The 72089-nt window shown below is 41.3% G+C and overlaps 1 protein-coding gene across 1 annotated transcript; it reads left to right on the top strand.

The window, feature by feature from the left end:
- The first annotated feature begins 50696 nt into the window (after positions 1 to 50696).
- DAZL (deleted in azoospermia like) lies at positions 50697 to 68698 on the top strand. Its single transcript, XM_060010178.1, has 13 exons — positions 50697 to 50980; positions 51350 to 51673; positions 55213 to 55219; positions 57337 to 57483; positions 57731 to 57822; positions 58384 to 58435; positions 58880 to 58943; positions 59030 to 59169; positions 60786 to 60857; positions 61577 to 61627; positions 62468 to 62581; positions 63691 to 63789; positions 66710 to 68698. Exons 1-13 carry the CDS (start codon positions 50697 to 50699, stop codon positions 66761 to 66763), a joined length of 1500 nt encoding a protein of 499 aa, XP_059866161.1. The 3' UTR covers positions 66764 to 68698.
- The last annotated feature ends 3391 nt before the right edge of the window (positions 68699 to 72089 follow it).

Raw genomic sequence — 72089 nt, 5'->3', positions numbered from 1 at the left:
TCCCACACAGCAAATTGTTCTGCTTTTCTTGGGCAACACCAGATTCAACTGAGAGAATGATATTGTTGCAGGAAGGCGGACCCATTCCAGAGCCTGAGAGTGGGATCTTGTCTAATACTCAGAAATGAACTGTCCAAGGAGACACTGACAAAGCAAAAGACTTTATTGGGAAGGGGCACCAGGGCAGACAGCAGTAGGGTAAGGGAACCCAGGAGAACTGCTCTGCCACGTGGCTCACAGTCTCAGGAATTATGGTAATGGGGTTAGTTTCCAAATGGGTTGGTTCGTTCCCAATCATCTTGCTTGGGCCATATTTTGTCTGACTCAGGGTCCTTCCTGGTGGCTCACGCACCTATCCGCCAAGATGGATTCCAGCATGAAGAATTCTGGGAGGTTGGTAGGACATATCGTCTCCTCCCTCCTGCTTTGGCCCCTCCCGAATTCTCCGGTTAGTTTTCAGTGGCAGCATCATGTTCCTTATCCGGACCTCCTGCTGTGAGGCAAGTCGGGCAAGCGGTTATCCTTGTGTCTGGCTAAGGTGGGCAGTTTTGGTCAACGTTTGCCTAACAATATTACCCAGGAAAAGCCAAGGCATTGAAGAGCCTTTCAGATTTGTAAAATATTCCATTCTGATATTTAGCCCCATTGATGAAAATAATCCTTTGGTATGTATGAGGCCTTTCATTTTTGTAAAGGTGCCACAGTTACATAGTTAAAAAGTCATGATAGGTGACCCTGGCGTCACTTCTCACAGGTTGATCAGATCTAAGTTAGCTGTAAAATGAAGTGGAAGGGGTCCCCAGCCCTGTTCCACACCGGGGAACTTCGTCCCTTCACACCCCTGCCAACTCCAGACCCGCAGGCTGTGGCTTCCACAGATCACCAGAGACAAAAAGCCCAGGGGTTCAAAGCCTGGATGCTGGGATCAGAAGGCTGCTTTTGACTCCTTGCCATCACTTAGCTGGATGGTTAAGCCAGTGACTTAACCTCTCTGAGGTTCACTTTCCTATCTTTCAAATATGGAAACTACTGTTCACCTCATAGCGCTGTTATGAAGAATGAATGAAATACTGCATGTAAATCGCCTGCACTTAGTAAGTGCTGCCTAGATGTAGGAAGCTTTCAATAAATGATAGCAATTACCTCTTTGAAGAATTACTTTTTATGTGATTCAGGTTTGTTTCTGTCTTTGCTGTAGGATATCACATTTCCTTGTTGCTATTGATTTTATCATGATATCATTATTATGATGGACTTCTATTCCTAGGGAATTAACTAATTGCGGTATTAGGTCCATTTTTAAATTGGTATAGGAGCCACAAAGTGAGGTTTGGAGAGAAAGAAGGAACTCATATCCTGAAGGTAACAGACCCTCTACACTAAGTTAGAAGTATTGCTTGTCATCCAGTTACCCCACTTTCCCCGTGTACCCTCTGAACCCTGTATGTCCTATGTGGGCCTGCACAATCGAGCACCTTCCTATCTGCCACCGCCTTTCCTTACACACAGCTACTCATGAGCTGTGCTCAGTGCACACTGGTGTGTTTAACATTGACAGGCTTCAAGCAAGACTTGCTCCTTCCCAGGCCTCTACTCTGTGTCTAGAATGTTCTTCCATATTCCCTGCCCTTTGCTAACAACTACACATCCTCCAGAACGCAGCTTAGCTCCTACCCAGGGTATGTGGGTACCCAGAGGCTGATCCAGAGATGAGTGGAACTGGACAAATGATGACTGTCAATCACAGATCCTGGTGACCCCAGTGGGGCCAGTTCCTTACACTCACTAAGCCGCATTTCCTCGTCTACAAGGTGCGAGAACAATGCATCTACCTTCCTTGAGCAATTATGAAGATGAAATGAGATCCTGAGAGGAGCAAGCCCAGCAGTGCCTGTCACACCGTAGTTCTGTCCCCTCCCCATTCTCCCATGGAGCTAACCCTCTCCGTCCTGAGTGGACTCATGGTGGGGGACAGAGGCAGAAACCTCCAAGCAGTCAGGGCTCCCAGCCTGATGCATGGTCTGTGCTCCCAAGAGAAACCCGCTTCCCGACCAGCTCTGCAGCTGCTCCTCACTTGAAGTGTTGCCCTTTGTCACCACAGCAGAGTATCCTTACCCTCCCTTGTGACCCCACTGGGGTCTTGTCCTCTCAGATGACCACAGGGGTTCATTACTCACAGTAATTCTCACCACAGCCACTAGAAGGGAGCACAGCTAGGCTTTCTGGTGGCCTCGGGGGCACGTCACTTCTCTTTTAGGGAACTTCATCGGGTGCTCTCGGGAGAGCTGCATCAGAGTGTGGTTCTCAGACTTAAGTGAGCATCAGAGTCACCTGGAGGGCTTGTTAAACCACAGATTGCTGGGCCCAACCCTGATTCAGAACGGCTGCTTTTCCCAGGTGGTGCTGATGCTGCCGGTGCAGGACCACAGCTCAGAACGTCTGCACTGGGGAAGCAAGCCCAGGAGGGCTTACCCCGCAGCCACTTCCTCCTGCCCTTTCCCCTCTCCTGAGGGTCTGAGGCGGGGCCCAGGCTGCTCTCCCGTGGCTTCTGCTGTGTTCTCCTGCTCCTAGGGGCTTCCTGGAGCCTTGTGCCATCTGTGTTCTCTTCCGGTTTCCTGACAGGAGCTCCTCTCACCCCACTCCTGTTCTCGTTCCTCTTCTCTTTCTCTCCCCCTGGGAACCATGTCTGTCTTGCTCACCACAGTGACCCTAGCACCTAATGCAGTGCCTGGAGAACAAGGACCCGTAAATGAGTGCTGAACCAACCAGATGACCTCCTTGCGCACGTGGTCCTCGTATCAGTCAGGACAGACCAGGTTATGCTGCTGTAACAAATAGCTTCCAAGTCTCAGTGGCTCAAACGTCAAAGGTTTACTTCATTGGCACTGTGTGTCCTTTGCAGGCTGGCAGGGTGCTGTCCTTGCGCTCACTTCAGGACCCGGTCTGAGACGGCTGTACCACGTGGAATGCTACTGGTGAGACGGCAGGACTAAGGGCACGTGGAAGAGCTCACACCAGCTCTTATGTGATTCCACCCGGCAGTAACACACATATCTGGCTCGGATTTCACTGACCAGTCCAGTCACATTGCCGTGTCTGACTTCAGAGGGATAGGAAGTGCAGCCTTCCTACATACCCAGCACTACCACCCCAAGCAGGGAAGGAGAACGGGACTTCAAGAGAGCAGCCCCTCGGGCTTCCCTGGTGGCGCAGTGGTTGGGAGTCTGCCTGCCGATGTAGGGGACGCGGGTTCGTGCCCTGGTCCGGGAGGATCCCACATGCCGCAGAGCGGCTGGGCCCGTGAGCCATGGCCGCTGAGCCTGCACATCTGGAGCCTGTGCTCTGAAACGGAGAGGCCACAGCAGTGAGAGGCCCGCGTACCGCAAAAAAAAAAAAAGAAAAAAAAAAGAGAGAGCAGCCCCATGCCTCCCACCCCTACCTGCAGCCCTGATTGCTACCCTGGTATCCAAACTTGTATTTCCAAATGCCTACTAGACATTTATACCTGGCAGATCCTCTAGATGTTGTCTTCAAAACTGAATATGCCCCCATCAATCTCCCTTTTCTTCCTTGGTCTGTATTACTGGGTTTTGTCCCAGGAAAAACCTATGGGTTCTAAACTTGGCCTTGTCTTTGCCGTCTCCTTGCCCTTGCACAGCTAACCAATTGTCACATCCAGCCAGTTATATGCCTCTTATACCTCAGTGCTTGAATCCTACCTTATCCCCTGGCCTAAGTTACCCACTCCTATTCATTCATCCCACAAACAGGCATAAATACCCACCGTGTGCCAGGAACAACACTGGACTCTGGAGATACAGCAGTATGACCGAGTCCCAGCACTGGCCTCAGGGAGCTTACAGTTGGAATGGTGACAACTTGATTCTACAAGGAATCGTGTAGTTACGGTTGTAATACAGGCTATAATGGAGAAGAAAGGAGGGTGGGGAACATGTTCCAGGCAAAGGAACTCCAGTGTAGAATCTCATCGTCTCTTTCCCAGAACTGCTGCAGAAGCCTCCTCTATGGTCCTGCCTTCTCCCTCTGTCTGTCCAGTACTGCAAAAGATTAGGAAGGGTAGGAGTAATCCTCCTCTGCAAAGGACTTTTCATGCCATCCCTTACTGAAATGCTTTCAATGAGTCTCCACTGCCTCAAAATAAAGTGACTCACAAGGTCCTCCAGTTTCAACCTAACCTGTCTTTCTGCCGTTGTTTCCCACTTTTCTCCCCTCACTGATGGTCAAGCCGAACAAATTGCTTACAGTTCTCTTCACTCACCCTCCACACTTTCCAGCTTCCAGACTTTATCCCTGCCTGGAATATCTCCCAGTTCCTTGGGTAAAGATCCCACCCATTCTTCAGATGCCACCTCATCCATGAAGCTTTTCCTTGTAAACCTATCATAAGTAACTTCTCTCTCCAGTTAATGCCAATGACCCTTGATCTGACTTTTTCGAAGTATCTTTTGTGACTTGTGTCAGCGTGCATCGCCCAGGAGACCATCATTTTCTTAAAAAGGAGATATGGCTGTGGTAGCTTTCTGTTTCTCACAGGACTCACCACAGGGTTTTGCACGGAGTAAGTTGCAGCTGCATGACTCTAGACTCCTTCACTACCCCCATGGTCTGGCCCCAGGAATCCAGGGAATTTGCTACCCTCTGCTCCCTTTTCTCCTTTTCTCATAGCAGGAGCCCCTAGAATGGTTTGAGAGATCCCCTCACTTCTCAGAGGGAGATCCATAAGCTATATTCTATTGCATCTACTCTCTGGAACTTTCTTTAACCTCTCAGTAAACTTTTGCTGCCATACAAGATACATGCTCCTCTCTCCCCAGCCTAGCCCACCCCCTATTTGCTGGTTTTGAATGGACGTATTTCCACTTCTCTGCAGGGGTTAAGGGGATAAGGACTGGTGGGTGAGCACGAGTTCATCATGGCTTCGGAGACTGCCTGGCTTTGTTTAAATCCTAGCTCTCCAGCCTTAAGCTCAGGGAGCCTCTTTTCATTCATCTGCGTAATGGGGATATCCATGCTCCTGCCCCAGACAGAGTGGGAAAATACATAGGAAGTGCTTTGGGCATTGATTCCTCCAACAAATATCTTAATAAATGGTCATTGTTACTCCAGTGTGTTCCCTCCCCATCCCCTGCCTCTTAACCTCTCTATCCACATGGAACTGCCAGCCTGTGCCCATTACTGCCCCTCTTCCTCTCCTGCCCACCCCTCCCCTCCACCCCACGGCCCCCACTGTGCCTTCCTGAGGAAGGGAGGAAGCAGGTGCTAGAGCAAGAGTGAAATGGACCCCAGAGCAGCCTGACTTCAATTTGCAGCATCTCTTGTCTGGAGAGCGGAGAGCTTTCAGTTCAGGGCCCACGAGCACGCTCTTCGGCTCCCCTGGGCCACACCTGATCTGACCATCACTCTTGCCCCTCCCAGCCCCTCCGTGGACTCCTGTTCCAGGCCGGCTCACTCCCCACAGGGGCCACAGGAACAGGAATGAAGAGTTCCTCCCTCCCTTGTCCAAAGCCTGAAGATTTGGGCCTGGCAGTGTTCCAGTGTGCCACATTGCAAATGTCCTGGTAAATTTTTTTATTTATTTTTATTTATTTATTTTTTTGAGGTACGCGGGCCTCTCACTGTTGTGGCCTCTCCCGTTGCGGAGCACAGGCTCCGGACGCGCAGGCCCAGCAGCCATGGCTCACGGGCCCAGCCGCTCCGCGGCACGTGGGATCCTCCCGGACCGGGGCACGAACCCACGTCCCCTGCATCGGCAGGCGGACTCTCAACCACTGTGCCACCAGGGAAGCCCTATCCTGGTAAATTTTATACAGCAACAAGGAAGATCCCTGGATAGTCACAGGAAAGGTTTTAATGAGTGGGCTGTAACCCACTCTGCTGTGTTCTGGGCCTGAGTTTGGCAGGCACAGACTGTGGGACCTCAAACTGCTAGACCTCCGGGGGCCTGGGTTAGGCCAGCAGGAAATGTTCTCCAGTTCCCTTCAACACAAACATTCTGGAAGTCTAGAAGTAGGCACAGAGCTTATGAAATCTTCAGACCCAAGCTTTCATGGGTGATCTGGGGCCACGTCAGGACTATGACACAACACCAAAGCTGCTCATTCCAGAGGCCCTCGAGTCCATGCAGCTGGAAAGCACCAGTTATGATCAGTCAAGGGTTTCCAATAGCAAGAATATTAGGAATAATGAATATCATATGCCAGCCACTGAGCTAAGGCTCATACGCATTAACGCTTTAATCCTCACAACAGTCCCAGAAAGCACTGTCACAGAGGAGGAAACAGAGAGGGCTTTACTCCGAAGGGATGCCTGGACAGCTCTCCGCATCCCTGGCTCCACAGGGGGACTGACTTTTAGATGCAAACAGCAGCAGCCAGCCACACTTTATACTATATACAAATGTTAGGAATCGCTGATTTATTATATTAATGCTCGCTATTTTAGTAGGGGAAGGGGATCTTGTTTGTGTCTGTGTATTAAGCACGTTGTCCCTGTTCTTGGTTATCACACCTAAGAAATGACCCATTGATTGGTCTCCATGGGCAACAGCCAAGCACCTGAGACACACTGTTGAGTGCCTTGCACCAAAATAAGTCCAGCTGAGTAATGTGACGTTCTGATCTCTGTTAACTACAGACATGCTTATTTTACAGCTTGTTCCTTAAAACCGTACCTGATTTTTAAAATGATAAAAGAGCTAACATTTCTGAGCACTGGCCATGTGCCAGACCCTCACCCCATCACACAGATGCTACCTCACTCCCTCCCACAGCCCCCAGGGCAGAGACCTTCGGCAGTGCTCTCACTAACAGAGGAGGAAGGAGGCTGGGACACCGAGGCGGCTCGCTGAGGTCCCACAGCTAGGAAGTAGCTGACCTGCATTAGACCCAGCATTGTCTGCCTCCGGAACCCATGCTCTTAACCACGCAGCACACTGGGGTAAAAGCAGCCGACACACTTTAAAATGTTGATTTAAAAATACAGAGTATTAGGGGCAGAGAGAGCAAAAGGAGGAAATCCATGAGCTAATGGGGATCCGGTCTTTCCAGCAGAAATCCTCCCTGATTCCCCTTGAGAATGAAAGCCTCAAGCCACAGGGAAGCAAAAGCATGAAAGGGCCGGGAGGGGGTAGGGAGCTTTGCGTCTCACCTCAACGCCTTTCCTTTCTTCAAATTCACTTGTCTTTCCTGAACCCACACCAATCTGTTCCCACAATGCCCTTTCTCCCTGTTTCAAAAACCGTCATCTGTCCTAGTGGATGATTTTTATTGACACCCTCTTCTCTTTGAGACGCCTCACTAATAGGAATGCATATTAGGAATTTATAAACTTGCTTTCAAAGACGCCACAGGAAGTATACAATTTTTCACGCGTCGCTTTGTCCCCTTCTAAGAAAAAATTAAGCCTGCAGTGGAATATAGTGAGTTAAAGAAAAGGTCTTAAGTGATAGCAATTGATTTTCTGTGAAGTCTTCCCTTAGAATGCCTTTTAGAGAACAGCAGGAGTCCCCCCACACTTCCCAGGGGTTCTCAGAACCATTCTTCCCTCTCATCTTGCAAGTCTGAGCTGGCACGAGGTGTCAAGCCACACAGGAGAGCGGTGGGGGGCTCAGCCCAGCCTTCATTACCCATTCAGGGAGGACAGCGCGGGGCTGAGCTGCCTGAAACCAGCTCTTGTGTCACACACCAGCAGCATCAAGTCAGACAATGTGGACACAATCACCGCTTTTAATTTCAAGTTGGGGGTGGGAGGATTGGATCTTAAGACCTTGTAATTCGGCTTCTCTATTAGGACTGATTTCAGAGCCTCCTGGAGGATCCAGCCCATGTCACTGATGATTTCTGGATCCTCTTCTTCACAGTGGAGAAAGCATCACAAACTACAGGCATATCCAGGTTCGCCTGTACTTTCTTCCTAAGAAAAGCCGTTTGTTTTCAAAAATTTAAGCCTAAGAGACGTACTTTAGACCAGTGTTGTTCAATAGAGATATAATGGAGACCAGGTCAAACTTTCCGGTAGTCATGTTAAAAAAGGTAAAAAGAATAATTTTAATAATGCATAATTTTAATAATGCATTTTATTTAACTCAGTATACCCCAAACAACATCTTAACATGTCATCGATATTTGGAAAATTACTAATGAGCTGTTCTGCGTTCTTCTTTTCATACTAAATCTCTGACCTCAGATGTGTATCTTACAAGCACAGCACATCTCAGTTGGGACCAGTCACATTTCAAGTGCTCCTTGAGGAGCATGTGGCTCGTGGCTGTTGTACTGAACTAGGTGGATATAGATGTTGCTGAATCTATGTGTGTCCGTCCATGTATACGTTGCTTTAAGCAGATCTTAATAAAATTCAAGATTCACGTAAAAACAGGACATGTAACTCTGTACTAATCTTTCCACTTGCTCTCAAGCAAACTGCAAACACCTTGGAGGAAAGGATCCAACCCGTAGCCAGTTGTGTATTTCCTTTTTTATAAGTGAAGTTGATAATTTATGATGATTAGACTTATCTGGTTTTATGGTTTCTAGATCCAATTACTAGGCTGTTTGTCAAATTTTATCTTACTCTATTTCCAAACATTTGATTTTTGCAGGGATCTCCACACTCTTATATCCAGCCATCTATATCCAACCTCTCCATTTAAAGAAATCAAACTCAACATGCCCAAGACTGAATTTTTTTTTTTAAATTTTATCGAAATGTAGTTGATTTACAATGTTGTGTTAGTCTCAGGTGTACTGCAAAGTGATTCATTATATATCTATTCTTTTTCGTATTCTTTTCCATTATCGGTTATTACAAGATACTGAATATAGTTCCCTGTGCCGTAAGTCCTTGTTGGTTATCTATTTTATATATAGTAGTGTGTACATTATAATCCCAAACTCCTAATTTATCCCTCCTCCCTTCCCCTTTGGTAACCACAAGTCTGTTCTCTATGTCTGCGAGTCTGTTTCTGTTTCGTAGATAGGTTCACTTGTGCCATATTTTAGATTCCACATACAAGCGAAATCATATGATATTTGTCTTTCTCTTTCTGACTTACTTCACTTAGCATGATAATCTCTAGTTGCATCCATGTTGCTGCAAATGCTGCATTATTTCATTCTTTTTAATGGCTGAGTAGTGTTCCATTGTATATATGTACATCTTTATCCATTCCTCTGTCGATGGATGTTTAGGTTGTTTCCATGTCTTGGCTTTTGTGAATAGTGCTGCTATGAACATAGGGGTGCATGTATCTTTTTGAATTAGAGTTTTGTCCAGATATGTGCCCAGGAGTGGCATTGCTGGATCATTTGGCAACCCTATAGCTTTTTGAGGAACCTCCATACTGTTTTCCATAGTGGCTGCACCAACTTACATTCCCACCAACAGTGTAGGGGGGTTCCCTTTTCTCCAAAGCCTCTCCAGCATTTGTTGTTTGTAGACTTTTTAATGATGGCCCTTCTGACTGGTGTGAGGTGGTACCTCACTGTAGTTTTTTGGGGTTTTTGTTTTTATTTATTTATTTATTTTTGGCTGTGTTGAGTCTTCGTTGCTGCATGTGGGCTTTCCTTTAGTTGCGGCGAGCAGGGGCTACTCTTCATTGCGGTGCACAGGTCTCTCATTGTGGTGGCCTCTCTTGCTGTGGAGCACGGGCTCTAGCACGCGGGCTTCAGTAGTTGTGGCACACGGGCTCAGTAGTTGCGTCTCGCGGGCTCTAGAGTGCAGGCTCAGTAGTTGTGGTGCATGGGCTTAGTTGCTCCACAGCATGTGGGATCTTCCCGGACCAGGGCTCGAACCCATGACCCCTGCATTGGCAGGCGGATTCTTAATCACTGCACCACCAGGGAAGCCTCCTCACTGTAGTTTTGATTTGCATTTCTCTAATAATTAACAATGTTGAGCATCTTTTCATGTGCCTTTTGGCCATCTCTGTGTCTTCTTTGGAGAAATGTCTATTTAGGTCTTCTGCCCATTTTTCAATTGGGGAGTTTGTTTTTTTGTTGTTGAGTTGTATGAGCTGTTTGTATATTTTGGAGATTAAGCCCTTGTCAGCTGCATTATTTGCAAATATTTTCTCCCATTCTGTAGATTGTCTTTTTGTTTTGTTTATGGTTTCCTTTGCTGTGCAAAACTTGTAAGTTTGATTAGGTCCCATTTGTTTATTTTTGCTTTTATGTCTCTTGCCTTGGGAGACTGACCTAAGAAAATATCGGTATGATTTATGTCAGAGAATGTTTTGCCTATGTTCTAGGAGTCTTATGGTGTCTTGTCTTATGTTTAAGTCTAAGCCTTTTTGGGTTTATTTTTGTGTATAATGTGAGGGTGTGTTCTAACATTATTAATTTACATGTAGCTGTCCAGCTTTCCTAACACCACTTGCTGAAGAGACTGTCTTTTTCCTATTGTATATTCTTGCCTCCTTTGTCGAAGATTAATTTACCATAGGTGTGTGAGTATATTTCTGGGCTCTCTATTCTGTTCCATTGACCCATATGTCTGTTTTGATTACAAATGGCATACCATGCCATTTTGATTACTGTAGCTTTGTGGTATTGTCTGAAGCCTGGGAGGGTTATGTCCCCTGCTTTGCTCTTTTTCCTCAGGATTGCTTTGGCAGTTCTAGGTCTTTTATGGTTCTGTATAAATTTTAGGATTATTTGTTCTAGTTCTGTGAAAAATGTAATTTAGGTAATTTGATAGGGATCACATTAAATCTGTAAATTGCTTTGGGTAGTACGGCCATTTTAACAATATTAATTCTTCTAATCTAAGATCATGGAATATCTTTCCATTTCTTTGAATCATCTTCAATTTTCTTTATTAATGTTTTATAGTTCTCAGCATATAAGTCTTTCACCTCCTTGGTCAGGTTTATTCCTAAGTAATTTTTGGGGGGGGGGGGTGTGATTTTAAAGGTATTGCTCTTTTACATTTCCTTTCTGATATTTCACTGTTAGTGTAAAGAAATCCAACCAATTTCTATATGTTAATCTTATATCCTGAGTATTTCCTCTTTATTAAGGATTTGGGAAAGTGTTATAGGAAGACATGGCTTGAGAGTCAAATTTTAAATCAAATGCAAAGTTTTGAGTTAAACCCAAGATGGCCAGCATTGGGGGGAAGGGAGTATGGAATGGAATCAGAGGTTTCCTCCCATCTCTTCCATGTTTCACTGCCAAGAACAGAGATGACAATAATAATAACCTTCCTTCCTTAAGCACTGTACCAGGCAATGTGCAAGCACTTTTTAAAATCAATTATCTCAGGAATTCCTTGGTGATCCAGTGGTTAGGCCTCTGTGCTTTCACTGCTGAGGGCACGGGTTCAATCCCTGGTCAGGGAACTAAGATCCCACAGGCCATGCTGTGAAGCCAAAATAAATAAATACATACATACATACATGAAAGAGTCTGTGATAGAAGAAGCAGAGCTGAAAATTAAAGGAAAAAATTTAAAAAGAAATCAATTATCAAGTTTTCACAATAACCCTGTGAGGCCGGTTAAACTATTTCCATCTTCATTACACAGATGGGGGAATGGAGACTCTCAGGGTACGACTCCCTGCACAGCTGGCCTAAGATGCTATCTGCCTAATCCCGGAGGCTGGCCATACTCCTCTCCCAGCGTTGCTGTTTAAGCCACAGCACAATAGAATGGTAACACAGCATACTAGAGGGAAGGAGCTAGACATTCAGATAGTGAACTTGAGATCTTGTAGGGCTTATGTGGCAGTGACAAGGTCAAGGGTAAAGCCCTGTGTATATAGTCTGAGGTAAGGTAGTCAACCAGATAGTTAGAACACACCTCACAGAACTAGTCAGATAAAACCAACATTTTGTCGTGGTTTCTATATGTAGGTCAAAATGATGTGGCAAACTGTGAATGTATTGGAGGTTTTTGTTTGTTTTTTCACTAGCAGGCATACCCAGCAGAAGATGTGGCCCTTCCCTTTCTGCAGCTGATCTTTATTAGTGTTACTGCTCACTAGTATAAACTGTGCTACTCAGAATTGGATTGGGGGAGATCTGGCCTGAATTAAAGCCGTAATAAATGAGCACTGTTTACATTTCCTCACACCCGGCCTTCTCCACACACACATCAAATTCCTCTGGAAATGAAATGCAAAATAAAACGAGGAAGGGTTCTGTTCTTCATTAACATGTAATTATAAAGTGCTGGGGCTCCCCTACTGGGTGGAGAAGGAAAGCTCACAGCAGGGGTGGGATGCTTGAGGGTGGGACACTCTTTGTTGCTCTTAACTATGGATGGAGTATGATTTTCACATCTTTACGAAGAGATGAATAACAATGAGGACAGTGATGGATCTCACCAGGCTCAAATCAAGATACTGGCAGGGCAGTGCTCCTTTTGGTGGGATCTGGGTGGGGTCTACTTCCTGCTTTTTCCAGCTTCTAAAAGCCACCTGCATGTCTTGGCTCAGGTCCGCCTTCTGCCACCTTCAAAGCCAGCATAAGCAAGTCGGGTCCTTCTTAAATCACATCACCCTGACCTTCTATAGTCATATCTGCCTGACTCTTCTCCTATATGCTTCCTTTTTTTTTTTTTTTTTTTGCGGTATGCGGGCCTCTCACTGTTGTGGCCTCTCCCATCGTGGAGCACAGGCTCCAGACGCGCAGGCTCAGTGGCCATGGCTCACGGGCCCAGCCGCTCCGCGGCATGTGGGATCTTCCCGGACCGGGGCACGAACCCGTGTCCCCTGCATCGGCAGGCGGACTCTCAACCACTGCGCCACCAGGGAAGCCCCATGCTTCCATTGTTAAGGGCCCTGTGACTACATTGCCAGCAGCCCTCCCCCCCCCCCCAAGATAACCTTCCTATTTTAAGATCATCTAATTAGCAACCTTAATTCCATTTGCAACCTTAATCCCCCTTTGCCAGGTAACCTAACATATTCCAGGGATTAGGATGTGGACATCTCGGGATGGGAATGATGGGAGGAATTATTCTTCCTACCACATACCCCAACTCCAGGAATCCTTCTGCCCTCTGGGACCTAAGATCCATTGTTCCCACGGCTGAGAACTTTCTGTCACCTTGCTTCATATCATCACTTCTGTCTTTTCCCAGCCAGAATTCCATGATCGGTTATTAAAATCGTGTCTTTCGTACACCTTCAACTCCCTTGTTCCCCTCTCTTGCTTCATTGTTCTTACCTGGCAAAACCTGAAAGAGTTGGGTGAAATCCAACTCTCTGCATCTCTGCACCTGCATCCACGCAGCTAAAACAATGGCCAGAGAAAATATACTACCAGTAGGACCGTCATGCTGCCCACCAATTATACAACATCTCCCTGGTCTGTTCACTCTCCCACATGACACTTTCCCACCTTTTTGTCCTTCAACTCTGCCCCCCCCCGCACTTACCCTTTTAGCCAATGACCTTTTTCACCAAGAAACAACCAGAGGAGAAGTTCTGCAAATTCCCTCCATCACAGCTACCGACCCACAGCCCATGTCCTCTGCCTTCCATCCTAATGAACTCTATCCAAGGCCAGCACTTCCTCTTGTGTCTAAAATCCCAGTCCCCTACCTCCTCATTCCCAGCAGCACAAAAGCATGCATGATTTCTCTTATCCTAAAAACACACCACAAACTCTCTCTTGACCCCCACTGACCTTTCCTGCTACCCTCCTATTTCTCTGTTACCCTTTAGAGCAAAACTCCTCAGGAGAGTAATCTGATTTGCTGTGTCCAGTCCTCTTACAATTCTCTCTTAACCTTTTGCAGTCAGACTTTTGACTCCACCCCCTAATCCAACCTGTCCTTGTGGAGGTACCAAATGACCACCATGCTGGTAAATCCAAGGGTCCATTTTCAGTCCCAATATTACTTTGCATACCAATTGTTCCATCGTCCTTGAAGCACTTTCCTCACTTGACCTTCAGGACTCTCCTGGTTCTCCGCCTACTTCACTGGCCATTTTCAGTCTCCTTTGCTAGTTCCTCCTGGACTGAAGTTCCAGATAGGTCTTTGGCCCTCACGTCTTTTCTATCTACACTCCCCTCTGAATGAGCTCATCCACTTTCGTGGCTTTAAATACATCTATATAGTGGTGATGCTCAAATATGTATCTCCAAACCTAACATTCCCCCGGACCCCACACTCAGAGCCAGCCACATACCTGACACAGGCACTTAAACGTCTGATAGACATCTCAAAACCCACCGTGCTCAAAACCAGCTAATGATCTTCTCAAAACTTGATCTACCCACAGTCTGCCACATTTCAGTTAATGGCAGGTCCATCTCCTTGTTGCTTACTCATCGCATAGTTGCAATGCTTGCAAACATTCTTGACTCCCCTCTTTTTCTTATCCATATCCCAACTACCTCGAATCCTTAACTTGGCTTTCAAGGTATCTCCAGGCTCTGTCGACTTCTCACCAGCTCCAATGCTATCGTCCTGGTCCAAGCCACCATCGTCTGGCCTCAGTTATTATAAGAACCTCCTAACTGTTCTTCCTGTTTCCACCCTGGTCCCATACCTGCAGTCTACTACAGCACAGCAGCCATAGTAGTCCCTGTAAAACCCAAGTCAAATTATGTCCCTTGTATGCTCTGTGGTTCCTCATTTCACTCAGGGTAAAAGCCAAGGTCCTTAAAGGGCATACCCAGCCCTCGAAGTTCCAGCTCCCACTCACCTCCCACTGTCCTCCCCTTGCTCTCTCCACTCCAACCACCCTGGTCTCCTTGGAGTCTTTTTTAATTCACTAGGCATGCCACTGCCTCAGGGCTTTGGATTTGCTATTCCCTCTGCCTCATATAACTGTGTGATTTGCTCCCTTGTGAAAGCCATTTCCCCACAGAATCCAGCAGCTCAAAATCACATGCCCTCATCACTCCCTATTCTACCTCCCTGCCTGATTGTTTCCCATAGGATTTATAGCCTTTCAAAAGACTATAAGATGTATTTATTTTGTATATCATCTGCATTCGCTGGAATCTAAGTGCCATGAGGGCAGGATTTTGTTCACTGCTCTATGCCCAGAGCTTGGTACGTAATAGGTGTTCAGAAAATATTAGTCAGGTGTGAATGAATGTGTGGCTCTTTTTAAAAAGATCATTCTCCGGGACTTTCCGGGTGGTCTAGTGGTAAAGAATCTGCCTGGCAGTGTAGGGGACATGGGTTAGACCCCTGGTCAGGGAACTAAGATCCCACATGCCGCGGGGCAACTAAGCCCGTGTACCACAACTACTGAGCTCGCCCGCCTCAACTAGAGAGCCTGCGTGCCGCAAACTACAGAGCCCACGTGCCCTGGAACCCGCGTGCCACAACTACAGAACCCATGCACCCTGGAGCCTGCGCGCCACAACTAAAGAAGAGAAAACCCGCGCACCACAACAAAAGATCCTGCGTGCCTCAGTGAAGATCCCACGTGCCGCAACTAAGACCCAACCCAGCCAAAAATAAATAAAATAAAATAAATAAATCTTTAAAAAAATAAATAAAAAGATTATTCTCCGTCAGAAGCTGGACTGTTAAAAAAAATTCAGGGAATTTTAACCTATTATACACCTAAGCACATCACTCTAATTAAAGAAATAAATTTAAAGGAATTGTAGTAAATATTATACATTACCTACAAAAGCCATTCTCCTCTCTCCCCTCTCCATCTGTTTTATGCTAATACAACTCTGATTTTGTTTGGGATGCATGTCCCTACCTCCAGGAGTTGAATTACAGTGGGTCTAAGCCAGTTCTGGCGATTTTAGAAACTCATTTTTTTAGTCACTTTGCACCTACAGGTGACCATGTACTCTTACTAAACGTGAAGAAGTTAGCTGGGGCACATCTGGGAAAGATTCTCCTCTCTGGTAAAATCAAAGTTCTTTTCATGCTTTTCTTTCCTGCTTTGAATCTCCAGATATTTGGGGCTATAACTTTTGAAGCTATGGCAGCAATCTGTGACTGTACATCGACAAGCATAAGAAAGCAAACCTTCACTACGAGGATGGCAAAGCAGAAAGACACAAAGAGCCTGGGTCTTTGATGATACTATTGAGCCTTTGGACCAAATCCTGGAAATACTTACTTTCAGACTTCCTGTTTTGTGAAAGACTTAAATATCTTTTTGCTTAAGCCTCTGCTTGTCAGGTGCTCTGCCTAACGGATATAGACCTAGGTGAAGCTTGGGGTGAACTGTGACGTCAAGGGACACCATACCTGACTGAATGTACGCAGATTCACAAAGGTTCTCAAACCTTAGGGTGCATCAGGATCACCTGGCAAGCTTGTTAGAGTGCAGGTTCCAGGGCCCCACCTTCAGAGATTCCGAGGCAGGAGGCCCAGGGTGGCCAGGGGACACTGGCTAGGGAGCCACAGAGGAGAATCACTCCAATGCCCTCCAAGAAAGAGCTTGCCTTTCAGCTGTGAGGAGTACAGTCAGCTGCCGACCTCCAGGGGTTAGTACCTGCAGGATCCACCTTAGTTTCTGAGCCAAAGCCGCACTCTTCCCCCCAACCAGTTAAGTATGGTGGGGGTACTAGGACATGGCCATTTCTGCCCATAGTGAGGCTCTAATGGGCAGTCTTTGCTCCAAAACCCCCCATTGGGTTGGCTGAGATTTTGTCAGATCTGTGTCATGCTCTGGGCACGTTCTGCCCAATTCCACTTCCTTCCCTCTTCCTTTCGCGGGTGTCAGATGGGCCCTGTGGTATGAAGCTTCCATGCCCAATACTGCTGCCTCGCTTTTTGTCTCTCGCAGGCATTGCTGCCCAATAAACCTCTTGTGCTCCTAATTCCTCCTTAGGGTCTGCTTCCCGGAGCACCCAACTAACACAATGACATTTTTTAAGAAGCACCTAGGGATGATTCTAATGCAGGTGATCTGTGGTTAAAGTTTGGGAAATGTTAGTGTAGGATTTGGGGTAAGGAAAAATCCTTACCCCAGCTCAGGGGATGGCGAGGGACGTTGTCTCTCAGACTCTGCCTCTGTGTCCTAGCCTTTTTATTCTTCTCTGGAGAGATTTCATTTTTTCTCACCAGTACCTCTAGCATAAACGTTGGGAAAATGGGTCCAACCATAGTACCCATGAGAAAACTTCGTTGTACAAACTATTCACTTGTTGAACCACTTTACAAACATTGTACGAAATTGTACAAAATGATTATGCGTGCAAGTTCACCTTGTTCCGGTGTTGTAGCACCTGTGTGGAGTACCTGGCGATGCCTTTGCTTTTCACTTTCTGCAGCTGGAAGGCTCATCTACAGTTCCAGTTTTCTTCTGGACACTCTTCTTTCAATCTTTGGGATAACAGGGGCTGGATAAGGGAAGTGGACACCCTGTGGGAGCAAGCACATCACAGAGGTCCACCACAAAGAGGACCCCCAATGTGGCAAATGCACTTTACCATGTTGCCTAGAACGAGCCTTACCTGAAGCTCACTTTTCAGGTGTCCACCTTTCAAAACTGACTTTTACTAAAGTCCATCTTTGGATTAGTGCTGGAAAAGTGAAACTGACAGCTACAGCCTAAACTAAATTTTTTTAATGCTCATTGAATAGAATCAACCCAAAAAATATCAACAAAGAAAAAGAACAAATGTTTCCACGGTTATTCTTGATCTTCTGTCCATAATGTAAAGTGCCATTTTGTAGCATGAGTGGTTCAATACTGAGTTTGGATGAATGAGTGCTAATTTTTCCAACTGTCCTGGTGTAGATGTGCTGTGGAGGCAGCAAGGACACGAATAGCACCCATGCGTCTTTGTCCCCCCACCTTCTGGGTTGCTAAAGCCAGGAGTCTTCCTCTCAGGCATCTCTAACATTGAAGACAAAGCTAAGTTGTATCCACCCTACTTCCTGATGAGGTCTCTAACCCATTCACTCTGTACCACCTCCACTGCCACCATTCTTGTCAAGGCCTCTGTCATCTCTCCTCTGGACTCCCCTGGACCATCACAACAGCCTCCCCCATACTGGCTTCCTTCTAATTTGTTTTCCGCATGGCTGACAGAGGGATCTTTTAAACTTCTAAAGCAGATTGTGCTCTTTCTTAACTTCAAGGTTTTCAATGACTCTGCCTTAAGGCTCCTTACCTGGCCTACAAGCCCTGGAGCAATCCAATCCCTTCGCTCCTCTGCAGCCTCATCTCCCTCCTCCTCTCCTCCTTGTTCAACATGATCCAGCCACTCCGGCATTCCTGCCATTTATTTTGAGTGGGCCAAGTTCTTTCCCATCCCTGCTTATAACTCTCTTCCATCTCCTTCTCACCAGAGCCGTCATCCCCTAAGTAAAGCCACCCCTCACCACCCCTGCCGTCTATATTTGGCCTCTCTTAGGACTCTGTACTGATTGTTTATAGACTTGACCATGTGATTATTTGTGTAACATATGTTTTTTCTACTCTATTTTAAGCTCCATGAGATCTTGGTTGTCTGGTTGACCGCCAGACACCCAACATCAGACACAGTGCCAGGGTCATAACACTTATTAAAAAATGAAAACATTTGGGCTTCCCTGGCGGCGCAGTGGTTGAGAGTTCGCCTGCCGATGCAGGGGACACGGGTTCATGCCCCGGTCCGGGAGGATCCCACATGCCGTGGAGTGGCTGGGCCCGTGAGCCGTGGCCGCTGAGCCTGCGCGTCCAGAGCCTGTGCTCCGCAACAAGAGAGACCACAACAGTGAGAGGCCCGCGTACCGCAAAACAAAAACAAAAACAAAAAAAATTTTTAAATCTTAATGAATTAAGATTGATCATAGCTCAGTCTTACTCTCACCAAGTTTTCAAGAATTTCTTAGTCTTCTACCAGGGAATAAAGGCTTTGGTCCTAGCTGTTGATAATTTCTACTTGGCTATATAAAAATTTCTAGGTTTTCTGGAACTAGAGACTAGGTGAACAGCAAATTATTTTCATTGGTTCAAATATACAATATATTTCTATACAAAAATCATTCTGAAAAAGATATGTAATCAGAATGTGTTGGAAGGCTATAAAAACAAAGCCTGTGACTATGCTCTCTAGGCTTAGGTTCTCAACAAAGCAGTGAAATCCCCAGCGGCTCTGAATCCCGCTGAGACTGTCCACAGCTCCGCCTCAGCTCAACCAGCTCCTCGGAGGCCCTGACAGCACGGAGGTCAGAGTTTGCATGTCCCTACGGCAGGGCTACACATAGATTCTGCGCAGGCGTACAACTGTCAGTCTTTCAAGGTTGTGCTTCCTCCCTTGGGGTGGGGGAGAGGGATGGGGTCGGCATGGGAGCTTGTTGGTGTAAAGGGAGGCAGAAAGGGAGGGAAGTGGTCTGAGAGATTCAGGAAGATTCAACTACTAATCCACCAATGAGGATCTGATCAGAGAAGCTGAACCACCGGGAGAGAGATAACCAGTAAGGAGTTGACTTAGGGATATGACCTTTCGCAATTTGGAGATTGGTTCTACAGTCTCTGTAAGGCTCCACGTCTGGTATTAGAACCTGAAGACTTCAGCAGGCTGTTGGGAAAGGAAGATGGAGATAAAGTAGCCGTTCTTTATTAGAGCCTATCACCCCCACCCCCGTGCACCTGACATTTGACAATGTCTGGAGACATTTTGGGTTGTCACAACTTGGAGACAGGATACTGGCATCCAATAGGTAGAGGCCAGGGATGCTGATACACATCCTACAATGTAAGGAAAATTCCCCGCAATGAAGAATTATCTCACCCAAATGTCATTAGTACTAAGATTTAGAAACTCTGATGTAGAGTGAGGACGAACTGCAACACGTGTGTGTAAACTGGAGCCCAGGAAGATGGGTTAGAACCAATGTCCCTTACCTCTTAAAGCTTCAGGGCTGCAGGGGCCCTGTGGTAGCAGCGGGTGCCTTTTCTCACAGAACTAACCGTACACTTGGTTCATGTGTCAGGGAAGCCAAAGATAGCTCCAGGGGCAGGTGGAAACGCTCCAGGCCCAGCTGGAGCTCCTAACCAGCAAAATGGGCCCGCCCATAGCGACAAGGTACGTGACCTACAACAGCACCTGGGGCCTCTGCTCCCACCACCCCCACGATCCCCTGGCTCCAGCCCACCACCTAAAAGCAACGTGGCCACTGCTTCCAAATCCTGGGCAAAACATGTTTGCGGCCCACCTTCAACATAGAGGGAAGACAATTCTGGGAAATGTAGTTCAGCATTGTCAAGTTGACACATTATAAAGCCACCACAGGGGACTTCCCTGGTGGCGCAGTGTTTAAGACTCTGCGCTCCATTGCAGCGGGCCCTGGTTCCATCCTTGGTCAGGGAACTAGATCTTATGTGTCGCAACTAAGAGTTCGCATGCCGCAGCTAAAAAGATCCCACACGTGGCAATGAGGACCCCGCGTGCTGCAGCTAAGACCTGGCACAGCCAAATAAACAAATAAATATTAAAAAATAATAATAAAATAAAGCCACTGCAGGATATACATGGAAGAGTTATGTGAGGGTTCTCCAGAGAAACAGAACCAGCTGGGTGTGTGGATGGATAGATGGATAGATAGACTAGATAGACAGAGAGATAACAAGGAATTGGTTCATGCAATCATGGAGGCTGACAAGCCCCAATGTCGATCCTCAGCAAGCTGGAGACCCAGAAGAGCCAGTGATGGAGTTCCACTCTGAAAGCTAGCAGGCTGGAGATCTAAGAAAAGCTATGTTTCAGTTCAAGTCTGAACACAGGAGTAGACCAGTGTCCCAGCTCAAAGTCAGTCAGGTAGAAGAAGTTTTCTCTTACTCAGCCTTTTTATTCTATCCAGACCTTCAATGGATTGGATGAAGCCCATCCACATCAGGGAGGGCAATCTGCTCTACTCAGTCTACAAATTCAAATGCTAATCTCACCCAGAAACACACTCACAGACACATCCAGGGTAATGTCTGACCAGATATCTGGGTACCCCATGGCTCAGTCAAGTTGACATAGGAAATAACCCATCTCAAATTGCTAAAAGCATTTCCTAGATTGTGTATCAGTAAACACAGGGAATTGAATAAGGGGTGCCTCTCTTCAGACTTTCTATAGAACCTTGAGTGTATACCATTTGTTGACTTTTTTTCATTGCCTCTCACTGCTGTTCAACTATTATCAGATCTGCTCTACTCAGTTTTTAATCCTCAGCTCCTAGCAAAGGCTTTGGGACATAGTAGGCGCTCAATTGATATTGGTTAAATGAATGCCTGCTTTTAAGGTGGAAGAAACCCAAACAAAATTGTAAATAATAATTTACATTAGGTGGATCTGGTCCTCACAAAGAATTTTTGTTTTAGGAGTTGTGTTGTTTGTCACCAGACTTCTAAAAAAGATTCTAGTTCTCCTATAGCGATATCTTCTTAAATCTTCCCTGGGTTTTTCCACAATAACCTACTAGAATGTTGTATTAAAGTAGAACACAAATCAGTCATTTCTCTCTTTGGGAATAAAGTAATATAGAAATAAAAATTTCAAGAGCTAACACTTTAAGTGCAGTCAACTCTTCGAAATAATTTTTTCACCTTCAAAACATGACAATCAAGCAGCAAAACAATAAATCCTAAACTCGGAAGCAGTGAGAGTCCATAGGAGGTAAAAGGAGCAAAAGACAACCTCCATTTTTACCCTTCCCACGGCAAATATCACCACATTCAACAGGAAATGATAAGCTTATAGATGTGAGAGTCCTGAGGAAAACAAAATCATTGCTTCCTTGCTTTTTCTGAAAGAGAAAAATGAAACTCTTCTGAACTTCACTGGTCACCAGGAAAAAGTACGTTATATCAAAGAGGTTTTTAAAAATCATATTATGTTAAATAGGTTAAAGGGCCAAAACCTCAATCTCTGTAAACTTGGTCTTTCCATGATATTAATAATTTCTGAAGTTATTGTGCACCTTAAAACCAGAAGGTCCTTTGGCAACTCCTAAGTTTCCAATTAGGCTCAGCCCAGAATCTGTTAGTATTTTTTATAAAGAAGTCACTTCCAGGGAAGAAATGTTCTCGAATCCAGTTTCCACAAGAGCCAGGTAAATGAACAGGAAAACACCATAATCTCCATTTAAATCTATCATAAGAGGTACCTGATATAACAGGTGAAGGCCCTGACAGAATTAGTTTAACATCATGTGAGATGCCTCTGGTTTTAGGGAAAGAATTCAAGATTTGGAGTTGGAAAACTTGGATTTAATTTCTGGCTTTGCCACTTGTGAGCTACATGACCTTGAAAGGGGGAAGGAGTGCTATAGATCCTCAGATTCTTATGTGGAAGGTCTAACCCCAGGGTGACGATATTTGGGGATGGAGCTTTGGGGAGGTAATTAGGTCTAGATGAGGTCATAAAGGATTAATGCCCTTATAGGAGACACCAGAGAGCTTGCTCTAGCTTTCTCCCTCCCTTCCTTCCCCCTCCTTCTGTCTCTGCCATGTAAGGACACAGCAAGAAGGCTGCTGTCTGCAAGCCAGGAAGAGAACCTCACCAGAACTCAACCATGCAGGCACTCTTATCTCAGACTTACAGCCTCCACAAGTGTGAGAAAATAAATTTGTTGTTTAAGCCACCGAGTCTATGGTATTTTGTTGTGACAGCCCAAGCTGAATGTTACAGAGAGGCATTAAACTTCTCTGAGCTTCAGTCCCTCATTTGTAAAATGGAGATGACTGTACTTAAGTCATAGCGTTATTGAGAGAGTCAATGAAATAATACATAATGAGAGTTTTTAATAAACTGCAAAGAATAGTACAAATGCATGGTCTTATTCCATGATTACTTATATAAAAGTAATCAACACCTGTAGAGTACTTTACAGTTTAACATTTTAATTTGATGATTAAAACAACTGTATTAGATACACAAAACAGATGATATGCTCACCTTGTTAATGAGGAATTGGAAGCCACAACTAGAAAACCAGGTCTTCTGACACCAAATCCAGCAGTATTCCCACTCTGCTCTTAAAAGATCTGTTCAACTTTAACAATACAGCAAAAAGGTATGATGAAGGCTCTACACAAACATAAGAACTTTTCTCCCTAGCTTGCCCACCATCTTCTTCCATTCAGTGTTCATATGGTGGGTGGTATTGATTTGTTTCTGGCACAAGTAAGAAGTGTAGGTACTCAGATTAAGAAAGAGGGTGAGAGACTCCCAGACTTCAGACTATAATACAAAGCTGCCATAATCAAAACAGCACAGTACTGGCACAAAAACAGAAATATAGATCAATGGAACAGGATAGAAAGCCCATAGATAAACCCACGCAAATATGGTCAGCTTATCTTTGATAAAGGAGGCAAGAATACACAATGGAGAAAAGACAATCTCTTCAATAAGTGGTGTTGGGAAAGCTGGACAGCTACATGTAAAAGAATGTAATTAGAAAACTCTCTAACACCGTATATAAAAATAAAACTATATATTTTTTAAACACCATATACAACTATAAAACTCCTAGAGGAAAACAGGCAGAATACTCTTTGACATAAATTGCAGCAATATTTTTTTTTTGGATCCATCTCCTAAAGTAATGGAAATAAAAGCAAAAATAAACAAATGAGACCTAATTAAACTTAAAAGCTTTTGGACAGCAAAGGAAACCATTGATAAAACAAAAAGACAGCCTCCTGAATGGCAGAAAATATTTGCAAATGATATGACTAGCAAGGGGTTAATATCCAAAATATACAAATAGCTCATACAACTCAACATCAAAACCAAGCAACCCAATTAAAAATGGGCAGATGAACTGAATAGACATGTTTTCAAAGAAGACATGCAAATTGTCAACAGGCACATGAAAAGATGCTCAATGTCGCTAATCATCAGGGAAATGTAAATCAAAACCACAATGAGATATCACTTCATATCTGTTATAATGGCTACCATTAAAAAGAAAAGAGATAACAAATACTGACCAGGATGTGGAGAAAAGGAAACCCTTGTCTACTGCTGGTGGGAATGTAAATTGGTGCAGCTACTGTGGAAAACAGTATGGAGGTTTCTCAAAAAACAAAAATAGAACTGTAATATATGGCCCAGCAATTCCACTCCTGGGTATATATCTGAAAAAAAACAAAAACACCAATTCAAAAAGATACATGCACCCCAATGTTCATAGCAACATTATTTACAATTGCCAAGGTATGGAAGTTACCTAAGTGTCCATCAACAGAAGGATGGATAAGAAGATGGGTGTGTCTGTGTCTGTGTGTGTGCGTGTGTGTGTGTGTATATATATATATATATATATATATACACACACATATATATATATACACACACACACACGCACACACACATGCACAATTAAATACTACTCAGCCATAAAAAATAGTGAAATTTTACCATTTGCAGCAACATGGATGGATTTGGAGGGCATTATGCTAAGTGAAATAAGTCAGACAGAGAAAGACAAATATTGTATGATATCACTTATACATGGAATCTAAAAAATACGACAAACTAGTGAATATAACAAAAAGAAGCAGACTCACAGATATAAAGGACAAACTATTGGTTACCAGTGGGGAGAGAGAAGGGGGAAGGAGCAATACAGGGGTAGGGGATTAAGAGGTATAAAATAAGCTACAAGGATATACTGTACAACATGGGGAATAGAGCCAATATTTTATAATAACTATAAATGGGATACAACCTTTAAAAATTGTTAATCACTATATTGTACCTCTGTAACTTATGTTATATTGTATATCAACTACAATAAAAAAATAAAATTAAAGTTAAAGAAAAGAACGAGGGTGAGAGAAGATCCTTGAATGACTGTAACAGTTACTAGAAATCTGGAAATTTGGCAGGCAAAGCAGAATGAGACAGGGAAATATAGAAGGTGGTTAATGACACAGATTCTCAACCCCAACCTCGGGTTTGCCACTTATGAACTATGAACTGTTGGGCAAGTTAACCTAACTGAGCCTCAGTTTCTTTATCTGTAAAATGGGGATAATAACAATACCTACTTCATAGGGCTGCTGTTAAGAATTAGATGAGTTGATCCATGTAGAGCGCTTAGGGCAGCTTCTGACACAAAATAAGTGTTCAATTTATGTGGCCTCATGAATAAGTTGCCAGTGGCAAGAAGAAGATGGATGATAAGAACAGAAATGAGGATTCACAGCCCTTTCCTGCCTTCTAGGGAGACAGAAGCCTGCATCCCTTCGCAGGCTACCAGCGCTTGGTTTGCTGGCTGGGGCCATGGGTAAAGGGATCACGTAATTTATAGTTTTGGAGTGCAAAAGAATTCATATTAGGTAATTTTGTGAAATATTTTAAAACGACCATTTGATTTCATTATATTAATAGATCTATAAAAGAGTTTTATTCAAAAACTATTTTCAAAAATAATTTCTCCCAAATAAATGCATCATATATTTTGTTCATTAAAGCAAAATTTTAAACTTCTTTATAGTGATTATTTGAGTTTTAAAATATAACCAAGTAGAACAGTTATTCTTGATATATGCTCATCTACTTTAATGAGTTTCTTAGCTGACTCTCATACTACCGTTGATATTTTCCAAGGTAGTCTCACTCTTTTCATAAAATAACCTGTAATCTTATTTAAAGATGCATCTTGTAGTTAATAATTTTGAAACTGTTGACACCTTCAATGCTCCTTTGCTGTAAATCACACTATTTTTAATTGAGAAAATATTCTCCCAATAGATACTGAGGTACCCAGTAAACTCACAGTAAATTCTGCTACATAGAAGATACTCTCGTTCTAATGTTTTAATGTAAGTATTTACATATTTCAGCCCAAATATTTTTATACATATTGTCTCCATTCAGAATACCTGTCTTCAACACAGAGTATTATAAAACTTGTCAATTAAATTATCTGTTATCAATCACCACAGATACTGCAAAATACTGCCTTCTCAATCTCATTGCCTTCTAATAATAGAAATTTATCCAATTAAAAATGGGAGCTCAAAAGAAAAGGAGGGGGGCTCCATCCAAAGAGTTAAACCCCCTTTTGGAAAACTCTTACTGTCCCTCAGGTCTCAGCATAACCATCTCCCCCTGACCTGGCCACCACACTTCCCTCCTCCCAGGCTAGTACAACCCCTTGTTATGTGCTTCTACTCCATTCTGGCAATATTCCGCTTCATGTTTCCTCCCACCAAGTTCCACAAGGCAGGGACTGTGTCTGTCATGTTCACGGTGGGATCCAGCACAGTGCCCGACACACAGTAGGTCCTCAGTAAATAAAAACTGAATTAATGAACAAACAGCCCATTGTTAAAAAGAACACATAATTAGGTTCAACGTTTAAGAACCCAGTAAGATCCCATGAAATATGATTTAAAACATTTTCTTTTCCTAATAATAACTTTACAGTGGAGAAGCTTGGCAGATCAACCTTGGCCATGTGACCAAAATTAACGTCACCAGTAATAAGACATATCAACATCATGTACCCGATGACAGGATGCCCTGAGAAAAGCACATCATCACTTCCGTGGTTTTCTGGTTTTCTTGCCAAAAAGCCATAACCTCACTTGGAACCATGAGAAAACACCAGACAAGCCCAAATTGAGGGCTGTCCCACCAAATAACTGACAACGGCGCTGGGCTCTTCCAAAGTGTCAAGGTTATGAAAGACAAAGACGGAGCAACTGTCACAGATTTGGAGGAGACCATGGAGACACAACTACTGTATGCAAAAAAAGTGAGGTCCTGGAACAGTTTAAAGGACATTAGTAGGGAAACTGGAAAAATCTGAATAATGCCTGTAGATTATTTAATCATATTTTACCAGTGCTAACTTGGTGTTAATAATAGTACTGTGTCTGTGTTAACATGTTAACATTAGGGGTAATCAATGAAAGTTAAAGTTTCCCCAGTTACTTGTTCAAAGACCAAAAACCTTAAGCACCATATTTACAGTGTTTCCTCTTGCCTGAGTATCTTGCATTGATCCATTAGTGCTGACTTATGAAGCCCATCCACTCTGCCCGCTTGTCGAGGCCCCTTCCAGCCTGACTGCCCGTGGAGCAGACTGAAGCACGCTCTGGGGTCCTCAGCACTCTCCTTGTCTTTGCACTCACCCAGTCTCCCAGGGACCAATGTCTTCCCTCTACTGCTTCTGCCAAAGGCATGGTCCCTCTCTACCTTTAACGTGGCTCAGAGGTCACCTCCTGAAGGCCTTCCAGAATCTGCCCTTCCCAGGGCTGATGATTCCTTCCCCTCTCACGGCCTGGCCCTTGGATGAATATGTGCTCCAAGGCACGGCTTTATCATGTGCTGTTAAGTCACACCTTGCTTGTATGCTGTGACCCCAGATAAATTGTCAGGGAACCCTCTGATGGCCATGCCCCTCGAGGGTCTCTTCAGGCCCTGTCATTGTCAGAGGCATTCTAGTCTATAAAGAGGAGTTGATGAATGAGAAGCATGAGAGCCCAGAGAGGCTAAGGGACTTGCCCAGGATGCTACAGTATGTGAATGGCGGGGCCTACACCACCCGGCTCTCTCGAGTGGCTGTGCAGTGCTGAGCACATGTCTCAGGAGGCACTGGGGGAGATGAGACAGGGGCAGGCCAAGTCGTGGCAAGTCTGGATGAGGAGTTTGGCTTTCAGCCCTGTAACAGCAAGCCACCATTAAGGATTATAAGCCTGGCTCAGCTCTGATAATGTCACTGTTACGCAGAAACTTTCAGTGGCTCCTATATAATAAATTCTACACAATAAACTCCAAAATCCTTATGGTGGCACCCAAACATCCCATCCGACCTGCTTTGGATTTACTTTTCCATCCTCATCTCTCTTGCTTCCCTTTCACGTTATCCAAATCCAAGTCAAACAGTATGCTCACCACATACTCACATGGTCTCTCCAGCCCCTAGCAAGGTATCTGACACACTGAACGAAAGAACCCCAGTTTTCCTCCCAAGTCTTGGGCAATGATGCTCCTCCAATTGGAAACCAGTGATGACTTTCCTTCATCTCCTCATATACGTTTCCAGCTCCTTTATTAAGGCCTAGCTCAAATGCTTCCTTCTCCATGGAATCTGTTTTCACAAAATCCCTCCAGCTAGAAATGGAGGAAGGACCCCTTCTCTAACGACTCATGCGTCTCATCTCCCTTAGAGTATGCTATCGTTTGTAGGGAGGGATCCGTGTCTGTTTAGGCTCTGTGGTAGGAAATGCTATGCCCTCCCCCGCCAGATGCCCACTGCCAGGCCCATGCACCCATGTCCCAGCTTCTCTGAGGGTTGACTGCAAATGGCTCACAGACGCCTCCCCTGTGCTGAGAATAGACCTCAGCTGGCAGGATCCCCCTTGTCCCTGGAAGTGACTCCCCCAGTCCTACAGGGGCAGCCGACAGCCAACAACTGACTAATATGAGGTGCAAAGGGCCAGCCCCCTTGTCTCAGTGGGGAACAACACTGTGAGGATGTGGATACTCCAGAGCCCCCATGAGTCAGGCCAAGGCTGCTGAATCCACGTCTTCGAGTGGCTTCTTCCGCTGTCTTATCTTGCTGCACACCCTCCCTTCTAGGTTTGTCCTGAAGTACATTCCCTCAATAAGTCGTTTTCCTGAGAATTCCCATTTCAGGCTCACTTCCCGGAACCTGACCTAAAACATACGTGAAACCACCAACACCTAGCTAAAGGCGGGTACAGACAGTTACGTCGTGTCTGCAATGTGTCATGCACGGCAAATATTTTACAGGCATTGTCTCATTTAATCTTCTCAACAATCTTATGCATAGGAACTGTTACCCCTCTTCTGCAGAAAGGGTAACTGAGGCTTAAAGTTAAAATCAGATTCATGATTTCGACTCGTATCTGTTCTTTCCACCACACCCGGTCGCGCACTAGCATAACCTCAACCCTCAGAGGAACTCAATACGTGTTCCTGAGAAAATGAACGAGCCGTAGTCAGGCTTTCTCAACTCTATGTAGTTTAGAGTTGGTTGTTGTTTTGTCCAACTTAAAAAAAAAGAAATTAGAGCCAGTATTGTGCTAAGTTGTAAACTGAGGGAAACTTAGTAAGACCTGTTCTTTCAGATTCCTCTTGGAGTCCCTGTGTCTTGGAGATAAGGATTCACCCTTCTTCCAGGTATAGGGAGGACACCTCTCACATGCGGGGCTTATGACCTCCTTCAGGGGAAGGTCAAAGAGTTCTTGCATTTGCCATTTCTCAGAGTCCTTCAGCTTTAAATATTTGATACACCAAGTTGCCATATTTGGGGGTAGCGTGTCCTGAACGCCCCCCAGCACCCGCTCCCTCATCAAAACCAGGTGATAAATGCTATACTAGGGAGAGAAAGATGCTGAGTCTGCTCTGAAAACACAGGAGAGGTGACAGTTACCTCTGATAGGGATGGGAGGTAGGGAATTTTAGAAGAACTTCACAAAGGGAGAGAAACTCACATGGGGTCTTGAGGGACAAGGAGAGAGTCATCTAGCAAGCAAGCGAAGACGGAGTGGAAGATGATCTCAGTGAGAGAGGACATCAAGAGTGACGGCGTGGGCGTGAGAAAGTGCACAGCGTGTTCCGGACAGCGGCAGGTGTGAGAGGCGGCAGGCAGCCGAAACCAGGGGTGCGACAGACAGGAAAGGCAGGAGGGGGTCAGGAGCCCACGACGGTCTGGGTAGGCACTCGAATCAAGAGGGGCCAGGCCTGCAGAAGACTGGAAGTCACCCTCAATGATTTCAACCCTGCTTCCATTGAAGGAGGCCCTGACGTATCCCCCTCATAAGGTTGTCCACGGGGGATGGAACGAGAATGAGAACAGGTCAACTCACAGATGCTCAGCCCAGCACCAGCCCACTCAACAGTACTGCTTGGCAGAGAGAGCCAGAAATAAATATCCAGCTGTAACAGCACCAAAACACGGGTATTTTTTTCAAGTAAACAGCCTCACTTCACCTCACCTGAACTCACATGAACTCTCATTTTGTCCTGCCCGCTGGAAATGGATCCAGGAATGCAGGAATTTACTGATAAGATGTCTCAGTTGGAAAGAAAGCTAAGCGGCAGGCTCTTTTGTCCTTTATCATATTTTTTAAAACATGAGGGCCGTTTCTTAAGGGGAAACACAAAGGGGTAAGAAAAATGTTGAAGGTTAGCTTCTGCATAAAGCGTCAGAAATCAATATCTTGGCCCAAATTTTGGAGTCTAAATATTCCTATTTAAGCAGGCAGTTTTCAGTTCCTAATTTCTTACCTCCTTGAGCGGAAGGGGGCCCAACAGTTTAAATCGGAGATTCTCATAAAAACAATGTATATTTTTACATGGACTTGAAGAAACTAGAAAATACCGTATGTATTCAATTACATATGATAAAGAACCATTATTAATATTTCTAAATAAATGATTTTTCCTGGCATGCTAGTAATGAATTGTACTCACTAGTCACCTGGTTCTAAATTCTTTATTCCCAAGTGCACGTGTGACAGTAAGTGAATTCTGCTAATTAATCCCGGTGCCTTGTCTGAGATGAGATTTAGAATACAGGAACTAAAATTTGCTTTGTGAGTGAATTCAGAGCAGACCACAGGAAGACGCTTTTGTTTCCATTGCTGCTCTCAAAATTTGTAGGAGTAAAGGCAAGGGGCTGAAGACAACCTTGGGCGGCAACAGGAGGATGTGCAAAGTCTGTGCCCAAGGCCCTTCCCAGCATTATCTCCCTGCACTGAGGTCTGTCCACAGTGTACCTGAAGCCAGCACAGGCAAGAGCCCCTGGGAAGTACAGGCCCCTTTGTCCTCAGTCAGACTAGTTCACTGCCCGCAGGCGAAGCAGGAAGGTTTCACTCTCCTCCCCTTTACTGTTCAAATAAGTACTCGGGCCTGCAAACACCCAATGGATCATTAATCAGTTATGGACACTGAACTTTTTCCCTGTCTTGAGTTGAAATGCCCAGTGGGACTCCAGTGGCAATGCTGGAAGAGGGAATTCTTTATGGGTACCCACTGCCAACAAGGTCTTGATTTCAAATCCCTAAACCTAAAGCAACTCTCAGAAGCTGCCTGTGCCACACAGCCTGGGGGACTGCAGGACCCTCTTTTGCCAAGGGCAGCTCAATAATGATAAAGTTTAGACGGCTAACCAGTGGGGGTAGAACACAGCCATTTCCTCCTTGGAAAAAGTGGCCCCAGGATAAACAAGAAGGTCCTACTGTATGGCACAGGGAACTATATTCAGTATCCTGTAATAAACCATAATGGAGAAGAATATGAAAAAGAATGTGTATATATATGTATAGCTGAATCTCTTTCCTGTACAGCAGAAATAAACACATTGTCAATCAATTACGCATCAATAAAATAATTTTTTTAAGTGGCCCCAAACAGGTTACTCTACAAGCACTACAAAATGCTGATTTCTCTTTAAAAAAAAATCCAGCCCGTGTCATGATAACCCATGTTATCCTAACTAGAATCTTAGACATTGAGATTTTAAAAAGTGCTTTCGAGATGATCTCACCTAAGCACACCTAAGCTTACAGATGAAGAAACTGAGCTTGGTCAGTCCACATGACTTACTCAAGGCCCTCCAACGAATTAGTATTCCCTAAAACTGGAACAGAAATCTCCAGGTCCTGGTCTGGTCCTTCTGGGGTTGAAGCTGACATGCTGGCAAGAAGCAGAGCGATGGGCTTAACACGGCCCATCCTGCCAGAGCAATTTTCATGCAATAATAATTCATTAACACATGATTTTTATACTAAAAGGTACATGTTAATTTTTTAAAAATTAAAGCAAGTCTCTTCAAGGAAATTCCACGCTTGTGGTGGTGTTTAAGGCTATGTTCCCAAGCCATAAACACTACAGATACTCTGTCGATGTGGTAGCCACTAGCCACGTGTGGCTATTGAACACTTCGAATAGGGCTGGTACAAGTTGAGAGAGGCTGTAAGTTTAAAATACACACCTGACTTCAAAGACGTAGGTCCAAAAAAGAATAAAATGTCTCAATAATTTCTTATGGTTACATGTTGAAATGATAATATTTTAGATGAATTGGTTTAAATAAAATACATTATTAAAAGTAATTTCACCTGCTTTTTTTCCTTTTTTTAATGTTGTTTAGTAAACAGGAAATTACATTTGGGCCGTACATTATCCTTCTATTGGACTGTGGCTGGTAGAGGGTGGGTATTAGGGTTGCTCGATAGTCAAGTTCTCTTCCTTCCAGGCACACACTAGGATTGCAGGTCCCTGCCCCCTATGAAATGAGGTGTGGTCATGTAGTTGGCTTTGGTCAATGAAATGCGAGTGGAAGACACGCGTTTTTCTGGGCAGCGCCTTTAACTGCCCCTGCAGGACACTGTAACGCCTTCCAAGGAAATCGCAGACGTGAATGTGGAGACTAATCGCAGTCAAACTGTGGTGAGCTGAGGCTCCCACGGACTCGCCTTAGCTATGGAACGTGAGCTGAAAATCAACTTTTTAAAATCAGCATTGAGATTTGGGGATCGTTCATTCCTATAGCATCAGCTAACATAGTCTTAAATCTAACTTTCTAGTGTAAAGGTGTACAGAGAACTATGCCACGGCAGCGTTCTCCCAAACTTGCTTAACCACAGAGCACTTTGAAGGTGTGATTTATTGACAGGATAGTAATTAGAGTTCATGAGATAGAATGCATACTCAGATCTGTGAAGACAGCAAAAATAGACCACACAGATCAATTAATTGAGCCAATGATCAAAATCTGACTTGCATGTCTAACTAGTCTTAGAATAAAACCAAAAATTAATCATTTTTATGTTAAGAATGAACAAATCAAAATCATTTATTTTACTTTTAAAAATACATTACATTTCATCAAAACTTTTTTATAAGAATAATATTTTGTGACTTTTTAAAAATTGTGAGCCTGGTCAATATCAGAAACACGATTGCTGATTAAGGATAGCACCTAGTCTGTTTCCTAAATTTTGTCTTTACTACGTTATGATCTGAAAAAATAACATTTTTCCAGAAAATGAAGAACAATATGATCAGTGTGCTCTGCTATATTTGGGGACTACTGAAACGGGCTTCTCCAAAATTCAATTATTTCATCCCGAATAGCTCACTTCCTTCTTTTTTTAGAAAACAAAGTCTGTGATTTTTCATTTTTACTTTGAAGGATTCACTTTTTGCTTTTTTTAGATTGATACAATTTGCTAACTCTCAAGACTGCTCTTTGTTTAAAACTTTCTTCTTTCAATCTCAGATCCACAGGGAGCAAATTTATGTAGTATAAATATTTTTACATGAAATCAGTACTAAATATTATTACAAATTAACTTTTTATTGAGATATAATGTATCACAATCTTTTAAAGTGGTTTTTAGTATATTCACAAGTCATGCCACCGTCACTACGAATTTCAGAATATTTTTATCACCCCAAAAAGCAACCCCATTCCCATGAGCAGTCACTCAGTGCTTCCCCTCTCCCCCCAGCTCCTGGCCACCACTAATCTACTTTTTGTCTCTATGGATTTGCCTTTCCTGGACATTTCTTACAAATGAAATTATATAAGATGTGGTCTTCTGTCTGGCTCCTTCACTTAGCATAATGTTTTCAAGGTTCATCCATGCTGTAGCATGAATCAGGACTTCATTCCTTTTCATGGATGAATTATATTCCATTGTATGGAGAATTATCACATTTTGTTTATCCATTCATTAGTCGATGGACATTTGGGTTGCCGCCACTTTGGACTTACGAATAATACTGTTAGGAACATCCCTATACAGGCTTTTATGTGAAAATATGTTTTTAATTATCTTGGGTCAAATTAAAATTTTGGGACAAAAAATAATTTTTAAGACAAAATGCATAACATAGATTTGGGTGTCCTTATAGCAAAGTGCGGATTAAATGTCCTGCATCTGTGCACCAGGCCAGGTGACTTCCTGGGGAATAGAGGCATGCTGGGAGACGGCCGGCTGGCCTGTTTTGGACCCAGCTGGTACAGGCAGGAGCTTTGTCTTCAAGCCCCCATTACCACCACCACCCTCTACTAGGTACCCACACCCCACTCTGTATTCCAGGGGGCTCCTGAGCATCCTGGCTGCCATCCACTTGTGATGAGTTGGGGAGGGGGTCCCCGAACAAAATCTCAGAGCACAGATGGCATCACTCATGTCGGATGATTGACGAGCATTGTGCACTCCTCTCTGGACCTCAACAGGAGGCACGGATGGGCCCGTGCTCGGCTTTGAGAGGGCCTCCTGGCATGGGAAACACACCGCGCCGATTCTGGTGGGAGCTCATGTTCCTTCACTTGTATGCTGCACCCCTTTCAGGTGCTTCCTCCCAATCCTTCCCAGTATATTTCTTCCCACCCGCTGTGGGTTGTTTTTTTTTGTTTTGTTTTTGTTTTTTGCGGTACGCGGGCCTCTCACTGTTGTGGCCTCTCGCGTTGCGGAGCACAGGCTCCGGACGTGCAGGCTCAGCGGCCATGGCTCACGGGCCCAGCCGCTCCGCGGCATGTGCGATCTTCCCTGACCAGGGCACGAACCCGCATCCCCTGCATCTGCAGGCGAACTCTCAACCACTGTGCCACCAGGGAAGCCCCGCTGGGTTCTTTTAAACTATCCTGCCTTTCACCACCTCTGCAACTGTCTACCTTTCACCAACATATGTTGAATTCAAGACTCAAATATGCCACCTGTATTTTCCTGTCTTTGGGGCCTCTCTCTACCCAGAGGAGAGGGTAACCATGTCTGGCTACCTGGGTTGGGGGAAGGAGGAGGTGAAAAGCCCAAGTGAAGGAAACTCATTTTTATATACAACTTCAGAGTAGAAGGAGGAAGAAGAACTGATCATTTTCAACATTATCCCACATAGCAGTGTGCTCAGTAATGCCGTACCGTTTCTTAACGATAAATTATCCCAGGAGACTAAGAATAACCATAGATTTGATATTTTTCTTAGACATTTAAGAAGAAAGACATTCACTAGTATCCCTGTGAATTTCCCCCACCTGGCACAACCTTAGCCCTTTATGGAACCCAGTTTTGGAAATGAAGCACCCCAGAGCGTGCGGCCACACAAAAGATCTATTTTGAGCCTAGATGTCCTCAACTAGTCCCAACTGAGGAGTTAGGATAGCTAGGTATGTTGCAGAAACAAAAGACCCCAAACTTGAACTGGCTTACAATAACAAAGGTTTATTTCTCGCATAGTTATATGCCCACGTGGGTCTGCTGTGGCTCTGTTCTGTGTCATCCCCACTCCAGGATCCCCACGGAAAGCAGCCACTCTCTTGGAACACTGCCAGCAAGAGGAAAGAGAGAGCAGGCTGAACCAGACCCTGGCTCTCTGCCTTGCCCAGAAGTGACACACATCACTTCCTCCTACATTTCATTGGCCAGAGCAAATCAAGTCCCACAGCCATGACCAAATTCATGGGGTGAGGATGTACAACTCTCTCATGGGGAGGGGCACTACAGTGAGGGGCCCTGAATTTCAGTGAACAATAAATAAGTCAACTATGGGACCAGAACCAGAAAGCCCCACAAAATCTGGATCCTCGTGTAGGGCCTAAGTCACCAAGCCACACCTTCCATTCCCTTCAGTGAGTTCTTTGAGATCATTTGGGTCCTTCTGTACTGGGATCACACCTCCTGGTCAAAGCCATCTCATTCTACCCCATCTCTATATCTGCCTCTAACTTCGAATCTCAGAAAATAGGGGTTGGGGTCTCAGACTCTCCCCACTGAGCAGGCCCTTGACTCCTTCCTCCTTGGCAATGGGCACAGCATTCTGCTGACTGCCTGTTCTACTCCCTGCTCAGAGGCAATGTCAGGGGCAGGGGAGCCATCTCAGGAATGGGCTACATAGCGAGCTCCAATCCCAGGCCAAGTTGTGGAAGGCTCTAGAAGTTTGAGCCACCAATCTTCCCTGTTCGTGATTTCCTTCATACAGTCACATTGACTCATTATAGAATAAGTACCACACCTTGGATGTAAAACCATACAGTGAATTACCTAAAGTCAGCAGGAGACGTAACAAGTCGAAAGCACTCAACAAGTTCTCTCAAACGTGCACGTTTTTACTATCCTAAATCTAAAAGCCTCCCTTTCTCTGATCGCTGTATCAATTAAGATTGCATTCACTGCAAATAACAGATCCCCCCTCCCCCCTCCCCCCCGCACGCACTGGTGACTTAAATAACTCCCTTAAGGGAGTATGTTTTTTTTCATTTAACATGACCTTCTAAGTTAAGCAGAGGTGGTACTGAAGTTCCATGATGCTATCAGAGACCCAGCCATTTTCTTTCTCTACTCCTTCATCTTTAATATAATGATTTTCACGTCTTGTTTGTCAATTCATGGTCCTCTGATGGTTGCAGCCCCTCCAAGCCACGCAACCATGTCCAAGAGGGAAAAGAGCAAGAACGATGGGCCAGGGGCTTTCTTTTCTCTTCAGGAGGCTGTGCCTTTTTATGCAGGAAGTGACACAATAGGGGCTCCCTCTCAAGAGCTTCTGCCTGTATCTCACTGACCTGAAGTGTGTCATTTGCTCCACTGGCCATAATAGAGGCTAGAAAAGAAAAATGTCACCTTTTACAGCCTCTGTAGTTGAGACAGGTAAGGGAGAAGGGGGTTGGAGGATGAGTTTGAGTCAGCCAGTCTGCAACGTCTGCTGCGTCCGGGCTGCACAATTTCCACAATGCCACCTACTTCTGTGCCCAAACTAGGCATTTGATTAGATTATATTTATCTCCTGAGAAACCACATGATTATACTCCTGGGAGTGGCTGGTGTCCCCAACTTCCTTGTTTGATGCCTCTGCAGTCCTTCCTTGGTAAATACCCTAATGCCAGTTGGTTTTCATCCAAGTGTGTATAACCATATTAATCTTGGGTGATCAAAATTATACAAAGAAATAGAAGCTTGCTTTCTGTTATACGTTAGAGATGTTAGTTGGTATTAATATGACCTGATTTTCACTGTCCTTATTTTTTTTAATCGATCTTTATTGGACTATAATTGCTTCACAATACTGTGTTAGTTTCTGTTGCACAACAAAGCAAATCAGCCACATGCATATATATATCTCCATATCCCCTCCCTCTTAGGTCTCCCTCCCATCCTTCCTATCCCACCCCTCTAGGTCATCGCAAATCACTGAGCTGATCTCCCTGTGCTATGCTGATGCTTCCCAACAGCCAGCTATTTTGCATTCAGTAGTGTATATATGTCAATGCTACTCTCACTTCGCCCCAGCTTCCCCCTCCCACCCCGTGTCCTTAAGTCCATTGTCTATGTCTACATCTTTATTCCTGCCCTGCCACTAGGTTCATCAGTACATTTTTATTTTTTTTAGATTCCATATATATGCGTTAGCATACGGTATTTGTTTTTCTCTTTCTGACTTACCTCACTCAGTATGACAGACTCTAGGTCCATCCACCTTACTACAAATAACTCAATTTCGTTTCTTTTTATGGCTGAGTAATAGTCCATTGTATATATGTGCCACATCTTCTTTATCCATTCATCTGTTGATGGACATTTAGGTTGGTTCCATGTCCTGTACTGTAAATAGTGCTGGAATGAACATTGTGGTACATGTCTCTTTTTGAATTATGGTTTTCTCCGGGTATATGCCCAGTAGTGGGATTGCTGGGTCGTATGGTAGTTCTATTTTTAGTTTTTTAAGGAACCTCCATACTGTTCTGCATAGTGGCTGTATCAGTTTACATTCCTACCAACAGGGCAGGAGGGTTCCCTTTCACCACACCCTCTCCAGCATTTATTGTTTGTTGATTTATTGATGATGGCCATTCTGACTGGTGTGAGGTGAGACCTCATTGTGGTCTTGATTTGCATTTCTCTACTGATTAGTGCTGTTGAGCATCCTTTCATGTGTTTGTTGGCTATCTGTATATTTTCTTTGGAGAAATGTCTGTTTAGGTCTTCTGCCCATTTTTGGATTGGGGTGTTTGGTTTTTTTTGATATTGAGCTACATGGGCTGCTTGTAAATTTTGGAGATTAATCCTTTGTCGGTTCCTTCATTTGCAAATATTTTGTCCCATTCTGAGGGCTCTACCGAAGAAAGTTAAAGAAGCTGCCTTTTCTCTGCACCTCTGAATGTAGCCTGGGTGAACACTGGACCCTGGTGACTCTTGTAACATCAACAGCAGTGGATTTTTAAAGATGAGGAGCCTGTGTATCTGTTGCCAACCCTGTGACAGGAAGGTGTGGTCCTCATATAACATCACGTCTTGAAGCACTTTGCTAAAACAATAGCGTTTATTTACTGGGTAAAAGAGTACTTTTTTTGTGGCCCTAATGTGAATTCATAAGTGGAGATTGTTTCTGCCTGAAATCAAAACCAAAAAAATGTATTACCCTTATTGTTATTGTGGATACATCTGTGGTCCAGTTGCGACATCTGGAACGTGTTGAATCCAGCTCTTTTTACAAACAAAAAGAAGTCTAATATTAATTTTGTTTTTTAAAAACATGGATATTTACTTACACGGGGTCTGTATGATATAAAATGTTCAGAGTGTTAGGAGAAAAACAGATTTGTCTAATTTGTGGCTTGAAACAAAAGCTCTTGTGATACTGGATTCTGGAGAAATTTTGTTTTTACTTGTCAGACTTTTGCACAAATGCCCATTAAACATTTGGATGCTCTGATAACAAAGTAGCATTCCTTTTAAACAATGAGCAGAGATGTCAAGAAAACTCAAATGATTTTAGACTGAAAACATAGCCAAGCAGACTTTTGTTCATTTTTAAAATTGCTTTCAATTAAATAGGAATTTTTTTAAGTACTTTAAGGGAAAACTTATGATTTGGTATCGTGTGCTTTAAATTGTGTTAAACTTTTCTATGAGATTAATGTTATTCTGAGTTAAAAGGAAGTCAAAATCCAAATTTTACACTATTCAATGAAGGCCAAAGTGTCTCTAATGTTACAGTTTATTTGTAGCATACCCTTAGACAAAAGAAGGAAATTAGAAAACACGTACTAAGTGGCCAAATATATTTTTTCCTGATTGCCTCTTTTGAAATTAACTTATTTCTTTTCAGATTCTGAAAGTAATTCATGGCCGGTGTGGAAAATCTGAAAGATTTAGATTAGTATGATGATGACACATCCATAATACTACCTCTCAGAGATAACAACTACTGTTTTGTATTGGTTTATGTCTCTTTGTTCTTTTGTCAATTTGCTATATTTTAAAAGATTTTAAATTCATCAAACCAGCAATCTGGAACTGCATTTTGCTAATCTGATGGATTATACATCACCATGTTTTTCTTTTTACCTACTTCTGGAACAGTTAAAAATATTAACTAAGAAAGAGTAGAAACCAACCAAACAATTATTCAACAAGTGTTAAGGGAGCTCATCACCCCTTGTGGTTAATACTACGGGAACTAAAATACACAATTGATTTCTGCCTTGAGGGATTTATAGGCTATGTGCAAGATGAGACTAACATGCATGAAACCATTAAAAAACAAAATAGGAAGTAAATGTTATAATAATTATCTTAGTGATTATTAATTGAGACCATTAAATTGAGTCTCTGGCTTAATCAGGCTCTCTGATTTCAAGAAACAGAAACCCACTAAAAGGAGACTTATTGGAAAGATGCCAAGCTCTATCATAGAATGTAAGGCGCTGGAATCAGGAAATACTGATTCTTGAGTTCTTAATTCAAATGCTAATGGGAGAGAATCTGATTGATCCAGGTTAGGTCAATGTTCATTTCCATACAATCAGTCGTGGCCGGAAGAACTCAGGTGGCATCTTGTGTTGCCCAAAGGACAGTCATGGTTGACATCTAAAATATAGCCATCCCCTCTTCTTCCTTGACAATAGAACCCACTTCTGGTATCAAGCAGGAATGTGCCCAAGCCCAGAGGATGAATCATGACTAGTTCAGGTCAGTTATTATAAATGCATTTCCCTTTGGCCAGATATGCACTTACCCAGACTCCCTTTGAGCTGGAAGTACATACATCACACAGTTCTGGCCAATAAGGTACAAAAGGAAGTCTATTAGGAAAGATTCTCCTCCCAGATAAAAGAGAGATGTAAGAAAGAAACATCTCTCTATAGCAGAAAACTATGAGACACTGATGAAAGAAATTAAAGATGACACAAACAGATGGAGAGATATACCATGTTCTTGGATTGGAAGAATCAACACTGTGAAAATGACTCTACTACACAAAGCAATCTACAGATTCAATGCAATCCCTATCAAACTACCACTGGCATTTTTCACAGAACTAGAACAAAAAATTTCACAATTTGTATGGAAACACAAAAGACCCCGAAGAGCCAAAGCAATCTTGAGAAAGAAAAATGGAGCTGGAGGAATCAGGCTCCCTGACTTTAGACTATACTACAAAGCTACAGTAATCAAGACAGTATGGTACTGGCACAAAAACTGAAGTATAGATCAACAGAACAGGATAGAAAGCCCAGAGATAAACCCATGCACATACGGTCACCTTATTTTTGATAAAGGAGACAAGAATATACAATGGAGAAAAAAGAGCCTCTTCAATAAGTGGTGCTGGGAAAACTGGATAGCTACATGTAAAAGAATGAAATTAGAACACTTCCTAACACCATACACAAAAATAAACTCAAAATGGATTAAAGTCCTAAATGTAAGGCCAGACACTATAAAACTCTTAGAGAAAAACACAGGCAGAACACTCTATGACATAAATCACAGCAAGATCCTTTTTGACCCGCCTCCTAGAGAAATGGAAATAAAAACAAAAATAAACAAATGGGACCCAATGAAACTTAAAAGCTTTTCCACAGCAAAGGAAACCATAAACAACACGAAAAGACAACCCTCAGAATGGGAGAAAATATTTGCAAATGAAGCAAGTGACAAAGGATTAATCTCCAAAATATATTAAGCAGCTCATGCAGCTCAATATCAAAAAAACAAACAACCCAATCCAAAAATGAACAGAAGACCTAAATTGACATTTCTCCAAAGAAGATATACAGATTGCCAGCAAACACATGAAAGGATGCTCAACATCACTAATCAGTAGAGAAATGCAAATAAAAACTACAATGAGGTATCACCTTACATCAGTCAGAATGGCCATCATCAAAAAATCTACAAACAATAAATGCTGGAGAGGGTGTGGAGAAAAGGGAACACTCTTGCACTGCTGGTGGGAATGTGAATTGGTACAGCCACTATGGAGAACAGTATGGAGGTTCCTTAGAAAACTACAAATAGAACTACCCTATGACCCAGCAATCCCACTACTGGGCATATACCCTGAGAAAACCATAATTCAAAAAGAGTCATGTGCCAAAATGTTCACTGCAGCACTAGTTACAATAGCCAGGACATGGAAGGAACCTAAGTGTCCATCGACAGATGAATGGATAAAGAAAATGTGGCACATATATACAATGGAATATTACTCAGCCATGAAAAGAAATGAAATTGAGTTACTTGTAGTGAGGTGGATGGACCTAGAGCCTGTCATACAGAGTGAAGTAAGTCAGAAAGAGAAAAACAAATACTGTATGCTAAAACATATATATGGAATCTAAAAAAAAAAAGGTTCTGAAGAACCTAGAGGCAGGACAGGAATAAAGATGCAGATGTAGACAATGGACTTGAGGACATGGGGAGGGGGAAGGGTAAGCTGGGACAAAGTGAGAGAGCGGCACTGACATATATACACTACCAAATGTACAATAGATAGCTAGTGGGAAGCAGCCGCATAGCACAGGGAGATCAGCTCGGTGCTTTGTGACCACCTAGAGGGGTGGGAGAGGGAGGGTGGGAGGGAGACGGCAAGTGGGATGGAATATGGGGATATATGTATATGTATAGCTGATTCACTTTGTTATAAAGTAGAAACTAACACACCATTGTAAAGCAATTATACTCCAATGAAGATATTTAAAAAAGAAAACTGCAAGATGAACAACGGATTTTAAATGAACAGAATAAAAATTTCAGTGAGCTTTTGCATACAAGGTGCTATTTAGAAATGACCAAAAATGGATATTTTTGCCAGTGATGTATGTAAACACATGTACAAATTAAATAATAGAAATCATATAGATTTTGTGATTCTAAAGTGTCTCCTATATCAGGTAGTGCAGAGTATAAGTTCTCATTTCACCCTAGCTTCACTAATCTAGTAATAACATAAGCCCAGGCAAGTCATTTATGCTCTGCATCCGCACTTTATTCATGCATAAAATGAGAGAAAGTACTTATTTACAGAGTATTATCAGTACTGAAATAGATAATACATGTAATAAGCTAGGTAGAGTGTCTGACCCTCAATAAATTTTTTTTTTTTTTGGTTTAAAAAAAAAAAAGAATCCGCCTGTCAATAAAGTGGTCACGGGTTCAAGCCCTGGTCCGGGAAGATCCCACAAGCTGCGGAGCAACTAAGCCCGTTAGCTACAACTACTAGCCTGTGCTCTAGAGCCCACAAGCCACAACAACGGAAGCCCACGCGCCTAGAGCCTGTGCTGTGCAACAAGAGAAGAAGCCACTGCAATGAGAAGCCCGCGCACAGCAACGAAGACACCATGCAGTCAAAAATAAATAAAGTAAATAAATTTATTAAAAAAATAAAAGGAAGGAATACAGAAGGCAGAATGAGAAGGGAGTCGGTGAGACAGTCTGATTAGGGCTATATAGGGCGAGGTCATATAGTAAAGACATCTAAGAGCCAGGCTGAAAAGGTAAAATTTAATATAATAAAGCTAGCACTAGGGAATGCTGGAAGGTTTGTGAGCAGAGCAAGAGAGCAATACACTGACGGTAGCGTCTGATGGAGATTTAGGTGGCATGGATTCCAGTCACAGAGCTATTGGAATCATCCAGGCACAAAAAGAAGAGAACATGACCTGATTTTTCTTTTTTTTTTAACCAAGAGTATGTCCCATGGTCTAAAAGAAAGTGGTAGGAACAGAAAGGAAGCTCTGTTAGAGAATCAGTTTGAAGGAAAACTGACAGAACTTGTTGACTGGCCAGATATGGAAAATGACAAAAGAATGTTTCCCTTAACTATTTCCATTCTTTTTTTAAGTATGTGCATTTTCTCCTTTTCTATGTCTTTTCTTTCTTTACTCTCTGATTTTCTTTCAGTTTGGGTTCTATTCTGCCCTTTCACTTCCGTTTCTTTGTCTAGGTTGGCTGAAATGCTAGCTACAGCTATTAAACACAAAATGTTTGCCAAAAGGGAGCTCTAAAATTAAAGACAGATTTTTTTTTTTCAGTCAATTCCACATAGGACACAGGAAAAATCCTTAGTAGGGAAAAGGAAACAGCTTCTCCTTTTTAGGGTGATCAGAGATTAATTTATGTTTGTGTTAATCAAGTTGCTTTCTGAGCCTTTCCTGCTAGGCTCTAAATGCCTGGTCCTGTGAACGATGTATTTATTCATCTGAAGTCTCGCCTCTTTTCTCTACAGGTACTCTCACTCTAAACAGAGGGGACCAGGGGCAAGAACAGAACTTCCAAAGTTGTTTGATCTTAGTACATCGTTGCCCTGAGCAGATTTCTCTGGGGGGGTTCTTTTTTTTTTTTTTTTTTTTTTTTTTTTTTTTTTTTTACGGTACACGGGCCTCTCACTGTTGTGGCCTCTCCCGTTGAGGAGCACAGGCTCCGGACGCGCAGGCGCAGCGGCCATGGCTCACGGGCCCAGCCACTCCGCAGCATGTGGGATCTTCCCGGACCGGGGCCCACCCGTGTCCCCTGCATCGGCAGGCGGACTCTCAACCACTGCGCCACCAGGGAAGCCCTCTCTGGGGTTTTTTAGGCACTTTCTTTGAAAGTGAGGAACTAACTGATTTAAATAAGAGCTCTTATCGGGTTTTTAGGAGGATGTCCAGGAACGGGTTGATGTTCAAAGGCACTGAAAGCTTCAACAGTTGATGTTTACACCACAGATTTCCTTTCCTCTCTTGTTTGTGGCTTACATCTCTTTGATTTAGGGAAAGAAACTCTTGGAAATGAAGGTAACTCTAATGCATTACACTGGACTAGAATTTCAAGGAAGCACCAATACCACTGCAACCTTTGCCCAAGGGGCTGAGGAGGAAAAGAAAGAAGCCAGACTCCCACGAAACAGTATACAAAAGACAAGCAACCCAAAAGAAAAATGGCCAATGGCTAAGAACAGGCCAGAAGAAGAAACTGAACAGTCAACAGACAGCAAAATAGAGGCTCAATTAATTCCATGAACAATCAGAGAAATGCAAAGCAAAATGAAAATTAGATGCTGTTTCTGTGCCATTGGGCTGACAAATTCAAGTGTAATGGTATCAATATTGGCAAATGAATTGACTCACACTCACAGCTGTAAGCTGGTATATACTGGCACAGCACCTTAAAGGGCACTTTCCTGCTACCTATTAAAATTGGAAACGTGCATATCCCATGACCCAGCAGTTACACTTTTTGGTGTTCACTGCAGAAAAATACTCATGTGGCTCCAATTAGACAGGCTCATTGTGTATATTTGTAGCAATGAAAAAATGAAAACAACCTAAAGGTCCATTGACCAGGGAATGGCTAAGTAACTATGGTATACCCATATTATGTAAGATTATGCCACAGTTAAAAGGTATTAGGTAGATCTATATACTGACATTAGAAGTCTCTTAGTCATACTGTTAAAGGAAAAAAATCAAGTTGCAAGATCTATACAGTATGATACCATTTGTGTTAACAACATACAATAAAGTACTACATATTATAAATATACATATATAGTCTATAAGTATATAGTACCTGTCCTATATAAACTATATATAGTATATACAGCATAAGTAGTGTATATTTTCTACAAGTATACTAAAAGAAGTACATATTTTCCATTAGCATAAGTACTTTCTATAAATACAAACAGAAAATATTGCATATAGGTATACAAAAGGGAAAGCCTAGAAAAAGGTGTGCAAGTATTCACACCAAACTACCAACAGTGGTTATTACCTCTGGGGAAGGATCTGGGATAGAGAGTTGGTGGTCAAAGGGAGTTTAAACCTTACCTTTAATGGTTTTCATTTCTTTAGAAAGGGAAACGTATTCTTGTATTCTCAAAAAAATGGATAAGGAAAAGAAAACATTTAAATACAGAAAAACTATGGAAATGAAGGTGAAGTTGACTAGGCCTGAGGAAAATGAGAGAGTGAGTTCTACCAGCCTTTTCTCCCTGCTCCTCCACGGCGTAAAACAGCCTCTGCTTCTCTGATTTGCAAATGTCTGCTCAGTGATGCCTCTTGACTCAGAAAAAAGAGTTTCAAAGCGTTTGCGAGGAGTATAAGCATGAGTAGGGAGCCAGCAGTGTGAGCCAGGGCTGGAGATGAGGTTGTCAAACAGTATAGTTGTGACCCAACACTTGGAAAAAGGACTAGAAGATTTTCTGACCGGCAAAGTTCAGAGGGAAATTTCTGTTAATTGGGTAGCCTCCTCAAGGGCCAATTGTGTTGGAGCAATTCATTGGTGTAGGTTGGTTTGAATGTAGATTTGGGGGGTTTCCCTCATTTTGATGGAACCACTGAAGTCCTGGTCCTGGCCCTACTTATTAATGTGAATATATCAGAAATGACTAAAAAACCTTTTTTAAAGTGAGAAAAGACTCCCAACCTTCCTCTTTACTTGGCTACTCTCATGGAAGTCAGGGATTTAATTTGTCCCACTACATCAGCCCTTTCATCTTCCACAAAGCTTGCTAATACAGCATGATGGTGAAGAATTCAGACTCAGAAGCCAGACTGGATCAAAACTGCCACTCTGATATTTACCAGCTGTGTGATCTTGGGCAAGTTATTTGACCTCTCTGTGCCTCTGCTTCCTTCTGTATAAAATGGCGATGATAATAATAGTACCTATTACTATTATAAAGATTGGATGAATTAACAGAAGTAAGACGGTTAGAATAATGCTTGGTACGTAGTAAGCACCATATCAGCGTCAGTGATTTTTGTCATTATCGCTGCTTTTAGTAAGTCAATCACTTTCACGGTCATCTGTTTAGGCAGGTCTTTTGAAGCCACTGTGAAGATTAGGTCAGCGTGGCTCAGGCCAACCCCCAAATTCAGGCAACCTGCTTATGAGAGTAAGTGTTAAATGAACAAACTATTATGCAGGTACTAGGGTTAAAGGTGAATAAATGGGGCTTAAGCAACATTGCTCAATGGACACACATCTCTGCAAATACACATAAGTGCCCTTGAGATGTGTGTTGCTATGCTGGGCCATGTGAACATAGGCCCAATAGAAGCTAAGGTACCATACCTTGAGATTTAAATGGCATTGGCTCAGACTTCAGTGTGCAGTTGGTATAGCACACATCTCTTTCTATATCTCTGGGAATTCTGGAAGTATGATTTATGGTTTCCAGGTCACTTCTGGCTCCAAGCTTCTGTTCCTGATGAATTATTTCATCTGTGGATCATCCTGCTGCAGACTGTGCAGTCCCTGTCTATACTATGTTGCTCCGGAGAGGGTAAAGAGACACTTTCTTGACAGCCCTCACAAAACGCCACTGGCACAAGGCCTTTGTGTATGTAGTAGAACCTTACTAACGGTTGGAAGCAATAGAGGGGTATTGTGTTATGGAGTTAGAGCAAAGAGCCATAAATCTTTTGGCTGTTAACCATCCACTTAAAAGTACTTTGGCTGACCTCACTCTCCACCTATTTCAGTCAAGGTTTTTTGTTGCAAGCAATAGCCACAGTACTTTTGGCTGATTTAAATAGAAAAGGAATCTCGTAAAGGACTGAAGAACCAGGTTGGAAGTCTGTGTCTCCAGGAACAACACGTGGAATCATGCTGCAGAACTGGTCCAGTGAAGGAGCTTCAGCTGCTACTGCTGGGTACTGAATGGCATCACAGCTTGCACAACTGACCTCAGTGGATATCGCTGCTCTGACTGATGCCTGGGCTGCTGTGCTGTCACTGCTTTGTGGCATAATTAGTCCCCTATTCAAAATTTAGAGTAGGTGCATCTCATTGGTGGTGTTTAGGTCACATGCCCAGGTCTAGCTGAAAGAGAGGCTGGGAAAGCAGTCTCTCCCTGTAAAGTGAGGGATTCTCAAATCCAAGAATGCAAGTTGTTTATGGCAAATATTCCCTATGTCAGTGCTTCCTGAACTTTAATGTGTTTGTGAGCCATCTGGAGATCTTATCAAACTGCAGATTCTGATTCAGTAAGTCTAGAGTGGGGCCTGAGATTCCACAGCACCCAGATGATGCAAAGCTGCTGGTCTGAGGACCACACTTTGAGTAGTAAAGCTCTATACCAAAGATTTTCAAATTTAGTTGCATATTAGATTAACTCGAGAAACATTTTTTTTTAAGAAATACTAATGTCTGGGTCTCATCCTGAATTATTTGGTCTGGGGTAAGGCCTGGGAATGTGAACTTTTAAAAGCCTCCAGATGACTCCAATGTACTCAGATAACATCTTTCATTGCAGGCTCCAACTTCTCACTTTGCAAGCTTATTCCTTTTTCCAAATTCCCAGATTTCCACTTTTCCAGCCTTGCTTGGTTTCCCTCTTCAGATCGAATTACTCTCATTTATTATGAAGAACGATATGACACTCCACCCCCTAGTTCCTGGGACCTAACTTTGCATATCCAAAGACTGGGTAAAAAGTTCTCCTAATCCAGTATTTTTTCTATTGCTCTGGGAAAGTGTGATCTGAAGTGATCCACAGACCAATATTGTTTTAAATGTTAATAATTATATATTTTAACATGCATTGCTAAAAGAAAAATGTAACTAACACAATAAATGTGATTTCATAAATATTTTTGCTTATGACAAGTCAGTTTTTTAAAAGTTAGGTAAATAATGAAATAGAGATTCAGAGCAGATACAACTTAAATTATGAAAATGGTTTGCAAATGAGTGAAGTTTGAGAGTGTTTATACTGCTAACTGTAAGCCTTCTATCCAAAGTCACAGGCTTTAAGAGCACAAAAGAACTGGCAGAGGAGTTTAAAAATATCAGTCTTTTTTCTTCTCCCTTCCCTATCAGTCTTGGAGGATAAGGAAGCAATATAGAGATTTATTTCTGAATTTATGTGAATTATGCTACCAATCTTAACACATAGAAATAGTTACAGTCAATCTTCATCTTAAATCAATTCTTTTTCTCTATGTTACGTGACGATTCCATAAGGTTTTAAGAAAATACTATCAACCTTTGAAAAAGTCATGAGCTAAACAAAAATCACTGTAAGAATTGCTTATGGAATATGAAAAATAGGTTAAATTCCCTAACCAGTTAATCTTTGACAAGAAAATGGGTGAAATTTTTTAGAATTCTTGAAAGCTAACCTACAAATCCAGAGAGCCCAAAAACTCCTAAGGAGAAAAAAATTTTTAAACTGTACACCTTGTCACATTACTGTGAAATTTCAGAACACCAAAGAAAAACAGATCTTAACCAGCGATTAGATTGATAGCAGATTTCTCAGTAGCAACAGAAACCAGAAGATAACAGAATAATATGTTCAATATTCTGAGGAAAAAAGACAACTGCTAACCTAGAATTATATCCAGTAGAATTATCTTCAATGAACAAGGGCAAAATAAAAGCATTTTGGGTGAGAAAAAACCTGAGTTTACCACACATCACACTTATTAAAGGAAATTCTATAGAGCTTACTTCAGGCACAAGGAAAACAATGCAGAAGGAAGATCTGAGATATGCAAAGAAATGGTAAGCAAAATATTTTTATACATGCAGGTGGCTTTAAAAAACATGATGTCTAATTCATAGAAGAAAAACAGGATAGAACTAAAGTAGTGATTAATAATAGCTTATAAATTGGGAGAGGTGTGCCAACTTAAAACATCCTAAGGTCTTTGAATTATTCGAGAGGAGAGCAAAGATATTTACTTGTTTGAGACTTTGTTTACAAGTTATAATACAGTAGAAAAATCACCTTACGATATACATAGAGTGTATGACTCCAAATAAGAGAAAAAGACATGTGCCCAGGTGTATTCACACACACTCCAAAAGAAGTTTCTTTTGTTAAGTTTTTGACATTTTAATCTTCATCGTTTGCCATTCTTATTCATGGTAAACAGTATGTTATAACTTTTCATTCTGAGTTTAACTTTAAAGGGTTCTCTTCTCATCAGAATCCCTTTCAGCTTTTTACGGAAGCATCCCTCCAGGTTGGTTTTACATTTTTTTCTGCTAGGCATTCCAGTTGCACCCTGTCTGGGATCTTTTCTTGGGGAGGAGGCGAAGGTTAAGGGGAATAAATTTCTAGTTTTTGAAATCCCAACGTCACATAAGTGCTCCAGATTTAAACTCCAAACTCCAAACTCATGAAATGCAGTTGTAGGATTTTAAAATTTCATTGGAGTTAAATAATTTTCATTTTCACCCAGAAATGGGATAAGCTTCCTCACTTGCTTGTCCACTGGGTGTTTTACATTGTCCCTAGTCCACTCTTTTCGTGAGCTGATGTCTCTCTGGGACAATGGCTTTTTGTAGCATATTCAGTACCAGCTCCCACCCTGAGCTATTCCAGACCCTTACCTCCTGTCCCTATACTTTCAGGCCTCAAGTTACAGAAACTGACGTTTTGCCCACACCTAAGATGACCAATTCTCCTGGTTTGCCTTGGACCTGGTCTCCAAGAATTTGGGGGTTTTCAGGGCTAAAACCAGGAAGGTGCCAGGCAAACCAGTTGATTAGTCATCCTACACTCCAGCCCTGACACCCAGGGGCGGAGAAGAATCTGTTCAACAAGTCACTGCTGATTTTCAGTTTATTTTGATTTCTGGCCTGTTGGGACTTCCCTTCATTTCTTGAGTTTAACTGCACATTGAACTCAAGACATGAAGTTATTATCCAGTAATGCTAGCTGTTTGTGGTCAGTTTTCCGGTTACAGATGACCACCATTTTGCCAGCTCACAAAGTAACATTTTCTAACTTTTCATCAGTACCAAAGTGAAGTTGGAGGATAAAAGTCACAGTTACCGTCTGTGGATACAGGGTGCTGCAGCGGTTCCCAAAGTTATGTGACTTTCTGCCCCACCAACTGCCCCACAGCTCTCCCTTGCTCTAGGCCCTGTTTCTCCGACCTTGAGAAAGTTCTAGAATTCTCTAGGCAGGCCTAGCTTCCTGTAAGGCCTAGAAGAAAAATTCTCCCCCTCACAACTTGAACTCCCGGAGCGAAGGAACGTTTGGCTGTTTTGTTCACTCCTACACCTTGGGTATCCGGCAAATCGCTGACCTAGATAACTATTTCTTGAAAACATGAACGTCTTGAACACCCAGTTGGCCTGCCCTAACTGGTGTTCCTTCCAATCCATCCCCATCTCCCTCAGACTTGACAGAAAGTAGTCCAAGTTTCCGGACTTCTGATGTCTCCCTCCTTGTTCTCCATATAGGTGTTTCTATTTTCTATTTCTGTTGGCATTTCAATTGATTCTGCGGCTGATGATAGGAATAATCGCCATCGATCGGGCTAATCCTGTGACTTCAGGACGCCATTTTGATCCCAGCGCCTGGACACATTAAAAGTTTGTTTTTAATTTTAACGCATATTTGAGAATGCATACTTATGCCTCTAAGGCACTTTTGGGGTGATGCCTGTCTCTGTGGGTCGGTGGGACCCTTCGTCTGGGGCCGGTGCCTGGGGCGGAGGGTGGGGGGGAGGGGAACGATGCCGGCCCGCGCGCAACCCCTGCGTGCCCCCCGGCCGGCACAGTCGTGCCCCGCGAGTCCCCCCCGCCCCCCACCATGGGGGACGGCGGCGCGGCCGCCCATTGGCTGACGCGTCTTTCCGACGAGCCCCCTCACCCTGCGCAGGAGCCACGTCCGGCGCTCCGGCCACGCCTCAGTCCCCCTGCGCCCCTCGGTCTCGCCAGCAGCCTCGGCTTCTCCTCGCTTGTCCACCTCTGCTTCCTCTGCCCAGTCAAGCGGGGCGGTGGGTACGAGCAGCCCCAACAGCAGCCCCGGTGCCTGAAGCCAGCCTCAGCTCCTTCTCGAGCCCCTCTGTGGGAACACGGGCTGCCGCCATCATGGTGAGTGGACGAGGCCTGAGGGGGTCCTCAGGGTGGCCGGGGCGCTGAAGGGGGCGGGGAAACGGGAGCCGAGAGCGGGGCCACCCGGCTTTCCTGTACTTGGGCCCGGCCTGAGGGCAAGGGGGAGGCGGTCCAGTACGGCCTACAGGGCGTTGAGGGCTGGCGGAGGGGCAGGAGGCCTGGCTGTGGGAAGGGAGTGCCCGGGGCCCCGCCCAGCACGTGCAAGCCCCGCGGCCATCCCGCCACCGCAGCCAGGGTGTGGAGGGGCTTCCGGCCTCCGCCGTGGACTGGGGGGCGGGGGCCCCGCTCCGCCCCACCCCCACCCCACCCCACCCCAGAAGCCTCTCTTCCCGCGCTTATTCTGAGGAGCCAGGCGGTGAGGCCTCCGCGAGATGGCGGCGTGCCTGCCGAGCACCGCGTGTTGTGGCCTCAGGCGTGCCTGCGTGCAGATGCGGAAGCCGGGCCCGAGCCACCTCGGGAGGCGGGGCCCCACGGGTCCGGCTCGGGGCTGGGGTCGGGCTTCCTGGCGGGAGTTTGGGGGCATGTCGAGACCTGGAGAGCTCAAGCCCGCGGTGGTCCTGGGGCAGCCTTGTGTCTGCGCGGTGGCAGCAGCGGGGCCGCGGGGCGGAAGCTCACCCGACGCCATCATTTCCCTACGAGGTCGGCGCTGTCCACGCCCCTGAGCGGCCGCAGGTGGGGGAAGTCTAGCAGTTTTTAACCCGGGGAACACTTTTCCCGAAGAGAAACCAGAAACCTTCAACAAAATGTCCCTAGAGTATTACATGCTCTGTTGGGTGACATTTATGTGAGTTTTGTTAAGTGCATTTAGTTGATTTCACCACCTCAGGGGTACAGCTGAGAACACTTTTGACCAACCATCAAGTCACAGGTGTATTATATATGTGTAGTTGTCGGTAGTGTAATAACTGTTATCTTCTGTATTTTTTAGAGGCAAAGGGAGGAACTTTATATACAATTTATTAGAACATATAAATTTTAAAGTAAAAAATTGTGATTGTATGTAACTGTAATAATTATGTCATGTACGTATCCATATCAATAATTAATAATCTGAGTTACTGTAATTATTTCCAACTTTGTTCTCTCCTCTTTTTAGAGGAAAAGGGGGGAAATGCTAATAACTTCATTGATTTTTTTTCTGATACAAAACTAATACGTTGGGCTTACCTGGTGGCGCAGTGGTTGAGAATCCGCCTGCCGATGCAGGGAACACGGGTTTGTGCCCCGGTCCAGGAGGATCCCACATGCCGCGGAGCGGCTGGGTCCGTGGGCCATGGCCGCTGAGCCTGCGCGTCCGGAGCCTGTGCTCCGCAACGGGAGAGGCCACAACAGTGAAAGGCCCGCGTACCGCAGGAAAAAAAAAAAAAACAAAAAACGTTAACTCATTGGAAGGTAATCAATGTAAGAAAGTAGAGGTCCATCTTAATCCCAACATTTAACCACTATTGAAGTTTTGATGTACATATGCCCTTACAGATTGTTTTCAAGCATGTATTGCATATATACAGGTACATTTTATTTTATAAAAATTTTACCGTGCTATATAATACTATCTTACAACTTGTATTCTTCACTTAGTGTAGTGGGCCTTATTCCAAAGAGAAATTTAAAATAATTTTGAATATATACTTAGTTATTTTACCAAAAATTATATATTTCTATATTACCATTACTTAATTTTACCAATTCCCTTGTAATGAATAATTTGTTTACGTTAAAACAATACCATAATGAGTATGTTTGTGCAAATGTTTTGGCATGCTTATTCTGTTAATAACTTGAAATAAATTGCCAGGAGTGGAATCACTGGGTGAAAAGGTTATGCCCATTTTATAACGATTTTGAATTATGATACATTTTTCTTAGTAACTCTTGATAAAGCACGTACCAGTATGTATTCCCACTGGTGGTGTGTAGTGTGACCCCTTCTCCACACACTTTCCAATGAAAGGTATTGCAGTTTTTAAAGTTGCCAGTCTAATAACTGGAAAATATTTCACTGTGTTGATGTACTTTTTCTTTTGTTTATCATTAGTGAAGTTGAAGTTTGTCATTAGCTTTTTCCATTTCTTTTTTTTTTAATTCTTAATCCACCTTTCTGTTTGCATATTTATCTTTTCTTGGTGATTTATAACAACTCTATATTAATACATTAGTCATATAGGAAAAAATTTATAGGTGTGATAAGGAGAGACCCTTATTTCTAATTTTAATGTAAATTACTATCATGTTTCACTTTAAGCTTGATGATAGCCTAGATTTAGATCAATAGAAAATAAGATGTTTTTATTTTACTTGGGTTTTTTAAAAATTAAGAAATGGATGCTGTATTTTATCAAATGCTTTTGCAGTGGTGAGTTACAGTAACAGAGTTCCTAAGAATGAACCATCCTTGAATTTACAATGTAAACTGTTCTTAATTGTATATTTTTTTGTATGCTGCTAGAATTTTGCATCTCAGTGTTGGGGGCAGGGGTGGACCATCTTAACCAGATTTTGCTATTTAGATGGTATTAGTTTTATTAAATGCATTGAGAAATATTCTTCTTCTTTTCTCTGAAAAATTTTTTAAAACATTTGAATTTTCCTTCTCTTCCACTCTCTCTCCTGTCTACCGTTGTTTCTGTCTAGGTGTGCCGCCTCTTAGCACCCCACTTGCCCTCCACACACAAATTACCTGTTTCTTCACAGTTTGAGAAAACTCCCAGTGAAACTGACCCAGGAATTGAGTGCTCTTTCTTTTCTTAAGATTGTCTTTAAAAGTTCATTTCTCTGGGAAGTTAGTCATATCATCAAGATTTCCAAACTTAACTCCTACAGAGCATTCTAATCTGTACTCATATCCCGTTTTTTCAGGACTAATGTGTATTTTTGTATTCTTGCCTTTTTCTTGCTTAGCTTTCCCAGGATTGTTTGTTTATTGTTTGGATTCCCCCTGCCCCCCAGAGTCCATTATTTGATTTACTTAAAGGGTTTTATTCTGATTTTCATTTACTATTTCCTTAATAGAATTTCCTTTTCTCTTTAATAACTACTTCCTTCTGTGGATATGACACTGATGACTGCAAATTATTTCAGTTTGCTTGCATGAAGATATAATAGTTGAATAAAATGTCAAAGAGCTGACATCCCAGAAGCTTTAGTAATGATAAAGGTTTTTTTTCCAGCTTTTAGTTATCTTTGTCATTTGGTCATCCAGATATAAAAGGGAATTATTACTGTGAATAGCAGTGACGAGAATTGTGTATATGATGGCCTCCAAGTTCACCCCTTCTTAATATTCCAGAATTACTCATTTCAGAACCCATCAACTCACTTGAAGGTGTAATTAAGAAAAATAATTATTTCTTTCATTTAATTTACATGCAGTTTATTTTCTACATGCTGTTGGTAGGTAAGATGAATTCTTCACCAAACTTTTTGCTTAAGAATTCATTTGTGAAGTATTTTTAGCAATAGTTTAGAAGTAACCGAAGGTTGTGTGTGGTTCTAGATTTGTATATATAAGTTATAACTGTATGTAAATACACGCACAGGCAAAGTTTTAAAATCCCTATTGTTCAGGCGTCTTAAAATGGAGTACTTTCCTTACTTTAGCTTTGAGCACCATCTGCTGGCTCAGGACTAGGACGGACATAACGATGCCTTCCTTAAGACATTATGACACTAGTGAAATGATTTGATCAGTTTTATACTTAATACCTCAATTAAGCAGACAGTCAATTTGTACAACCCAACCCGAAACCAAACTTTCTATAATATCTAATGGCTTTTTTCTTTTTCGCAAATTACTGTTTAGTTGTCTCACACATCCATTTTACTTTTGTAAATAGGATATAAGAATTAGAACTTCCGGGCTTCCCTGGTGGCGCGGTGGTTGAGAGTCTGCCTGCTGATGCAGGGGACATGGGTTCGTGTCCCGGTCCGGGAAGATCCCACGTGCCACGGAGTGGTGGGGCCCGTGAGCCATGGCCACTGAGCCTGCACGTCGTCCGGAGCCTGTGCTCCGCAATGGGAGAGACCACAACAGTGAGAGGCCCGTGTACCGCATAAAAAAAGGAATTAGAACTTCCCTCTTCAATTCTGGCAACACTATCACAGGTTTCTCAGCTGTGACCCTGTGCAAATTTGGGGCCAGATAATTCTTTGTTGTGGGAGGCTCTCCTTTGCGTTATAGGATGCTTACTGTATCTCTGGCCTCTGCCACCTAGATACCAGGTACACCCCTCAATTGTGACAACCAAAAATGCCCCCGGGCCACAAAATCTTCCCCGGTTGAAAATCAGTATATTATCATAACTCTTTATAATCTGGCACAGTTTTCTGGCCTAATGTTATACCTCTAATTTAAAATACATTTATCCATTGTGGTTCACAGACAGCTAATATTATAAATAGTTTGTCAGATAAAAAGGTATCCAAAGTTCATCCACAAACAAACGGGAAATTGAGAAGGAGAAAAAGTCTATAAGAATTTCAGAACCACTATTTTGTTTTATTCCTGTTTTGGGTTTTTGAATGTGAGCTAATTGAAAGAGATTGGTAAATTGTCTGTCACGAAGGGAAATCTAGTCAAATTTCTCGATAGTTCAAGGTACGTGACTTATGTAATATAGTCCCATTTAGAAAAATAATAAAATTATAAAACATTTAAAAATGGAAAAGCTTTAGAAATAGTTTTTACTTTCTCTGATTTTATTGTCTTGGAATATCACTGTACCATAGTTAAAGGAAAGAATCAGGAACTATTCAAACAAACACTGAATAGCAAGTATGAACACAAATTAATAGAGAAAAGCCCAAACACTCAAATTTGGTAATTTAACAATTTTGATTTCATAGCTAATTAGTACAGCAGCTTGTAGAATCTTAAATTTATCAGTAATTTCTAACACTTAACAAAGTAGGAACTCTACCTGCTTTTCATTATTGTAACTAATTTCTATAAAAATTATTTTGCTTATCTTTTAAAAAATATGTATCGGTTGGTTTCTTTTTTCCTTGCTTTTGTTTTCCTTTATAAGCTGAAGTGTAATAGCTGTATCTCTCTCTTGCAGCCTTTTGTATTTACTACTAATAATCAATAGGCATTTCATAAATGAATTTCAAATGAGCAGATGTGCCATAAACTAGTTTCCTGAGGTTCCAACTCAAGTTAGTTGTTAATTAATAGAGTATCTACAAAATAAGTACATAAATCATAAAAGCAGGAAAGAAACCTTTCTTTAACCTATTGAAAATCAGATACCAGGATGCTAACCGTATTGGCATACCACTTTATAGTTTACAAAACGAATTCACAGATGTTATCTCACTTCATTCTCAAGTTTTCCAAGAGATAAACAACTGCCAAGTAAGTGATTTATAACTTAGTAAGGTACACAAATGTCTGACTAAATCAATTTTTAGATCTCCTGGCTAAATCAGTTTTTGTTTCCGAAATATGTATTACCAGTAAATTCTGATTCAGGAAAATCTACATTAATCTTAGTGTGGGAAGCCTAAAGACAGAGTTCTGACCAGAATTCAGAAAAATAATAAGTTTCTTGTGTGGGTCTCTGAAAATAAAGATGATATCGTTTGTATCTATCAACCCCTTGTGAAAATTAGAATTATCGGTAGGACTTATTTGGTATTATTCAAGAAGAAAAACATTATTTTAAAGATGCTATGAACACCCTACCATTAGGGAAAAGGATTATAAACCCTTTTTTTTTTAAGCAGGAGCTATGATACGTGAGCAAATGATGTTTTCATGATCCATTTCCAAAGTAAAGCAGGCATACTAACACAAGGAGTGTTAAAATTATAAAGTCCATGTTAGTTTTGGTGAATAGGAAGATGAGGCAAAACAAATTGGTTTAAAACTTTCTTGTTTCCTTTTTGATGCAACTTTTAAAAAAAATTGGTTATCTTTAAAACCATACTTTTGAATAAGGTACTCAGAAAAATGAGAATTTGCTTATTGACATACAACAGGATGATTTTAGTAACTTTACTTTTTACAAAGCTGAACTTTCTAATTACTTAACCGGTTCACGTAGTATTTCACAAACTCAATATAAAATCAGTATTCTGCCACAGCACTGGACCGGGGTAGTGGTGAGTGACCCTGGCTTTGAGAAAGTACTATATACCCTTCTGTTAAAATTTCATGCTGATCTACTCTGATTACCCTAGACCTTGAGCCTGAACTAAGCTATATTGATGACTAATTTACAATGAAAGTAATTTATATGAAAATATTTTGTATTTTAAAAACATAAATTATATTTCATATCATCCGTCATTTTAGCCTGTATGCCTAGTGGTGATATCTGCTTTCCAAATTACAGTCTGCTGCAGATCCTGACACTCCAAACTCAACCATCTCCAGAGAGGCCAGCACCCAGTCTTCATCAGCTGCCACCAGCCAAGGCTATGTTTTACCAGAAGGCAGAATCATGCCGAACACTGTTTTCGTTGGTGGAATTGATGTTAGGGTATTGTATTCATGTTTCATTTATTTTTAAAAGTATTTTGTGAATAGTGGGATTTGGGCCCTGTTATAAGGCTTTTTTGGGGGATTGTTTTTATGTTTAACCTAATAGGGACTAAAAATATCTTTGACAAAGAACTACAGGTAGTTTGGGGATACATGGAGGAGATACTTCCACATCATCAAATCTTCTTTAATTGAAAATTTTGAATGTTGAATTTTTAATCTTGAAGTCAAATTTTTCTTCATAGATGGATGAAACCGAAATTAAAAACTTCTTTGCTAAATATGGTTCAGTAAAAGAAGTGAAGATAATCACGGATCGAAGTGGTGTGTCCAAAGGGTAAGTGAAACATATGTTCAATATAAATTATAATAAATATCTGAACTATAGTATCTATAGAGTTTCAGAAAATAAAATTTCAAATCTGGTATTATAACATTTGTATAAATGTAATTTGTTACTTTGTAATTCCTTTCATGTAGAAGATAAAAGTTTACTGCCAGCTCTTTTGTTTAATCATTTGCCTAGTGTTTGTATTTAAATGTTTCCCATCTTCATTTGTTTCACTTAAGTGGATTAATCAGTTATATTGAAGAATTGTTTTCTTCACACATTTCACAGTATCTTAAATTTTAACTATCTTACCATAGATAGTAAGTTAAATTCAGGTTCATAGGTATGAATTTTCTGTTCATCTTTGTGCATTCTAATACAGATGACCGTAGGAAAATAAAACAGTATTTATAGAGGATCTATCATGTACGTCTTACAGTTACTTATCTCAGTATATTCTTCATCCTTTATCATTATTACTTCTGTCAGTTATTTCATGGAATAATGAAGTTTCAAACCGTGTACTGTTACGGTAGTGATTTTATACTCATTTATTTGCCTTTCTAGCTATGGATTTGTTTCATTTTATAATGACGTGGATGTGCAGAAGATAGTAGAAGTAAGTAATCTTGTTTTGGGAAAAAATCTCTTAATTACCTTATGGATGCAGTGTTCAGTATTGTTTTGAGTTCTGAATATTTACTTAGTCTTGTATAATGTATAGAAATAAATATACTTTCTGTTTGAAATCCAGACTTAGAATAATCTTACATAACTTGTGAGAACCTGTTTATTTTTGATTGGGCATCCAGCCTCATGATCCAGAGACAGGAAAGATAAGAGAGAGTAAAGGTTTTTGATCAAATTCCACAACACCTCTCAACATTTGATTAGAGTAGTGAAGGTAAGTAAGGTAGCTTCAGGCTGATAAATTTTGATTTGGTATGTCTTTAGCACTGATCTTCTCCGATAGTAGTAATTTTAGAGAACTTGCATGTTTACCAAAGTCTTGGAAGTAAAGATTTAGACATTGATTCTAGTTTTGTTACTGTTTTATTTTCAGTCACAGATAAATTTCCATGGTAAAAAGCTGAAACTGGGCCCTGCAATCAGGAAACAAACTTTATGTGAGTAAAGAAAGGAATTGTTCTCGTTGACATGTGTAGCTTTTCGGAGAACTAAAAATAGGCTTTGTTTTCTTTTCTTTAAAAAGGTGCTTATCATGTGCAGCCACGTCCTTTGGTTTTTAATCCTCCTCCTCCACCACAGTTTCAGAGTGTCTGGAGTAATCCACACACGGAAGCTTACATGCAGCCTCCAACCATGATGAGTCCTATTACTCAGTATGTTCAGGTAAGAATTACCTACATTCCTGTTTTTTGTGTGTATTCTGTTAGAAATCTTATACAATGAGATGGGGGCACCTTAAAAATTAAGCCAGTCTCACTTCTTAACCTCTGTGGAATTACGTCAACAATTTCCATAATAAGTGACAATATTATTCCTGTTTGAATATTTTTGAGTGACGGGACATCTGTTACTCCTGTTAGAAATCTGTCATTCTTAGTGTTACTTTTTTTTTTTTTTGGCGGTACGCGGGCCTCTCCTGTTGCGGAGCACAGGCTCCGGACGCGCAGGCTCAGCGGCCACGGCCCACGGGCCCAGCCGCTCTGCGGCATGTGGGATCTTCCCGGACCAGGGCACGAGCCCGTGTCCCCCGCATTGGCAGGCGGACTCTCAACCACTGCGCCACCAGGGAAGCCCAGTGTTACTTCTTATACTAAGCTAAAATCTGCTTCTATATAGTTTGTAAGCCTTTATCTTAGAACTGATGGCTGTAGCCACATAGAATATATCTTTTTTTTTTCCCAGATAACTCCTAGAATATTTGAAGGCAGCTTTCCTCATCTGTTTCTTTGGTTTGTTCTTTTCTAGGGTCAGCTATTCTTTATTTGCAATGATTTCCAGATGCCTTCTCATATAGATTGTTGATTTCTGGATGTATTATGGTTCTAGAATGGATAAATTTCTGGTGACTTAACTATGTTTGTAAACTCTATGAGTTTCTGGCATATAATTTGTCTCGTCTTGGTTACTTTAATATTTGACGTGGGGTTTGGAATACTTACCTCCCATTGATAATATTTATTTTCTTCTTAGTTCAGTTTACTTTCTTCAGTTTAAAAGACATTTTATTTTTAGGAAAAGAAAGAAGCAAAATAATAGTGAAGTAGTTCTGCAGTGTCTCTCATTTGTTTACATTTTCCATCTACCTGAAGTGTAGGATATATCTTTTTATACTTTTCTTACTTAAAACACAGATAGAAGAAAAGCCCTACTTGTTCCTAACATTTACCATGAGGTATTATTACCTATTCTGGTATATTTATGTATGCTACTACCTAGATATTTTCAATCAATAAATACCTTTTGAAAGATATAATACAAAGACATTGTATTGTCTCTTTTCTAGTTTGGGGTAATAAACTGCCCTTAACTTTTAGAAGTGAAATACAGAAAGAGCCAGAAAGTCTGTAGGAGGATCCCACGTTACCCCGAAATACTGTCAAAGGAATACAAAACTGTTTAAAAGTATTTTTACAAAAAAAGAGAACACATGTATTAATACAACTCTAACATGGAAATCTATTCTAATAGAGTCTTATCATCATGTAAGAAAGAACTTCTGGATGGGAATAAATATACAGATAAGGTAAACTTAGGCTGGCAAAATCAGTCACTCACCTTATTTATCTCTTCCTTCTCCCAGCCCAAAAGACTAACATTTGACAGAGAATACTTATTTCTTCATGAAGCCAGTCACTCAAATAGAATCTTGCATTGTATATGAAAAAACTAAGATTTCTTTATTTTCATATTTTTTTTTAACATTGGGAATAATATTCCTTATTTCTGATTTTTAAAAATACATCTCGTTCATTCGTTCTTTCTGTAAAATTTATTTTCAGGCTTATCCTCCTTATCCAAGTTCACCAGTTCAGGTTATCACTGGATATCAGCTGCCTGTTTATAATTATCAGGTAATTTAAGAGGGATCAAAATGATTTACATTGGAATATTATTGAGACCTTTATTTATGTAAATTTCCCTAATAGTTTGTCATTTAAAGTAGTTGAGTGTGCTTAAAATTTAAGAAAAAAGTTGGAATTAGTCTAGAATTAGGGCTTCTCTATTACTTAGAAATAAGGGAATGAACTTAGAAGCTTTTGACAGGAATGAGTTTAGGAAGAAGCTTCCTCTTGTACAAGATTTGGTGTCCCCTTCTGTATTTCAACATGTATTCTTCATCTTTTCTGTCAAATAGCTGAAACATCCAGGCTGACTTTTATGAGTTTTTCTAATGGCATAGGTTGAAATAAAATGATTACTCAGTTCTTAAGAGCATTGAATTCCAATTATGTTTGATAGTGTTTATTTTAGCTGGCTGCTACAATAGTAGTTCTCTGAATTTCTGCCCATGGATATGACCATATCTATGGTAATATATTGAAAGAACTGTATGTTTGAGTTTTCCTGTAGACCAACTCCAGAAAATTGAGAAAAAGATGGAGTTTATATATGAAAGTAACAATAAAGTCCTTAGGTATCAGAAACAGAAAGTACTTTATTCTTCCATTTTGTTTCTTTTATTATAACAAGGTCAAGGAGCCAGCATGACAGATACCTCAACATTGTGTATCTCATATCTTTGTGAAAATGTGAAGGTATATTTAAATAATTATTTCCTTTTTTTTCTAAGATGCCACCACAGTGGCCTGTTGGGGAGCAAAGGAGTTATGTTATTTCTCCGGTAAGGTGAATTAGCGAAACATGTACTTCCTATTTTAGAGTTTTTTACTGTTTAACTATTATATATTTTAAAGTATTTTACTGTTCAGCTATTATATATTTCTTGACCTTTTGCAATATCAAGTATACCTAGAAATATTTTAAATGCTCTTTTATATTATGTGTTATGTTTTATTTCTTGTCAACCCAAGTATATACTCCCATGGGAGAAACTGTGCTTTTTGTTTCTCAGGTTGTTGTGTGTGTACTTAAGCAATGGCTGCCCTGCATACAACAAGTGCTCAGTTACTTGTTGATAGAATATGTAACCAAGAAAGGTAGTTTTAATAACTATGCTAATTCTAACTCCAGGGATTTAGAATTAGTATTGAATCTGCCTCTAGTTTTCTTGCCATAAAAAATGTGATGAAGAGAAGCAAAAATGTTTTGCTGTCAGTACTGTTATATGTTATATAAGAAAAGGAAAAAAACAAGAGAGGGTGCTACCTCTAAAACACCTGAGCCTTTGTTACCTTCTTTCATCAAGATTGGATATTCGAAGGATATAGTATGAGCTGAAATTCTCAGGCACTAGGAGATTCCCTTCTCATTCCCTTACTATATGTTGGAGTTTCTTTTTCTTAGGGAAATTGTCCTAATTCTGATTGTGTTGACATTTCAAAATAAAAAATTGCCTTATTGCATTTCAACTCTACAGTTTGAAATAGTTTCTGAAATAATGTAATTGAACTTCACAATCCACATTTAGACTTTCAGTGTCAGCTCACCATTTTGAAGAATAGATTTAGAAATGTATCTAAGGTACATCTCTTTAATTACACTTTTATCATTTTAAATGTAGACTTATACAGCCGTTAACTACCACTGTAATGAAGTTGATCCAGGAGTTGAAGTTTTGCCAAGTGAATGCTCAGTTCATGAAGCTACTGCATCCTCTGGAAATGGCCCACAAAAGGCAAACATCTAATTTTGCTTATTAATATTTATATTTTTATTGTTTTTCAGGTTTTAATAATGGCCATTTGAGAAGCAAGCATCTTTGCCCAAATTTAAATACGTTACAGAGCTTGAGTCATTGACTAATAACTTTGCAATTTACATAAAAGTTAATGAAATTTTAGGCATCCCCAAACTTTCAGTGTGTATATATAGTTGCTGATTCAGTAGTCCTTCCCTCTGTTCTGTTTTTATTGGGGTTTTTTTGTTGTTGTTTTTTAACCGTAGTTTAATAAATATTGTATTAACGTGATTTGGTGGAGTGGGTTGGTTTCCTCAAGAATCCTACTCTTCAAAAGAGGAATTAGTATGAATTATATCTACTTTGTCTTTTGCCAATTTAAACATTTATTTAGCTAAATAATAATATACAGTTATTTACGGTATTCTCTCTGTAACATTATATATGGTAGGAGCTCTCAAGAGTGGTGGAGCCACTAGTAATTGAAATATTAAAACAGGCAGAGTTGTTTCTTTTTTATCATTAGAGCAGATCCCTATAATAACAGTGCCCTCACTCTTGAATTCTGTGTTTTCTCGTATGGGTCAGAATATGGAAGTAACTGATGTGATTGGAATGTGCATAATAACATAGGATGATTCCCATTGGAGTATGTGTACTTCGTTCACGTGTTTCTCAGTGGAAAAATGTTGAGAACTATTGAACTGTGGGGTGAAAAAATTCCCAGATTTGTTACACAACTTAAAATTTGAAAAAATATCGAAATAACTTACAGTATAATTATATTACCAAAGTTTAACCTAAATGTTGTTTGAAATGTTGAAGTTCACTGTTTTTTATCTAACAGGAAAAATTAAAGAGGCTTAAGCAAGTATCTTAGGGCTTGACTAATTGAGCTTTTTAAATCAGTACTCTATCACTAAGTTTCTGAAATAATTCTTAAATTTGGTACAAAAGTTACACACTAAGTGACATGTGGCACGTATTACAAAATTACCTGAGAATTCTTTAGAAATAAGTGTATGTGTTCATTAAACTTTTTCAAAAAGTTTGTTCCCAGTGAGTAAAAGGAGGAATAGTCTTTACCGAAAACTTCTGTGTTTCAGAAATCTGTGGACCGAAGCATACAGACAGTGGTATCTTGTCTGTTTAATCCAGAGAACAGATTGAGAAGCTCCTTTGTTACTCAAGAAGAGTACTTCAAGGTATGAAAGGAATAGTGTACAGGATAAAAAGCACACTTGTCAGCCATAAAGTATCTTTTTTCTGTGGTATATATATTTTGATACTACATAGAGCATATATCAGTAATTGAACTGTTAGCTTTTGACTGTAACCCAGTAAATCTGTGAGTGAGTTTTAAGTGGCAGTGTATTGTAGCTGCGCAAATCTTGATATAGTGTAGTTTGCCCTTAGGGAAGATAATCTTTAGCAGAAGCCTATACTGTAATTGATAGGGTTCATGAGAGTTGAATGAGAATATTGGCTTGACCAAATAGGAAAAGAGAAAATTTTAGAAAGAGAAAGCAAAACTTAAGAGTACGTAGATATTGGACTAAAGAGAAGAAAAGAAATTGATCACTCAGATGATGCTTGAACCAACAGTGTTTTGGGGGGGAGAAAAGAGGTAAAATGAAGTAGTAAAAAGAGCTGAGTAGAAAGAAATGGAAGTTGATTCAGAGTTGGTGAAGTGGAGAAGAATATGGGTGTTTGAATTTAAGAAAGTTCTGGTTTCTGATCCTGGTTCTGTCACCTTGGACAAATCATTTAAATCTTATTAAGGCTCCAGTTTTTACAAGTCTGAAATGAGTCTCTAAGATCCCTTTAAGTTGTGAGTCTCTGAATATGGAAAGGAACCGGTCGCTTCAATGGGGGAAGAATACTGTGCTTTTTAAGTAAAGGGAAGGTTTTTGTTGTTTTTTGTAACAGGTTTATTGAGATAACGATTTTCATACCCCACAGTTCACCCATTTAAAGTGTGCAATTCAGTACTTTTTAGAATATTAACAGAGTTGCGCAACCATAACGACAATCAATTTTAGAATATTTTAATCACCCCCAAAATAAAGCCCCTGCCCATTAGCAGTCACTCTCCCCCAAACTCTCTAGCCTTAGGCAACCACTAACCTCCTTTCTTTAAGAATTTGCCTATTCTGGATATTTCATATAAGTAGTATAATATGTGACCTTTTGTGAGTGACTTTCACTTAGCGAAATGTTTTCAAGGTTCATCAGTGTTACAGCATGTATCAGGACTTCATTCCTTTTTATTTATGGATCTGCCACTTTGCGTTTATCCATTCATCACTTATTTGATAGACATTTGGGTTGTTTCCACTTTTGGGCTCTGATGAGTAACGCTGTGAACATTCGTGTACAAGTTGTTGTGTGGATATACGTTTTTATTTCTCTTGGGTATATATCTAAGAATGGAACTGCTGAATCACAATAGTAACTGTTTAACTTTCCAAGGAGCTGCCAGAATTTTTCTAAAATGCACTATTTTGGAACCATTTGTAAGCCATTGCTTTGTATCTTAAAACAGGGAAAGGAGAATAGCTTTTTCCATCTATGAATGGAAATTGGATAAAGCTTAAAGTGTTTTTAAAAGGAATACTTAGGCGTTCCTTTAATGCAGAAGGCTAGAGCTGTAGCAGAGTTAAGTTCTTAACCCCCTTCTCATTGGGGAGTAAACCCATTCATTTAAAGTTGATCTTCGTTCTGTTGTTTCATTCTGCATAGGACAATTTAAAAGGAAAGAACTGGGAGCTGTAGGACAGCTTACTTTTGCCCAAGGTTCTGCAGGTTAAATAGGTAGTACTAAAGGATTTGTTTGCAAAGCAGAAAATCTTTAACCAGCAAGTCTTTAAACTTGAATTTTTACCTGGTATTAAAAGTTTCTCTTTGAACCTTCCAAAATTTTCTGCTTCTCTGAGCTAAGTGTTAGAAGTTGTGTAGCATATCTAGACCTACTTTGATTAGCTAAATGTTGTTATTGTTGTTTTAATTGAATTAGAATGCACTGAGGTGGGATATACACTGTTGCCATGATAAATTCCAGCTCCTTCATAATCTTTCATATCCTGCCTGATCTCTGAAGATACTTGAGTTTGTGACCAGTTTTCTGGGCTTTAACCTAAATAGGATATTACCCTGTTAACAGATTACATAATTTCCAGAAGTCACCCTTCTTTATGTGACAAAGGAATTTAATCCCTAGGAACAGGGCACAGTTAAGCTAAAAGTGTAGAGAAGAAATACTATTATTATGTTATTGCTGGTTTACTCAGCTCCATTCCTCTTCGTAAGGCCTCATTTCTTCTATCTGCACATCTGCAAGCAACATAAAGTGAAAGGAAATTTTTGCATATATTTTTATTTTTCTATTCATTTCCTAAAAAATTATATATCGGGCTTCCGTGATGGCGCAGTGGTTGAGAGTCCGCCTGCCGATGCAGGGGACACGGGTTTGTGCCCCAGTCCGGGAAGATCCCCACGTGCCACGGAGCGGCTGGGCCCGTGAGCCACGGCTGCTGAGCCTGCGCGTCCGGAGCCTGCGCGTCTGGAGCCTGTGCTCCGCAACGGGCGAGGCCACAACAGTGAGAGGCCCACGTACCGCAAAAACAAAAAAAATATATATATATATATATATCTTCATCACAGGTTAAGAATATGCCTTTAAATATGCCAAAACTTCTATCTTTTAACCTGAAAGCATAGGGTTTCAGATTGAAGTGGATTACTCTTCTCGAGCCATGATTTCTGTCAGATGTATTTTAGTAAAAATAGGACTTTTAAAAATCTCATGTGCTTTTCACCAGCTGTCTTTTTGGGACATCACTGCCAAATCATGAGTTAATGTACATAAAAGGGTATTGATTCTAAGTCCTCTTTTTCTGAGTTACTGATACTTCTTTTTTAACTAAATTGTTGAATAAAACTGGTCATTGGTACATTGGTTATCACAAAGTTCAGGAATGCTTCCCCAAAAGGATCACTTTTCTTTCATTATTTATAGCGTTTAAACCCAAAATAAATGCTTTTTTAAGTACAATATTTTTCAACTGTCTTAGGTGATAATAGGAATTTTCAGTGAAGTAAAATGGAGTATTCTGTCTTTTCTAGGATAAACGAGTTCATCACTTCAGAAGAAGTCGGGCAGTGCTTAAGTCTGTTTGATCCTCTGCTAACTTTCTAGTCTCACAGGAAGTTGGAGGTTTTAAGTAGTAAGAAGAGACTGAAAGTTTTTCCCACTATTTTAGAGATTTAATTCTGAATTTTGATAAATCACACTTAGACTTTCTATACAAGTTATATTAGATTGCCTAGTTTTATTTTACATTAGAACTGTTTTTCATTAGACATTTACTTAGAAACTGGTTTTGTGTTGAATATATGGTTAAAAGTAAAAAAAAATTGAGACTGAAAGGAATAACTTTAAGATTTATCTGTAAGGATTTTTTTAATTGACATTTTAAGAGTTTAAAAGCAAATGCTGATTTCCAGAAAAATTGTTTTAGAAAACCTATTTTGAAAGGTCAGAATTTTGATTAACTACAAGCACTTCACTTCTCCAACAAGTACCTATGAACAGTACAGTATCTACAATATTGTGCTTTTATGATTTGTCTAGAAATTTACCACAAAAGCAGAGTTTTTAAAACTGCATTTTTAATCAGTGGAACTCAGTATATAGTTGGCTTTATTGAAGTTTTCCTTATCTAAACCCAGTGAAACAGATTCTAAACAAATAGTCCAATCAGTGGGTCTTACATTTATTAGTTCAAAATATTTAATCTTATCTAGAATCCACACATAGAGGTATCTGATTGGGATGGTAACTAGGATAACTAAAATTCTGGGCCTAATTTTTTTTTTTAAAGAATCCAAAACAAACTAAACTTTACTAGGTACATAAGCTTCTCAGTGAGTTACCATTCTCCTTTTTTTCTTTTACTTTTTTTTTCCTTGAAATGATAAATTCAATGGCTGTGTCTTAAATTGTGCAAAATGTTGGTATTAAAGAAGGCTGAAACTTTTTTTATGTCACTTAAAAGTTAATCAGAGTATCTGAAAGGAATAGATTTTATGAAAAACATTAAAATATTAGTTATTTGTTAAAGAACAGGTCGATTTTTATTTTTGTTTTTTAGCTTATTATATTTTCTTTTTTAAAGTAAAATATGTCCAGGAGAATCGAATTAGTTTTGGCGTTTCTAAACCACAAAAGTTGTTGAGTAATACGCATAGCCCAAAAATATACTAGCGTTGTGTTAACAATCCATTTTTAGATTAGCTAGGCTCCTGGTTAGACATTGTAAATCGTGACAGACAACTAGAGATCCAGAGCCCCTTTGCTCTACCCACAGTCTTGCTTTTCCAGTCTGTAGCACCATTCTTCCAGGAGGTTTGCTTTTAGAATAGGTGATGTAAAGTAGAGAAGTAGCAATATAAGCAGTATGTGGGCTAATAAGCCTTGGAAGGGTAGCAATGGGATAATACCTTTCTAAGGGAAACACTTGTATCAGCATCATTTGACCTGCCGTGGACATGAGTTTAAAGTGGCTTACTGGCTTTTCTTTCATTGGCCTGCCCCTTCACTAAAACATGGAAACTCCATTTATCCTTATCCTAATGAAGCTTCCATGGGCCATATCATCAGTGCCCATTGTTTTATAATCCCTAATAATTTTCATTCTGAATCTGAAGGGAGGAGTCTTTTAACTTGAGGGTCCCCAAGAGAGCTTTCTTAGGCCTCAAAATTTGAAAGTGCCCTGAAATTTGTTCTTTTTAAAATTCTTTGTACTTTTTTTTGTGTGTGCTATAACATTCTTACACGTGTTATTCTGTGATTAAATCTCCAGGTTACTGTAAATGATACCTATATTCTAAAGAGCCAATTCTGATTATCCCAATATGACCTTAAGAAAAGGAAGGAAATAAATTTTTGTCTGCTGTTTTGTTGGACTGAAGTATTTAAAAGAGTGAGGTAGAAGAGACAAAATCCTGAACCTTTCAAAATGGAAAATTAATTTTAAACTTAAAAGTGTGTTCCTATTACCTATGCTGATACTGTCTTTGCATAAATGAATAAATAGAAATAAAACCTTTTTTCAAAAGTGTTTTAACCTGCTTACTTATGTTATCTTAAGAAAATGGTGGGGATTTGGGTGGGTAGTATGTGACAAGATTTAGATCCTTGAAATTCAGGAGTGTAAATATTGTTCAGTTTCTTAATCTAGCCGAGTTCGTTTATAAAAGCACATTTTGGTACATTGTATTTTTGCTGCTCTCTCATGAAATTAAGAGATTTTCATGAGAAAATAATTTCTCTTAGTTGAGTTGGAGATAGTTAACAGTGGGTTCCAGTGCAGTGCATCAGCAGAGCAGTGCCTAGTAGGAATGCTGGAGAGTCAGGTATATGACTGACTCTCCCATGGCCAAGATCCCTCTCTGTAAACAACTTGGACTTTATAGACACTTCGTTGCACACTTTTGGTCTAATCTCTGTGACACTATTATTTTGGGGAATTGCAGTTGTTGATAATAGAGCCTAGATTTTTCATATTGCATGTACTTCATGAAAAAGAGTGCCTTCTGAATCACCAAAGATTAAATTTTGATGTTTAAAGTATAATTTGCTAACGATTAGTAGTACTTAAATGTGTGTATACTCATACGTATATACTAAGCATTATCCAGATTATTTGATTAGTTCTGATCAAGCTAAATTACAGTTTTTTAACATTTTGAGACCCTAAAACTAGACTATATATTTTAAAACAGTGGCTTTAAATCTACTTGATAATTTAAGCATATTTGCAGTTGAGGATTACCACAAAATTCTCAACACAAAGCCAAGTCTTTGGGATTGAAAAAAATTTCATAGAACACCTTTTTGTAAAAAGTTGCAAGTTACGGCAAAATCAAGCAACTCCAAAAAGTTTGGTCACCTCTGGAAGTTGATTCTGCATGCTTTCTTTTCTTTTCCTAGTAAGAGCATGTTATCTTTGTAATTGTTCAAAATAACTATTCATTATTGATTAGCACCCTTAAATTGCAAGGAAGTCATTGAGTTTCAAAAATAAATACTCCATTGCAGTTCCCTGTAGTTTATAAAGCCCTGTACCTACTTCTCTAAAATTCTCTTGCTTGTCTTTAAAGGTAAATTCATAAAAATGGGCTGCCACATTGCTTAATCGGTTTGCCTGCTTTCATTGCCATTGGTTGAGGGTAATTAGCAACAGCGATAAGGCAGCATGCCACTCTGCTTTCACAAAGAAGTATTAGGGTGGGGGACCATAAGGCAGAGAAAAGCTTCCCATTGACCAAATCTTACAAATAGGCCCAGCTGTTGAGTGTGATCATTTGGAATCCCTGAAACACTTCTAGATGAAGATTGCTCCTGTACATATTTCGATAACTATGTAATCTAGCCCTTCCCAACATTATGTGTAATATGTTTTCTCTGTGTGTAACTGAATCTTTTTGAGTCTTCCTCACTACCCATCATCGAAGACTCTGTAGACAGTACATTTGGTAGTAGAACACAAACATAAGTTCAAACTATAAACGTGCGTTTTTGAATGCTCATGCAGAATATTCAGTCTGTATAGCGAAGAAATGATAGGCAATTCTGCATTGCGTTTAGAGTTAAAAACGTGTCCAGTATGGCTGTAGCTGTGGGCCAATCCTAAGAAAATGCAAAAAATTGTCTCTCAATACAGAAACTGAAACTGCCACTGTACAATTAAGCTCTGTGGTAGCTATATTTTATGTTTTTAACTGGTCTGAAAGCTTTCCAGTTGAGTCTCTAGTTCATTTTCCCAAGGCACACGGGACTTTGTGTCATACATGCACGTCTATTAAGGCTGCGTGCCAGGAATTGCCTTTTCTCATACGAAATTCCCAGATACCAGTTCACTATACCTTTAACAATAGAACAAATGCTTGTATTACTGGGATATTGAAGTCATGAAAGCTCTATAAGTTTGAAGCAATAGTAACATTTCAAGCCGTTCAGAAAGTTGAAGGTTTTAATCCTTAATCAGTTCTTTACAAAAAGCAAATCTAGCAAAAGTACATTAAGGCTCTAGTCACATCTGTTACCTTTCTCGAAAAGAAAATGAATAGAGACATGCTGTATTCTGGCTCAGTGTTGGGTGAAACTATTTACTATAATAGAAGAAAGGCAGGGCTGGCACTCAACTGATCTGTGCTGGTAAAGCCAGATCAGCTGTTTCCAGTGGGCTGGTCCCCTCTGCCCATGCACACGTGTTAAACATTTTTAATATTAGCAACTTAGCCCCATCCTCCAGAATAAATCTGGCTGGACCAGTGAGAATGGGGAGGGGTAATTTAAATTACAGAGGCGATTTTCTCTTTGTTTTTGCCTAAGCTAGACCCCCTTCACAGTCAAGTCTGAACAACATTAAAATAGTATACCTGGTAAATGAGAAAAGTTTAACTGCACTTTCTTTCTTTCTGAAACAGGGCATGGTTGCTGCTCATTATTCTGATTGGTGGTGTGTCTGTCTTTGACAAAGTAAAAACCCATACACTCAGTATCCAAGGTTTTATCAATGATTAGGTCAACCTCATATTTAACAGGTCAAGTTTCAGTGATCCCAGTCTCACAGGGAAGTCAAAATACATCGGAACCATCACCTGGGGTGTTTCTCAGAGATTCAGACTCCTGGGCCCTATGCTCAGATATACTTACTCTGTAGAAATGAGGGCTCAGTAACATGCATTTTTTTAAAAGTCCCTTGGGATTCTTACCTCTGTGACATTCATTTTGAGAAGTACTGCCCCAGATGGAGATCTCAGCATCTCAGGCTACCCCTAGTTTGAGGATAGCTGAATTTGGAGAACAATGCTGTCAAGTCCATTTTGACTCCTTCATAAGGGATTTTGTTGGCTTAATCTTTCCCTGACAAGCCTGTGCCCAGGAGTGCCGTTTGTCCTCAGACCAGGTTGACTGGTGAACAGGCTGAAAAGTGGATTGAATGAAGTCTGAAAGCCAAGACTTGTGACCAAAAATGAATGGTAAGAGAGAGTGACTGCAGGAGAAGAGCCGGACGTAGAGGCCAAGTGTAGGCCGAGTGTGAGGGACTAGGCTCAGCTTGGAGGGCAGAGTGGACTTTATGGAGGCTGAGATGCCATACTTCCTTCCTGGAGGGTCTTTGGCCCACTTGGCTAATTTTAAAAACATTACCTGGATTTTAGAAAAGTATGGCCCGTCATTTCTCCTATTCCTGCCTTGGAATTAACTAGTATGTCTCATCCTTAGCAAGAATATTAATAACACATCAACATTGGAAATAATATGTTAAATCAAGTTCCAGAGACAGTCTTGAGCATACTGAAATCTGAATTGTGTTTGTGTATTTAGAAAATTCACCCATAATTCATGTGAAAATGAGTATAGAAATAAGTATACCTTTAAAGAGTAATAAAATACCCGTTAGCATAAGAATTTACCAATAAATAGCAATTCCCTCAA

Source organism: Delphinus delphis, chromosome 4 (genome assembly GCF_949987515.2).
Source record: "Delphinus delphis chromosome 4, mDelDel1.2, whole genome shotgun sequence".
NCBI classification, from domain to species: Eukaryota; Metazoa; Chordata; class Mammalia; order Artiodactyla; family Delphinidae; genus Delphinus; species Delphinus delphis.
The sequence above is the reverse complement of the archived record's forward strand: the minus strand, read 5'-3'. Positions and strand labels throughout refer to the sequence as shown.

Bases quoted from the DNA above. Each gene is read 5' to 3' on its own strand.
- DAZL (XM_060010178.1), top strand. From the start codon at position 50,697: ATGGGGGACGGCGGCGCGGCCGCCCATTGGCTGACGCGTCTTTCCGAC. The intron at 61,628-62,467 runs GTAAGGTGAATT...TTTTAAATGTAG, and splicing joins GGAGTTATGTTATTTCTCCG to ACTTATACAGCCGTTAACTA. The intron at 62,582-63,690 runs GCAAACATCTAA...TCTGTGTTTCAG, and splicing joins CTGGAAATGGCCCACAAAAG to AAATCTGTGGACCGAAGCAT.